At 45.3% G+C, this 65,479-nt stretch overlaps 1 protein-coding gene and 1 long non-coding RNA gene across 2 annotated transcripts; both read right to left on the minus strand.

Annotated features, from left to right (window-relative positions):
• Positions 1–6,741: 6,741 nt before the first annotated feature.
• On the minus strand, positions 6,742–11,940 carry LOC146202335 (uncharacterized). The gene is made up of 4 exons (XR_014702086.1): positions 11,808–11,940; positions 11,061–11,145; positions 9,837–9,945; positions 6,742–7,064 (listed from the first exon to the last, which is right to left on the minus strand). It is a non-coding gene; the product is annotated as an uncharacterized LOC146202335 (long non-coding RNA).
• Positions 11,941–34,615: 22,675 nt separating this feature from the next.
• On the minus strand, positions 34,616–60,699 carry PIG-U (phosphatidylinositol glycan anchor biosynthesis class U). The gene is made up of 12 exons (XM_084588107.1): positions 60,357–60,699; positions 59,816–59,880; positions 59,649–59,723; positions 59,190–59,252; positions 57,672–57,769; positions 57,466–57,566; positions 52,789–52,886; positions 51,373–51,521; positions 48,831–48,974; positions 45,977–46,101; positions 43,551–43,693; positions 34,616–39,426 (listed from the first exon to the last, which is right to left on the minus strand). Exons 1-12 carry the CDS (start codon positions 60,487–60,489, stop codon positions 39,316–39,318), a joined length of 1,305 nt encoding a protein of 434 aa, XP_084444233.1. The 5' UTR covers positions 60,490–60,699; the 3' UTR covers positions 34,616–39,315.
• Positions 60,700–65,479: the final 4,780 nt, after the last annotated feature.

Below are 65,479 nucleotides of genomic sequence, written 5' to 3' on the forward strand. Positions count from 1 at the left end.
CTTCAATCTGGCCGTCACTGCCGCGCGTGATCCAAAGTGTGAGGTCGTCAGCATAAATGCTGTGATGCAGGTGGGGGATCTCGGCCAGTAGCTTCGGCAGGCCTATCAGTGCGACGTTAAAAAGCATCGGCGAAAGTACGGCGCCTTGTGGCGTGCCACGGTTTCCCGGAGAGAGGATGGAAGGATCTCCAGTGCCGGCTTTAAGTTGCACTGTACGGTCGGTGAGAACGTTTCGGATGTACGTATACATGCGATGTCCAACACCGAGAGCTTGAAGTTGTTGAAGAATCGCTTCATGGAGGACGTTGTCGAATGCCTTGGCAACATCGAGGCCGACGATGACTTTCGTGTCTAGTGTACGTTTCATGACTACCTGATGATGGAGAAGAAGCATAATGTCCGGGGTCGCTAAATGAGGGCGGAAGCCGAACATTGTGTCTGGTAGAAGATGGTTGTCTTCAAGGTATCGTGAGAGTCTGGTCTGGATAACGTGTTCCATCAGCTTCCCAACGCAGGACGTGAGAGAGATGGGACGGAGGTTGGCCAAGGTTGGTGGTTTGCCCGGCTTGGGGATGAGGACTAGATTGGCGCATTTCCACTCTTGAGGGATGGTATACCGCTGGCCCAACATTCGTGAAAATAGTCTGTAAGAGCATGAATGGATGCGTCGTCTAGATTCCTAAATATTTTATTTGAAATGCTGTCAGGGCCGGCCGCCGAAGTCGTCTTGAGGCGATTGAGTTCTGCTCGGACCTCCGCAAAAGTGATTGCAGCGTCTAGACAGAGATTGTCCGTGCCCTGATAGAAGGGGAGGTTGGTTCCGCGTCCTGGGTTTGCCTTCGCTGTTCAACACTCGTGGGCTGCGCAGTTTCCACGAACGGCCCTTCGTTTTTCTGTGTGTCATGATCTATGGCGATGTTGACTTCGAAAATTGCTTTTTTGCCATCTTATAGCGTGAGTCTATGTCCGCCACGCTGTACAACTGCCTCGGAGTTGACAAGTGGTTCAGTTCGTGTCAGATGCCCACTCTCATTTGGTGGAATCGGATTGCTTACAGCTACGTGGGGCGGCGTGCAGGACGGTGTCTCTGCGGATTTCTCGCCGATGGAGTCGGCTCCAACCGTCCTGCCAATGGCTAGACCAAGGTAACCCAGACACTTCTGTTCGAGGCTCAATCGGCTCGTTGCTGCGGTTTCATTGCTCGGCCGCTTAACCAAGCTGTGTCTCATTCTCTGGTGCTAGTACAATTTGCTCCGAGACTTCCTGACTGTCTAGCCATTCGGTTATAGCGGCTTTCAATTGATACGCCAAATCCAAGAATGCTTTTTTTCACGCCGATACCTGTCCCTGAGCTCCATTGGTGACAGCCGATATCTTTTCAGTAAGGACTCTATCAGGTAATCGTAGTTTTTCAAGTCACCGTCTAACACGCGCTTGACTTTTTCCGACACCTCAGCGGAGAGAAGAACTACCAATTTTTGTGCCCAAGTATCTCGCTCGAAGCGCTTACTTTTGCAGACACGCTCGCAATCTGCCAAATACTCTGCCATATCCTCGGCGATGAGGAACGGTTGCAGACCCTCTCGCGGCTTCGAACTGTTGCCTTGAATGGCAATTAAAGCTTCATACCTTTCAACACTTATTTCATGTACCGAAAGCTCGAGCTGCATAAGCTTCATTAAGCTGGAAAACCACTTTTCGCGTTCTAACCTTTCATGCTCATAGCGCTCTTGGTGTTCAAGCCTTTCACGCTCATCGCGCTTTTGGAGTTCTAGCCTTTTGGCTTCCTCCTTCTCTTTTCTCTCTTGAATATCATCCCAGGTCTCTGCGGCTTCCTCAAACGTCACTTCCTCTGCCTGCATGATCTCATGAATTTCTTTTTTTTATTTTGTCGAGCCCAAATCGATGCCCAACTGATCACAAATTTGGAGAAGTTATCTGACCTTGTAACTCTCCATCATTTACACCGGCCTCTTGTTGTTTCCCTTTTTAGATTAGTGTACTAGACGTTCGCTATCTCGCTCCAAGCAAGAGACGCGCAAGCTTTTCTTACACTGATTGCCCTCTCAGCATCCCTTAGTTTTCAAAACACTTCCTGTCGGCTTGAAACACACAATACTACACTCAGCCTTTTTCTAGGCTACCCTCTGCGTCAGAGAAAGTCTGGCGTTTGAGGGAAACTTCAGGTACTCACCGCGCTGAGGTGCTTGACGCCGGTCAATCCCACCGCTGCCACCAATGTTGTGCCGGTGGGGTTATCACACAGTATCCCACCGTCAACAGGGTTGTGCCAAGGAGTTGGTTGCGTAGCGCTCGTCACCCGTTTCGTTAACGAGGGCTGTCAGCTCCCTGGGCGGTAGCGATGAATCCGAGTAGGCGCTGCTGAGATGAAAAGCTTTATACACTATTTACAGGCATTTATACAACGAGATCGGCTCTGGGGCCGAAAGCTAACATAGCCATATGCGACTGTTCTCGCGCAGCGACGGCCGGGGAGATTCCGCCGCGTCCGCTCTCTCAGGGGGTGAACTGCTCCCGATGGACGCTAGTGACGAACTCACACTCGGAGTCTCGAACGGAAGCACTTGAGTCTCCGTAAACCGAGAAACTGTTGACGCTCAAATGGTCCAATCCGACGGCAGCACTTTCGCAGGGCCAATGGGAGAGCTTGCTGCGCTCTTGCTTCAAATATGCCGCGGGGGCGAGAAGAGGTCTACAGCCAGAGCCACGGCGCCGAGCTGTCTGGATGCTCAGCTCATGTTTAAACATGTCGCTTCTCTCCCCTTGGCACGGCTCGCTACCAGTGCACAGGTGCTTTCCAGAGCAGTATCTGGATTTTATGAAGGAGGCGTTCGCCGGAGAAGTTTGGCGTCCGGCTGAATTTCTGGGCGGCGTTGGCCGGGCACAACAACGCAGGCCGCGTCCGTAGACCTCGTCCGCAAAATTGTGTCCGCAGCAGTTGTAATTGAGAAGTGATAGAGGTTAATGAGGGGTGTCAATCAATAGAGGGTGACGTATTGTTGTGTGTTATACATACTTCTGCCTACTTGTAGTATTTGTAGATTAAGAATGGAAGAGTGTGTTCCATTATCAAATGCTTTGGTGACGTCGACTCCGGCCCGTGTATCAAAAATTTTTGAATCAACGATGTGTTGTTTTAGCTGTAGGAATACATCTTCAGTGGCCAGACCCTGACGGAAATCAACCATCTAGTTGGACAGGAGCTCCCGTTCTTTTAGAAAGCTGTTTAGTCGTGTTTGAATCACATGCTCTATTAATTTTCCTACACAAGGAGTGAGGAACATAGGTCGGAGATTGGTGGGGTTTTGGGTTTTGGAATGAAGACTACTTTTCTTCCACTGGGTCGGCAAGGTGCCTTGTTGCCAGCATTCATTAAAATAGTCGGTTAAGGCGGTAATGAAGAGACCGTCTAAGTTGCGCAGAGCTTTATTGGTGATAGCATCTAATCCGGGAGCTGAGGAGCTATTTAGGTTCTGAAGTTCTGCCATTATTTCTGCTTCAGTGATAGGCTGACTTGGATGGTCATTAGGGAGTTCTTTGTAATGCGGGTGGTACGTTGGTTGCTAAGGTGAAAAGTATGTCTCCTTAAGGTCCTCAAGTAGCTCTGAGGGCGATGTGGGGAAGTGTGAATTAGTTTTGTCAGGTTATGTATTTGTAGTGTCATAGATTGAGATGGGTTTATGAGATATCAGAAGAGGTTCCATGTATGAGGCATGCTCATGTTACCATCAAGACGGTTGCATAGGGATTCCTAGATTTGCCTCGAAAGCGAGCTGCGTGTGTTTCTGTGTCTTTCTTTAGTCTGCCCAATCTGCGGCGGAGCGGTCTGTTCCACCTCTGGCATCGCCAGCGCCTTTCAAGACTGGCTTTAGCTTCCCAGAGATGTAGAAGGCGAGCATCAACACTGTCACTAGGGCAGTCAGTAGGAAGTTGTCGTGTGACTGCCTGGACATCCTTCTGTAATTATGTAGTCAAAGCAGTGATGTCGGTGATAAGAGCAGCTGCTCTGATAGATCGGCATTTCCGAAGGAAGTCCCACTTGGTGCGAGTGCAACCCCTGGGTGGACGATTTCAAGGATGTTAATTGTGATCACTACCTAAGTACTCCTTGGTGTTGCACTAAGTAGCTGCACGGAGCTGGTAAGTAAGGTAATGCCAGGTGTGGTACATACGTGTGGGGTAAGTGGGATCAATGATGAGAGAGAGCCCTGCCTGTTGCGCAGCGAGCCATACTCTACAGCCTTTTGGGGAATCATATGGATATCCCCATGCTGAATGCGGTGCGTTGAAATCACCCACAATCAGGAGAGGACACTTGTTGGCTGTTCTTTTGGCCAGTGTGAAGAGACGATCGAAGTCAGTATGTAGCTGTTTTGGGTGACTGTATACATTGAAAATGAAAAGGCTTTTGGCCCGTGTATGCTGAGGGACCAATTCCAGGAGGAGATGGTCGAGGTCTGGTATAGCTAATCTATGAGTGATGGTAGGGAGTGAGCCCTTAACTGGAAAGACAACTTTGGATAGTGTAGCCGATTGAGGAAGTAATGCGATATAACCTGGAAGTTATAGGACTGGTGGGTTTCTGCAGAGCCAGGACGTCAGGGCCGGTTGCTCAATAAAGTTGTTGAAGCACTTTATGCTTTTGGCCAAATCCCTGGCATTTCCACTGCCGTACAGTTATCATTGAACTAAGTTTCGCCATCATGCATTATAGACATAATGGAACCTGCAACAGGAGGAGTTGTCCTGTACAGCGGAAATATCATATTTGTGTCCTGAATGGGAATTGGGTGTTTTTGTAGCGCAGGAGTTGGAGGTGCGTCGTGATGCTCCGGAAGTTTTGTCTTTCGGCGTCTGTACGGGTCCCTCTCGAGGGTGGTGATACGCTCCTCTACAATTCTCGAAGCATCGCGTTGTCTGTTCTTCTGTGACATCGAAGCGCCTACAGAATTCATTGACTACTTGTGTTAGCATAGCCTCGATGCTTTGGAATAAAACAACTTCTAAGCTTTCTACAATCTTGGTCTTAAACTGTTCGATTCTTTTTCTTTATAGCCTCTCTGTTATGGTAGCTTCTAGTTTTTCAACAAATATTTTCACGTAAGCAGAAACAAGTGAGACAGATACTCCGCCTTTCCCTTCCTTTGAACCAATTATTAAGGTTTCTAGACTCATGGTGAAACTCTCGCGTCGGGGAGATGTGTAGCGACATTCCCCGAGTGACAGAGACTGCGTCTTTACGTTTCTATAAACATATTATAGGACGCCGGGGAACATTGATGTGTTCATCAGAATGCTGGTTGTGTTCGACAAGGGGCGCGCGATGTACCGTGTGCAGCACTAAAGCTCAGGCTTTAGCATTTGTCCACTGCAGCGCCAGTGACAGATACAGCGCATTTCCCTTCTTTTGAACCAATTATTAAAGACTCATGGTGAAAGTCTCGCGTTGGCGAGATGTTTCAACAACATTACAAGAGTGACAGATACTGCGCCTTTCCTTTTCTGTAAACATATAGAACGACGGGGAACTTTGATGTGTTCATCAGAATGCTGGTTGTGTTCGACAAGGGGCGCGCGATGTACCGTGTGCAGCACTAAAGCTCAGGCTTCAGCATCTGTCCACTGCGGCGCCAGTGACAGATACTGCGCCTTTCCCTTCCTTTTAACCGATTATTAAAGGTTCTAGACTCATGGTGAACGTCTCGAGTCGGCGAGATGTTTCAGCGACATTCCAAGAGTGGCAGGCACTGCGCCTTTCCTTTTCTGTAAACATATTAACTTTGATGTGTTCATCAGAATGTTGGTTTTGTTCGACAAGGGCGCGCCATGTACCGTGTGCAGCACTAAAGCTCAGGCTTAAGCATTTGTCCACTGCAGCGCCAGTGACAGATACTGCGCCTTTCCCTTCCTTTTAACCATTTATTAAGGTTTCTAGACTCATGGTGAAACTCTCGCGTCGGGGAGATGTGTAGCGACATTCCCCGAGTGACAGAGACTGCGTCTTTACGTTTCTATAAACATATTATAGGACGCCGGGGAACATTGATGTGTTCATCAGAATGTTGGTTTTGTTCGACAAGGGCGCGCCATGTACCGTGTGCAGCACTAAAGCTCAGGCTTAAGCATTTGTCCACTGCAGCGCCAGTGACAGATACTGCGCCTTTCCCTTCCTTTTAACCATTTATTAAGGTTTCTACACTCTAAAAAAAAAAGGTGTGATCTTAGTCTTTTTGGGGGGTAAACTGCTTGTCGCTGAGCTAACACCTTTTTGGGGTAAGGTTACGCTGTGTCTTGGAAGACTAAGTATTTATACCATTGCATGTAGTGTAACATTACGCTTCTGGTAGCATAAACTTGCACCTTCACAAGCAGTGTAACTGTATTCTACCTAGGCATAACGTTGCACCTTTCATAAAGGCCTATGTTTTAGTCTGTCGATGGCATAAGCATACCCTTGCATCAAAGGTGCAAGTTTGCACCTTGACAACGTAAGCTTATCCTGTATGTACAGGTGCAAAGTTACCATTTTAGAGTATAAATTTATATTACGGCAAAGAGCGCAAAGTTTTGCACCTTTATGGTGCAAGCTTATACCACCAGGAGAAGGATAACGTTGCCCTCCAAGCAGTTTAAAGTAATGCCATATTACATAGGGTATCTAAGCATCATCTTGTGGTATATATATGCTATCCACACAAGAGTACTATTACCAATCTGCATCGTAAACTTGGTCACTGGAAGCAGGAATAAAGCTAACCAATACATTTCAAGATTTTCTGGAAGGAAAGATTATGTTGAAACATTGCAATATCTTTGTGTCGTCTGGAGTGTGACAGTGAGCAATGTTTCAGGTGAGGTAGGCTGTGTCATGTTGTATTCAAGCCGTAAGTTATGTTGCAGAGTGAACAAAAAGAATTTACAGAACAATCGGTTAAGATAACATACCATGGTGTTTATTTTACCTCATTATACACCGAAGTTGCAGCAAGGGACTGGATAATCTTCTCCGCACAGTCAGGGCAGGGATGTACCACGTATTTGACCTGCATAGAAAAGAGAACTTGTAATCAGTTACTCACGAAGAAAGTCTCACAAAACATGCTTATGGAGTAATTAATTCACATATAAAAATAACAGTGCACAAAGGGCAAGTAAAAAGGAAGACAGATGGAAATAGCGCACCAGTACAGGCTTCCAAGTGTTTATATAATGAGAATTGTGAAATCACACAATATATAGATCAATGAAAATTCTCCAAATCTGAGCTTTACCTGTGCCACTAACACACACATAGACAACTAGCACATTGCAATCTCAGAAAAAACTGACAATATGCTCAATAAGACACAATATACAATGAGACATATTCTTGTTAGGAGCAGGGTCAAGCCATAGGCATCACTGATGTTGGACTACCCAGAAGGTTATTTAAAGAAATATGAATGAAAACATATTGATAAAATAGAAGCTAGCCTAATAAAGGCAAAAGATGTGATTTAAAATCCCCTCCCTCTACTCGTTCATATGTGCAGTTCTCCTTTTTTTTATCATTAGCTTTTTATGTTAAACTTTGTTTTATCACCTTCACTTTCACCTTTGTTGTTTGCTGGTTTCCACTCCAACACCCAAACATTATAGTTTGCTTTCACACCTGACCATACCAGTGGTCTTGTTTCTAGTCACTATGGTCTCACCCTCCTAGAAAACACTGTCTCTGGTCCTTCATGACATTATCTTATGTTGCCTATAGTGTTAATGTTTTCCTGAGACTACACTGTCTTTAGTCATCTGATCATCCATCACAAGTGACAACTGCAAATCTCTTCTTCTTCTTTTTTTTTTTGGGGGGGGGGGAGGAGGGATGGGGGGAGGTTCTTTTGTTCTTGCATTCGTTGTCATTTCTCACGAATATAACGAATGAAGCTTGTTCCTGCAGAGCTTGCTCCTGCAGGGGTATGTCTAAGGCCATTCTATTGTTTCTGCCTTTAGTGCAGTTTACATTCCTGGAAAAAGGCATGAATATACCACAGAGGCTATGCCTTATAAAATGCGGGATACCACTTCTGAAAGATGGAACATTTCATGCTAAAAGAGCAATGATAGCAAGGCACATCCAAAGCACCTTCTGCACATGTGCATTACTGCAGTGATGTCACAGATGCAGAATTATGTAAAGCATGACAATAAAATGCAACTTTTACATAAGTTCATTGCTAGTTTCACACCACACATCAGCTTATGCCGATGCCAAAAACTTCTCGAGACTGCCGTTTCACTTCAAAACTACATTATCTTGCTCAGGAGGCAAAAAACAATACACTTCAATACCCCTATAATTCCTTGAACAAACCACAAAGCTTGAGATTCTATGTATTGCTGTTTCATGTAATGCTCGCAGCACATGCAGCAGGAATAAAACTTCTCATAAACTGCAATTTGCCAGAACTGTCAACTGCTTATCTCTTTAATGCCTAACTAATGAAATTGTAAATGGTGACCAATATTATACAAGAATGATTATTAAAAAGTGTTTACAACAAATTTCTCGAAGATTATGTTCTTTACCTTTACAGATTGCAAATCATAAACTATGAAGAGACACCCGTGCAGTCTCTGCCGGTGGGTTGTGCAGCAATGTGGACTTTGGGTACCTGGTACAGCTTCAGGATTAGACTTAATTATCTATTCTTTTTGTTTATAAGAGGCAATATGAAAACTGCAAAATTGAAGGCTATTAATGAGTGAGCCTAGGCCTAAAACCCTCCTAATCATCTATGTGATCTAACATAATGAGCATCAAAAATATTCCTTTAAAAGCTTTGTAAGTTGGTTTTTCCACATTACATAACTAAAAAAGGGTGTTGCTGACATTTCTTATTCAGATAATATAGACATATTTTGTGTTTTTGATGATGCAGAAGAAGCTAACATGATTCTGGCAACAATACCAAGTGCAGCAACATTTTTTACATGCAATGTGGGAAAGCAAGACAATAGTTTTCAAATACGCCTTTCCTTGTTCAGTATTTTGAACTACATTGCTCTTTCAGAAAATTTAAGAACTGGGCTCACCTATAATATTGGGGACCCTCATTTCTGGTATATAATACTGTCCCCTAAAATTAAACTGCAAAAGTTAAGTCAATTTTGGTTGATTAGCCATTCAACCATTATCCTCTACCACAGACATGTCCACTGTGCTGCACAATCCAGTTCTAATTGTACTGCAAATTTCATTTCATTGATTCTCCCTTTATAGGCCCATAGACATGACATAAGGGGTGGGGGCATATATATATATATATTTGTTAAATGGTAGTGGTGGAACACAAAGAAAATACGCTGAGTACAAATGGCACAAAACAATATAAAGAACACAAAAGAAACAATAAAGCTGAAAGTGCTAAAATACCGTCCATTACATATCACCTGCAGTACTTCATTTTTAGTTTCATTCTATTGTGGACATACCTAGCAACATAAGAGCATGTGAGTTGTTGAAAATTACACCCATCAGAGAACATAACCTTACTGCTGAGAACCAAGTGCAAACAATTTAAATATTAGGTTTTGAAGAAAAAAAGAAAAGAGGCATACATTAACAGCTCACTCAATAAAAAGAAGTCAACATGTTCAGATCGATTACATACTGAAAAAATTCCTCCCTTGCTAACTTGCTCAATAGCACTGAATGGTTCCAAAATCAATGTAATGCCAGGGCTATTGCTCCTCAGCATCGAAAAATATGCTCTTTGATAGACATAAAGCAACAATGAACAGACCACAATGCCACAGCTATGTCGAAAAATACATACCACACAAATCTTGCCGTAAGTAGTCGTCCAGCGCTGAAGAAAGCAGGTTGATCTTTAGAAGCAGGAGTAACAGCACTTCTACACCGTATTCCTCCTACTGGCAGGTACGCTGCAGCAAAGGTATCATTCATAACATTAGCATGATACTTGTAACTAGTACATACATAACTATAGTACAAAAAATAATGGCACCACACATGCCACAACAATGACTCAAATATTTTGACAATGAGCTTAAAAGCTACAACTCCTGCTCCTAGATATATCTGTAACAATATCTGCCACCTCTTTACAGTCGAAATAACTGCTTAAATAAACTAGAATAGCAGATTTATGACAAACTGCTAGCACAATGACAATACACATTAACTTCAATGAGGGAATGTCTCAGTACCAGTGAATTGTAGTAATGAGTATAACACAATGTCTGACAACAGAAACTACAGAAGGAAAAGAATGTGTTGTTATTGGTCAGGCATAGCCTCCTTTCTATGGGTCAGGAGGCTGAAAAGTTCAGAATGGAAATAGCTGAGTAGAAACTATAGCAAATCCCCAAATGAAAAATATTAGTGATATAAAAATTTTCCTTAGCTCGCTAACGAAAATTAGCACATTTAATCAAAATAGCTGTTTGGGCCAGTTGGTTCATACTTACACCCTAAAAGACCAGCGAAAAAAAAGAAAACAGGTACAAAGGAACACAAAACGTATTTCAGTGCCCGTCCTGTCATTTTTTGTTCCTTTGTCCCCGTAAGTATTATTTTTTTTTGCGCTGGTCTTTTTATGTACCGATTACAAAAAGAAAGTCAGTCTTAAAGCAGAGAAGGGGTGACACATGGTTTGCTTCAATGCTGAAGACATCTGATCACCAGCTAACCCAGATTTTTCACCTGTTAAGTGATTTGATCGAGTCCAATATTTATTATCAGTTTTTAACATAAGTGATCAGCAAGTTAAATAACACCATTTACTCGCACACGCCCTCAAACACAATGAAACTCAATTGATAAGTCACTGTCTGGGCGTGCACCATATTGCACTGCATGAGCGAAAATGGCAACACGCAAGGAGACACACACATGGCACGCGACATAAATATTCTCCGACGAGAATCCCAAGCAGTATACATTGAGGCAGATGTCAGTGGTCAGCAATATGTGCCACAAAAGTGCGCGTGTCAATTTAAACGCCCCTTTCTGGACGGAAACAATGCTTTGGACTTACCAGCACGGATAGCAGAGACCAGTTTCAAATTCTTTGAAGAAACGACAGTCTACGTTCTTGCGCAGACGAGACGAAGGACTTGAGCCTGCAGCGAAAAAAAAAAAAAAGCGTGAGAAATGTCTTTCCTGCACATTGCGTCACTGCGACAGTATACATGTACACGAATCGGCTCGGTCCCACCTCTGGTCTCGACGCCATCAGCTCAAAACTGCGGGGTTAAATCGGCGTTCTGAAAGCGTGACTTTAGGATATCAAGCGCGCTGCCTTCGAACGTACAAGTTGCTGGCAAAAGAACCGTAAACTTAACCCATCACCCTGCATGCTCTCCCGCATTTATGGCAACGTTCCCGTAAAGCAGCAACAACAGACGATCAAAATCGATTGTAGGCAGCGAGCAAAAATAATGCGGCATGCAAACACGTCAATGCGTATCACCGGGACTGCATTAGCGCTCGTCGACGCATACTTTCGACCGCGGGATATGCTTGTGAGCGTCGTAGACGACTAAAAATGCACCATTAACATCCCGCAAAAAGGTCGTGACCATCTAAAAATTTTGGGATGCGCCGCTCCTCCAGTCTGAACTGAGGGAGTGGTATGCTCAGGTTGGGATCCAAGACGTCGTGCTCAGAGGCCGTTTCACAGACAAACAAGCAGCGTCGCGGACGTAAGCAATAACAAAACATGTTCAGGCCAAGTTAAATAGCAGAGAAAAACACGTAAAACGAAATGTAAAACGTCACTTACATGCGCGGCTGAAATTTGGCGCCAAGGATCCGTTGGAACGCCACCACCGCGACGACCAGCCATCCGCCGTTTCATTCCGAAGTTCACACTTTCACGAAGTCGTTTCATAGTGAGGCATCGATGAGCGCACTCGAAATAATCGCTGAGAGCAACCGAACTTTTCTAAAAACACAGATGAGTACCAACGACAAAGAGCACGAACGCTGACTCGTGCGGCAATCGCCGTCGTCGTCTTCTCGGACTAGCAGAGTCGCAGGGAACGCAGGCAGACTCAAGCAACTACGAACACGTGACGCTGCGTTGAGAATAAAAGCAACAAAACTAAAAAGCAACTGCTTCGCTTCTCGTCTCACCACCACTCCCCCCTCACCTCCCCTTTCTCCCTGTTTTGCAGCGTACACACTTGTCTGTCCGCCCTTGTTCTGAGTTCGGCCTTGCTCTCTCCACGGTCAAGCTCGCGTAGGAGTCAAAAGACGGGACGGGTGTCGGGGGGGGGGGGGGGGGGTGGGGGGGGGGGTGAAGGGGGGAGGCACCGCTTTTTGTAAGAAGATAAGATGCTCCCAACTTTCGACGATTCCCCACCTCCTCCGGGGAAAAACGAGGGGTCCTTTTGTGGTAGCTCTTGAAAGGACATCGGACGGGAAGTAGGAACACAGCCGCACCCAGCTTGAAACCGGTTACCATCATAAAAAAAAAAAGAAGAAACAAGCGGCAAACTTTTTTTTGCTTGAGCTGCAGGGACGAAATGGTGTAAAGTCATGCGAGAGAGACTAACGTCTTCCGTGCGGGTGATTGCGCAGGGTATATTTAAGCCATGCGGTTTCAGATAGCATAAATCCCGAAGTTACCCTCCTTTTACACTCTTTTTTTTTAGAGTGTAGACTCATGGTGAGCGTCTCGATGATGATTATGGTAAACTCTTTATTTACTCCCAAAGAAGGGGAACCAGCCGAAAGACTGGTAGCACTGCTTAGAGAAGGTCAGCAGGGCTCCCTTGGGACTCTGCGGCCTCCAATGCGCACAAAATGAGCTGGCGCTGTTGGGCGAGCTCGGTGGTACGCAGGAGGGACTCCCACGCATCCACTGTAGCTGTATTGTTTGCCTTGTGTGGTATACATGTCCACACCATTTGAATGAATGTGGCCGGTTGTGAGCAGTGTTTGCAGCTAGGTGCAATAAGATTAGGGAAAATTTTGCTATATAGCCATGGGTTGGGAAAGATTCCTGTTTGTATCTTGCGCCAATGGATGGCCTCGCGCCGGGATAGTTCCCGGTGTGCAGGGGGTATAGACACCGTTCGAGCCGATAATGCTGGAGGATGTCGGTGTATGTAACAAGGCGTGAATGAGTGCCTTGGGGAGTGTCAGAGGAAGCGGCAGGCTGAGGAGGGTGCTCCGCCCAGTAGCTGAGTTCTCGGGCTAGAGCATGCGCCTGTGCGTTCCCGCTGAGCGCCTCATGAGCTGGGGTCCATATGAGAAGACGAGGTGTAGACGGTAAGGGGAGAGATCGGAGGATAGTGTGTGCCTGTCGGGATATACGACCTGCATCGAAGTTACGAATTGCCTGTTGGGAATCGCTAACGACTACTTTGGTGGAGGGGTCGGTCATAGCTAACGCGATGGCAACCTCTTCCGCGGTGGTAACAGATGCGGCGTTGAGGACGCTGCAGGCGTTGTGCCAGTTTCGGTGCGGTGCCAATGCAACCGCAACCATAGCGGGGCGACGGGGGTGGTGAGAGGCATCTGTGTATGTAACGTCGGAGCGACCGGTAAAACGTTTGTGGAGTTGCCAGGCTCGCTCGGCTCTGCGCTCTGTATGATACTCTGGATGCATACGTTTGGGAAGCGGAGGTATACGAAGACTGAGTCTCTGCTCAGGCGTGAGGTCCATATACGTAGAAGTCGCCCTCAGAGGAGTGATTCCTACCTGGCTCAGTACTGCACGGCCCGCATGTGTCAGCGAGAGGCGCTCATATTGGGAAGTTAGAGTCGCTTCAATCAGCTCGTCGACTGTGTTGGAGATCCCGAGGGTCATCAGTTTGGTGGTAGAAGTGGACATGGGTAGACCCAATACTGTCTTGTATGCCTTGCGCAGTGATACATCCAGTCGCTCCCGATCTATTCGCGTGAGGCGAAGGTAAGGGGCAACGTAGGCAATGCGCGTGCAAACGAAGGCTTGTACGAGGCGCAAAAGGTTGTATACGCGCATGCCCTTATGCTTGTTGGCGACTCTCTTAAGCAGGCGGCTGATCTGGATTACAGATTGATCTATTCGCTGAAGAGTAGTAGCGCTTCCTCCATTATCTTGTAGATGAAGGCCCAGGATACGGATTCGGTCGGTACGGGGTATGGTGGTGCCCTCCCTGTACTTGCAGATTGAAGGATGCCGAAGACGATCTGGGGCGTCTTCCCTGGGTTGGGACAATGATGTATTCAGACTTGGTGGCCGAGCAGGATAGGCCGACTGTGGCCAGGTAGGTACCAACGCGATCGATGGCTGTCTGCAGAGTCTCCTCGATCTGGCCGTCACTGCCGTGTGTAATCCACAGAGTGAGAACGTGTCTAGTCGGCGAGATGTTTCAGCGACATTCCAAGAGTGGCAGGTACTGCGCCTTTCCTTTTCTGTAAACATATTAACTTTGATGTGTTCATCAGAATGTTGGTTTTGTTCGACAAGGGCGCGCCATGTACCGTGTGCAGCACTAAGCTCAGGCTTTAGCATTTGTCCACTGCAGCGCCAGTGACAGTTACTAGCACCTTTCCTTTCCTGAAAACAAAATATTGGACGCCGGCGAACTGTGATGCTTTCTTTTGAAGTGAAAGCTTCATTGACTGTGATGCAGCGATTTCGCTGAGGCACCAATTTCCACTGTGGTTGCGTCGCTATTTACACTTTCATTCACACCTTCCTCCCTTTCCTTACGGCGCGGTTCAGTTGTCCACAGGGCACATGTGACAGATACTACGCCTTTCCTTTCCTATGAACCAATTAAAAATTATGAATGTTTAAGGCTGGCTTGAACCTAGTGATAGAGCTAAAGCTGAGTGTTGCAGCGATAGCCTATTTAACACCCGCTTTTCTATCCGCGGTTTTATTGCGAGGGCGATACTACTCCAGATTTCGGCCCGGCGCGTAGTGCGTGGCCGTAGTCACGAATGACCTTGAACAGCAGCGAAGAGGAAGAAGAGGAAGGTGATGAATGCTCGGTCATCCGAAGTTAATACTTTCGCTCCACATTCGGTTCAGCAGCATGGAACCCTTTTCATTTTTATAATTTTTTGCAAATTGGTTCACATGAGAGGAAAGGCGCAGTATCTTCAGAGTTGCTCCGTGGACGCCTGCACCGCGCCGTAAAGGAAGGCAGGAAGGTGGGAGAGAAAGAGAGAAAGGGGAGCCGTAGTGGAGGGCTGCGGAGTAATTTCGATCACCTGGGGATTTTTAACATGCACGGACATCGCACAGCACACGGATGCCTCTCCGTTTCGCCTCCATGAAACGCTATTTAAATTAGGGTTTGGAGAAAGGAGGAAACCTTGTGCTTTTTAGTGGACTCCACGGAATTGTGGAAACCTGCACCTAACCTGGTCGATTCATATTTTTTCGTGTATATTGTACATTGGGTTATAAGAAAGAAAAGGCGCAGTATCTGTATTTGACCTTCAAGGTTGTTCAAGGTCAAAGCCTCCGTGACGCTGACATGTAACTACGGGAAGCTACTTCCGGTCCTCCTCGAGACAGGCAACAGTCAAAAACAGTTGTGTATATAGGATTCCGTTGACATGTGGAAGTACATACGTTGGTCAAACGGGACAGGACGCTGTTTTAATGATAATATCCGTGAGCACAAGAGTAATTTAGAGCGGAAAGGGGACGGGATTCTTGTTGGCCATTGCCAGAACTGCAAGTGTGAACCGTGCTTCCAAAAGACAGAAGTAACAGGCCGAAACCAAGACCAAACAGCAAGAGAAATTATTGAGGCAGTAAACATAGCAGATGGCAAAGAAACATGCGTAAGCAGCACTTCCCTAATACTTCATGCGAAAGAAAGGGCTTTTTTGGAAGGGAGAGGGTGGCATTTTATGCCACGCAACGAATGTTCCTTGTGTTTCGTGTTCTTTGTGTCTGTGTTTTTACCGCTACAAAATGATTCCAACAAGAAATTACCAACTAGCCCAACTTGAAGTCTTGACTAGTTGTCCACTTTCAATGTCTCAAAAGGCATGCTTCATGAATAAAACTTCTGTTGTCTGTTCAGCGCAATGTGTGTTTGTCTTTCTATCTGTTCGTGTTTCTAGCGCTGTTTTAACGTAACATAACAGCAACTTTCTACTTTACATCCATACCTAAAAATACAGGGTCTTGAATATTTGGGGGCTGGGATTTAAAAAATTCCTATGCAAAATCTACTACCCCATTCGAGCTGAAATAATGTTCCCAAAGTAGCAAAATATCGTCTACGTTATCTGATAAGTGATTCAACATCGGTACTTGCCTAGATTTTCCGAAATCGAGGAAAAACTGCTCTCGGCGGCGTGCACAATTTTCGCAGAAGAGAGTCGAAAAGCTATTTTGACATGATGCGGATTTTCAGAAAATAGCAAGAAGAGATAAGAATGCCTTCCTGAACATACAGTGCCAAGCAGTTGAGGACAACAGCCAATTAAGGAACACAACAGCTCTGTATAAGACAATCAAAGATATCAAAGGAAGCTTCTGTGCTAAGCTGGGCGTGATAAAGGACAAACGAGGCAAGTACCTCACTGAAGCCTCAGAGATAAAGAAGAGGTGGCAGGAATACACAGGAGAACTGTACAAGAAGGACCCGGATGTGCAAACCCAACATAAGACTGTTGTGATTACTGATCTCGAGCCGGGAATCCTGAAGAGTAAAGTTGAATGGGCCTTAGCCAGCCTTGCTAAGAACAAAGCTAGCGGAACTGATGGTATTCCAGCTGAGTTGCTTCAAAACCTCAACCACGACGCTGTTAACATTCTGCATACATTATGTCAGAAGATTTGGACAACCCTGCAGTGGCCACAGGATTGGAGGAGGTCGGTTTACATCCCCATTCCAAAGAAAGACAGTGCCAAAGATTGTTCCAACTACCGCACGATAGCGCTTATTTCGCATGCTAGCAAGGTGATGTTGAAAATCCTTTAAGGTAGGCTGCAGCAGTATGTGGATCGGGAGCTTCCAGACGTGCAAGCTGGGTTTCGCAAACGCAGGGGAACTAGAGACCAGATTGCTAACCTTCGCTGGATAATAGAAAAAGCAAGAGAGTTCCAGAAACCCATCTACTTCTGCTTTATTGATTATGCGAAAGCGTTTGACTGCGTAGATCACAGTAGATTGTGGCAAGCTCTCCAAGAGATGGGAGTTCCAATTCACCTCATCTGTCTCCTCAGGAACCTGTATGAAGGGCAAGAGGCCACAGTCAGAACTGGGCATGGTCTTACTGATTGGTTTCCGATTGAGAAAGGAGTGAGGCAAGGCTGCATACTGTCGCCCTGCCTATTTAACTTATATGCAGAGTGCATCATGAGAAAGGCCGGTCTGGACGAGTCTTCAGCTGGAGTGAAGATTGCTGGAAAACGTATCAACAACCTTAGGTATGCGGATGATACCACTTTAATGGCAGAAAGTGAAGTGGAACTCAAGACTTCTGATGCGCGTACAAGAAGAGAGTGAGAAGTTTGGGCTTAAACTGAACATTAAAAAGACAAAGATCATGGCGTCTTGCCCTATGAAGTCCTGGAGCATCAAGGGACAAGAAGTGGAAGCTGTGACAGATTTTCTCTTCTTGGGCTCCAAGATTTTCTCGGAAGGAGACTGCAGCCATGAAATTAGGAGACGCCTGCTTTTGGGGAAAGAGAGCCATGGTTAGCCTTGACCGCCTAGTAAAGAGCAGAGACATTAGTCTGTCAACCAAGATCCGTATAACTCGTGCTATGGTATTTCTAGTTGTGACGTATGGATGCGAGAGTTGGACTGTGAAGAAGGCTGACCGCCGAAGAATCGACGCGTTTGAATTGTGGTGCTGGCGGAGACTCTTGAGAGTTCCTTGGACTGCCAGAAGATGAAATCAGTCGATATTGTCGACGATAAACCCTGAATGCTCATTGGAGGGTCAAATTCTAAAGTTAAAGCTCAGATACTTTGGTCATCTGATGAGAAGAGAGGAGTCGCTGGAGAAAGATTTGATGTTGGGAAAGGTTGAGGGTCGCCGGAGAAGGGGTAGGCAGCGAACACGATGGTTAGATGGCATCCTCGAGGCGCTGCAGATGAAGTTATGTGATGTTAGGAAGATAGTGAGAGACCGGAAAGCGTGGCGTGCCATGGTCTATAGGGTCATGAAGAGTCGGACACGACTGAACTTGTCATCTGTCGGGCAGCGAGGCAAGCGCGCAAACGGCCGGGTTGGAGCTTGTCTCACTGATCGACAGATGACGTATCATGTCAAAATAGCTTTTCGGCTCTCTTCTGCGAAAAATGTGCACGCCGCCGAGAGCAGTTTTTTCTCGATTTCGGAAAATCTAGGCAAGTACCGATGTTGAATCACTTATCAGATAACGTAGACTATGTTTTGCTACTTTGTGAACGTTATTTCAGCTCGAATGGGGTAGTAGATTTTGCATAGGAATGTTTTAAATCCCAGCCCCCAAATATTCAAGACACTGTAATGGACAGGCGCATGTTCTCAACTAGAGGTTATTTAGGACTTTTTGTTTTTGCATCATATATGTGATTTTACACCATGTCAGTAAAAAAACTTAGTTTCTTGAAACGCTTCAGTTTTTAGAGCGCAGTTAGTCGCCCATTCCTGGCCTGAGCGGTGTCGCAGACGACGCACTGGCTTTACCGTCGTGCGCTACTCATCTATCGAATATCAAACACTTACGGGCGCATTCACCGATAAATAAGAACCGGCACTTGCATCAGCTGTTGCGCTTGTAGGTAAGATAAGAACAACATGGGAAGCAACGTATTTACACTGACATCGGATGGATAAAGCGGGAGCCCTATCCACAAGTCCGCTCGTACTTAGCAGTTCACGCACAAGAAAAGAACATCCTCTGATGGCAAATAACATCGCTGTATGGCGCACAACATTTTGATTCCCTGATGAACGACGCAGATATCACAGTAAAAAGCGGCGGTCTCCCGATGGCACGTCGAGTGGTAACTAAATGCTAGAGCGATCGCTGTCACCCTGCAAATAATTACCTCTACAGAACACACAAATAACGCTTTTCACCGAATTAAAATTTGGGATATCAGTACACAGCACTAACGTTGGACTACGTGCGCGTCTAGCTGGAAAAACCGGCGGACGGGCGCGACAACCGGAGGCGGGCATTTTGGTAAAAGTCGGCGAGACCGTGAGCGCGGAAGAACAAGTTTTTTTTTTTTTTTTGCTTTTTCTTTCCCATGAGTGCCGCGATATCACATTTCAGACCATTCAGCTATGCGGTTCGGCGGCCCTTTCTACGGCAGCTATTTATCTGTGTCGTGGTGCGAGAACAACTGCAGAACGTATAAGAAGCCAGGAATTAGTTTCTTCCGCATATCATGGGACAGCAGGACAGTGAGGACTATACAGTTCCTTTCTCTTCATGATATGTGAACTACTGACTATTATTGACTGGTTACACAATACTCAAAGTTGTGACAAAGTGGTGCATAAAAGAGGGAAACGGGCTGCCGACATTGGAGCAGCGTTTATTTTTCAATCTATGTACCCGCGCAGCTGCAAAGCATTACAAGCACTTTTCAGCATGTCCACCTTGTCTTAATTTTTTTTTTCTGTAAGCACTAGCGATGTGTTGACTCTTTTGTAATTGTGTGCTCTCTGTTATTAATCTATTCAGATTTGATTATGTTACGGAACACAGTTGCCTTTCTATTGAGCCTTTCTCCGCCATGCTGCTCTTGGTTTGCTCCCAGATTTTGTGTTTCACTGTTTTCACTGTTTTATGTGGCTTGTGTGGCTTGTGGCTTGTGTTATGTGGCTTGTGTGTTCCATTGTATTGTGTTTCATAATACAATGGAAAGCAGGCGCCTCTTTTGCCCTCCATTCCCAGATTTTGTGCAAATTTTTTACTTTGACCTGAAATGAAAAGGTTCCTCGGCACTCCGCTTCTTTATTAAATATCGCATGCTGAATGACTACATGCTCCAAACAGTTTCTGTACATCTTACATTCAAAATAATTTCAGGACGGCGGAATTCGTAGAAGGGATTAAATGAGACATTCTATCCACCTCTGGCCACAGACAAACGTAACGCGCAAGCATTTTGAAATTTGCGCCAGTGAAACCGGAACAGGAAGCATCCGAAAGTGTGGAGGCCAGTTGTTCTCACCCACCGCTAAGCTAAGCGCGCTAGAGTTGATTGGGCGGCTGGAGTCTATGGGAGTGTTCTCTCTTATTCTTTCTTTCTCTTTGATAGTATTTTCTGTGGATTGTGTTCCTAATACAATGAAAGGCAGGCGCCTCTTTTGCCGTTGTCAGATAGGAAGGGGACTTGGCACCCGAGGGTGCCGCGTCCCAGGATCGCACATAATCCATCAGCCCATCATCATTCATCCGACGCCCCCGGCAAGGCCCCCTCCCCCTCCAAGAATGGGGGGGAGAGTTTTTTGTTTTGGGGCGAAGGTCCTACCCGGACAAGGGCCGCAACGCGCCAGGAAGGCGGTTACGGTCACGGGGCATCTGCCCCCTCCTCTGACGAGGAGCTCAGTTCCACACAGTCGCATTGGCCTGGAAAGGCCCCACCACATAATACACATGGCGCAACAATCACGCCTTCGGTCGCGCACAGCGGCGATGGTGAGCGCTCATTGCGCCGCTTCGCCTGAGTGGCAGCTCCCGATGTAGCCGAGCTGCCTGCTGAAGGGGTTCGGTGTCGAATGCGCGGCAGCGGTCTGCCTCGTTTCCTCCGGGTGACGGGAGTAAACTCTTCGTCATCGGACTGGACGAGGCTGCCGCTTGTCTGGCTCTCCAGTTGGTCGGCTGCCTGCTGCGTAACGGCCACGTGCTCCAAACTCTCGGCCAATGGTGGCGCTTGCTGTTCGATGGGATCAGCAGGGCCGCTGTGAGCGCTGTCGCTCCGAGGAACGAGGCGGTTCTGCGCGGCCTGCGAGGACAGTTCGGACGCGGTAAGAGAAACGTCACTCACCGCGACTGGGGTGTCAGTTGTCTCCTCGTAGTCCTCGGTGCCTTCCGGCGGTTGTTCAGAGGACAACGCGTCGGTCGGCTCTCTGGCAGCAGGCTGGGTGGGTTGTGGCACTGCTGCGGCTGCAGCGGCCACTACCATGGCGTGTTTGGCCACGGACGCGAACGTCCTAGCACCACACTTGATCAGCGCGTGGTCCGCGCCGCACTGGGGGCAAGGGAGGGTGCACGAAGCGTGGCCGAAGGCCCCGCAGCGCGCGCACAAGGGGACATCGCACGCAGCGCGCACGTGGCCACTAGCGCCGCAGCGCCGGCAAACACGTGCGACCCCCTCGTACTCGCACTGCAGGGTGAATTCGGCCACCTGCAGGAAGTTCGGCAGCGGTCGTCGCAAGTCCATCCTCACGCGGCGGTTGCCGCTCGGTATTCCCTCGAACTCCGGCACGAACTCGGTGGTGATGGACTCCACCGGTCCGTACCGCTCCAAGGCCTCTCGCAGCTCTCTCACGTCGAGGTCGTTGGGAAAGCCAAACACGCGCACGGTTGTGCTCAGCTTACCGCGGTACGCGAAGCGTACGGCGGTTCCCTTCACAGTGATGACTGGGTCCGCAAGAAAGGCTTGGACCACCTTCTTGTTCTTGAGGCAAATCTCAAAACGTCCAGCTTGAAAGTCCTGCACACCTCCGATCTCACTTCTAGTAAATCGCTTTACCAACTCTTTGCAGATGTCGGTGCTGTTTACCCCCTTCGGCACGCGGCCGAAGAAGGTAAACGGACGCAACCTAGGCTGCGGCGGCGCCATCGCAAATTTGCCCACCATCGTATTATGAACACAATCCACAGCGGAGGAGTACAGGGCGCTCTCTGAATGCCACAGTAGAAAACGCGCTACAACTGCAGAGCAATTTTTCCATCATTATTCTGTGTACTTCAGGATACGTAACCGACTACACTACTGAAGATTTCACAGCGTTTCGGTGGTGTTGGTACATACGGCTGTTAGTCAGTCATCTCTGCATATTTTTTGCAAGTAATAAAAACATCACTTCTCAGCCTTCCAACATAGGCACATGAACGTAAATGAAAAGAGAAAAAAAGTGGAGGGGATGTGAACTCTCTTTGCAAGGGGGCCCGTCATCATAAACAACGATACTTGACACTGAACAATACTTAATATAACAAAGCCGAGATGACCAACCCATCCGGCTTCACAACAAAGGAATGTGATTTTGCACCACGTGAGTAAATAAATTTGTTGATTATATCTTCGAACGTCTCAGTTTTTTAGAGCGCAGTTCTTAGGCGAATATCCCTGACTTGAGCGGTGTCTTTGACGACGTAACCAACGGGCAACTAATAATATGGTGTAATAGTGTCAGATGGTGGCCCAGGGAGCCACCCTATTACAGCTCGCACTGGCCAACCTCAGGCGCAAGATTCTCCTCCGCTTTGCGCAACATGCCAAGGTGTGGGATTCGGGCGTTCCGCGGCTGCCCTTTGCGCAGCCGCCGCTCGTTCCCCTGTTGCTTTCCTCTTTCCCTTTGTCCCGCCTCAAGGGGTGGAGGGGTGTCCGGACGGTCTGTCTCTCGGCCACAGCTCCGCCTTTGCGTTCCAATGGCTTTTCTCATTGGCGCCTCCGAGACATCGCAAGGTGTGAACGCTGCGGTTCTTGTCCGCCGGCCTTTGTCCGCTGCAAACCAGTGCGTACTCCAGTTCGCCCGCTCCGGGTGGTACCTGAGAGCGCAGCTCGAGCCTGTCAATCGTGATCCAACGATCCGCGACAGGAGTACCTTGCGGTGGTTGCCCACTCTCAAAGAAACCCTTTGGTCACCGCGAGAGAGAGAGAGAGAGAGAGAGAGATAGAGAGAGAGAGAGAGATCACAGCATGCCCTTGCGTGCTTGCGGCGTAGATTCCTTGTCACTTCCTACGCTCAGCCGAGCCTTGCTTTTCGCGCGCTCCCGGGACGCGGTGAATGAGTGTTTGTATAGGGGGTATTCACGTGACGTCCCAGCTGACGTCAGTATGCAGCCGACGCCATCTTTGCGTCCTGTTCTGACTAGTCGGCGGCTTAGGTTAGCTGGTGTGCACCCGTTTGCTGTGCCGCTCTACATTATGCCAGCACCACTGTAATCAAAACTCACTCGGCATCATGAATGACAGTTGGAATTATCTGTAGTCTGCGCGATGCGGACAGAGACCTGCAAAAAATAAAAAAGAAAAAAAAAACTTACGCACCGACCCGTTTGCAGTCGATGTGCGCAACTGCACGGTAAGCGTCGAATGGCAGCCGCGCATAAATATGTGGACATCCATGAGTTCCTTGCGCTATACGGACGAGATTCGTCACAAGAAACCAACTGAAAGGCTCCACACTACTCGAAGAACACAACTACGTTACAAGCGGCTGGTTAAAGAGCCGCGGTTTAGGCGGACGAACTCGCGCTTTGTGCAATTGCATGCGTGCCGTACAATATGCTTATCCCAACTAAACCGCTGACTCCTTCTAGCTCAAATTTAGCACAGAAATAGCATTTTGTAGTCAGTGTTTTTGTACGGAACTTGTTTGGTGTACTTGCCTCATTCAGAAGTCGGATGTTTGCATCATCTGTGGCGGTAACGAAGCAAACGAAACCACTGCCAAACACAGTGGTGGCGCCACCTCGTTGCGTTGCAGACAAAATCATTTTTTTTTTTTGCAGCAAAACTTTTCAAATACCGTGTTATTTTTTGCCAAGCAAAGTTTTGCTTGTTATTATTCCTAAATAATTTTATAAAGCTCTTTGAACCTTCCGCAAAACACCTTCAGCGAATATTGCTTCGCAGACGACACAGACTACGCGACCGTCCGACTTCTGATCAAATTAGTCGGGTACGCCGAACACAGTTTGTCGAGCCCTCCCAAGGCTTGGATGTCGCAAAACACGACGATGAGGTGTTGGCGGTGCACTGCATGCGCCTGGCTGGACACGGTGATGTATGTTGTCATGTTGGTGTGCTGCTCTTTTACCTGTAATATGGCTTGCGAGTGCGGGAAGAGGAGCCATGCCCGGATCGTTGCAACAGCTCGCTGCCAGGGAACAGCCGATTTCGACATATATTTCGCATTTTTCGTGATACTACTTGCGCGGTTTAACCGTGCCAGCCATACGTCACGTCGTATCTCGGTGAGTTCTTCCGTTCAGGCGGAGTCGTTCATCTGTATTTTCGGAACCTTAAAATGCCGAGGTCGTTCGCGCAGCTCTTCAGCTTCCGTTGCTTGCCACTGTGCACGGCTACTACTGTTTACGATAGCTCAATAAACCACAGCTGCGGATGCCACCACTCGTGGAACCGCACGGCAGTACTTGATACGTACGTTCGCCCTGTTCGTTCGGTGGACACAAAAATGGCTGACTGCGCCTCAGTTACCCACAATGCACCGCGCACAGCGCGCCAGTGAATACCCCCTATACCGCTGGAGGGCGGCGTTGAATAAACGTCTCTTTTATGAACTAGGATGCCTATTCTGATTCCATGGCACGCGTTTGGGGTGCGGTCACTCCTCAGGTCGCAGAAAAACAAGGTAAATAATATTTATCCGTGCATTTTACGACTTGTAAAAAAAAACGGTGCTGCCAGTCGCGCAGTTTCTGGAGGGAGGTTAGAGACAGAGAGGGAAAGCGCATGGGCGAGAGAGAAGGCACGTGGGGAGAAGGAAGAGAAGGCGCGTGGAAAGGAGTGCAGTGTTTCCAGATGAAGGTTGTGCGCGGCGGGAAAATTGAACTCAACTCATGTAACAGCACAATGCCTGTGTCTTTACAGCGAATCGCTCTCCTCCCCGAGGAGGTTGAGTGCGGTGCGGTGTTTGAATGTATACGTGGTGAAAGCTGATCGGAGCCTCGGCTGCTGCGACGCCCTGTCCGTGACGTCGTGCCCCTCCTTTCCACATCCATCCTCGTTGGAATCCCCCGTGTGAATACCGCTGTAGTAGTCTAGCACCGTAACGACTGCACCACCCCGGCAGGGCTAGCAAAGTGCATTAATGGGAACGTAAATTGAAAAGGAAAGTCGCAGGCTGGAGCGATATAGTTCCCTTAACGGCGGGGCTTAAGGAATCCGCAACTTATTCTCGTTTGCTCAGAAGAGAAACACGTCGCTCACACGCGCCGCTCGATCGAGACGAGGTCTTCTGAACATGCCGCCGGCAGGTGTCATGAAAGCGCCTCTTTTATAACAATCAATAATTGGGAAAGAATTGAGTGCCAGTCGGTGGTGGTGAAAACTTTATTTATTGAAGGCCAAAAAAAATTATATTGCCGCTGTTCCGTGGGTGGCCTTCCGGCTGCTGGTCGTTGCCTTCAGGTCATACCTGACGGCGACTTCCGCTGCCCAGGACGTAATCCGCTGTTCAATATACGCGGCTCCGAGCTGGCCAAAGCAGCCTTCCACAGCTGCGGGCTGTTTAATTGCCAGGAGACGGGGGGCAAGAACGCCGGACATAGTACAGAATGTGACCATAATCTGCTCGGGGAGAGCTGCATAGCGGCATTTGGGCGAGAAGGCACCGGGGTGAATAAGGGCAAGGCGTGCAGGGGGGAGGAAAGTGTGGGCCTGTAAATGGCGCCACGTATTCTGTTATATTTTAGATAGGGACTTGGGAGGGGGAGGGAGGGATAAGCAGGAGTTGCGGTAGTGGAACGTAATGTCATGAAAGGTGAGGAGGGAGTAACGCGCGCGCGTGTCCATCCCGGAGTGGAGGGGGCCAGCTCCGTCACTCATCTCGCGAACAATGAAATTTGCCGTCTCATTTCCAGGGTGCCCTGCGTGAGCCGGAACCCAGAAGAGTTGGATAGGACGGGAAAGGGGGGAGGAGTGCTTAAGAATGTTGAGCGCTGAGGAAGAGATTCTAGTATCTTTGCAAAGTTGCGGACTGCAGTCTTAGAGTCGCTAAATATGAAAAGGGCCGGTATGTTGGCAATGGCGAGGGCGATGGCTGCTTCCTCTGCGGCAGCGGAAGTGAGATAAGGGATAGTGGCGACGGAGAGAAGGGTTCGTGTAGTGGCCAAGGCATAGGCGTGGTGTAAGATAATGCCGCATCAACATACACGGCGTCGGACCGTGTACTGTACTGGCACCAGAGGGTAGAGCGCGGGCAGATCGGCGAGCGGCATGATGCTCAGGATGCATGCATCTTGGGAAGGAGCTTGACAATGAGCATTAAGAAGATAGAGGAGGGTAAGTGATGGCTGGCACAGACAGGGGAGACAGGGATCAAGCGAAGAGAAGTAAGAAGGGCTCTGCAGGGGTGGTACGAGATAGGCGATCGAGTTGTGTCATGTGATGGGCCTCCACAAGTTCTGAAACAGTATTGTGGACGCCCATCGCCAGCAGACGAGAAGTGGAGGTGGAAGCAGTGGGAAGCCTGAGAGCTGACGTGTAGGTTCGGCGGATGAGACGGTTGACCTTGTCTTCCTAGGCACGAGATAGAAAGAGATAGGGGAGGGAGTAGTACAAGGCGCCTTAGCACAAAGGCCCGCACAAGATGACGGAGGTCGTGCTCGCGCATGCCGTGGTGTCAGCGACCCGCCGGATCAGCCGTGCCGTCTGATGGACGGTGGTGGTAAGGCGGGAAAGTACAGTAGTGTATTTGCCATTGCATTGGAGAAAGAGACCGAGAATACGGATGCAAGAGACAGAAAGGACAGGATGCGCGTCGATGGTGATGTTAAGGGTGGGAGATGAGGTCGGAGCTATGCCTCGAGTCAGGAGCAGCAGGAGCTCCGACTTGGACGGGGAACAAGCTACCCGACCGTGCGAGCATAATCGGCGACCGTGTCCGCCCCCGCCTGGAGAACGGCTTCCATCTCTCCAAGATTGCAGGTACTCAACCAGAGGGTGATCAGCGTAGAAAGCATGGGAAAGGTTAGGAATAGAAGCTAGAGGACGTGCCATAGGGAAAGGGGTGATGTTGAAGACTAGGGGAGAAAGAACAATCCCTGGGGGTTACCTCAATTTCCAAGAGGGAAAACGGGAGAGAAGAGGGGGCTGAATGAGATCTCAGTCATGCGACGGTCAAGAAAAGCCGTGATGAAACCATGGATCTGGGAACCCACGTTAAGAGTGGAAAGGGCGTCTAGGATGGTAAAATGGAGGACGTTGTCAAATGCTTTCGTCAAGTCCAGTGCCAGGATCACGTGAGTGCGCTTAGCGTGAAGAGGGTGAAGGACGTCTTCGAAGAGCTGGAGCATGACGTCCTGGGTAGAGAGGGATGGGTGAAAGCCGAACATTGAATCGGGGAAAAGATGGTTGTCCTGAAGAAAGCTCTGCAAGCTGTCTAGAACGACGTGCTCAAAGAGCTTACCGAGACAAGAGGAGATGGAAATAGGGCGTAGATTTTGAATGTCTATGGGTTTGCGGGGCTTGGGGATGAAGGTTAGCTTAGCGTAGGTCCATTCAAAAGGCAGAGTGCCTTCGTACCAATGTTTAGTATGCTTATGGGAGACAATTGTGGGCTGCAACTGCAATGCGCATATAAAAAACATGCCTCTCGAATTCTTTACCCGCAGCATATATTGCACAACTAAAATGTCTGGAGAGATGCGCTTGGATTTCGCTTAGTGAGCTTCGTAATCGTTGGTCATTTTTTATTATTTGTTATCAGAAACATTGCCCATTTAATCACTCGAAGAGAGCGCTGGACAAACCTTAAAACCATATTTTGCTATGCATTAGACCAAGACTAGAATATTAGAACATTCTTAACAATGTTTCCATAACAGTTTACGGTATTCCACTGCTGCCTCGCAATTCATGTGAAAAACGTATACCCTATCTTTTTTATAGCTGACTTTACTCAGTGAAACAAAGAACAAGCTTTAAAAGCAAGATTTTTTTGAGCATCAGGATGTGAAACTATTCCAATAAATGTATTCATAACAGCGCCTTGTTCCACTGTTGCCTGTCATTGAAAAACGATGTCCCAGAAAACTGGACGCGTCTATCACCGGTGACAAAACAGATGCGCCTACTGCGTAAAAAGCGGCATAGACTTTCATTGGTCGATATTTTCACTGACTGCAACAGGTGAAGGCAGAGTATAGGCGGGGAGCACACCTACACTTTTAGCTGGCTTTGGCCTTCCTGCAGATAGGATAAGGGGAAATAGCTTTTATGGCGGTATTCGCACTAAGTGCGCGGGAAATCTCTGAAAGGACACTGCTCCAAAAGTGACACAATTTACAATGGATTGTTCCATTTAATAAGCTCTCCGCTACAGCGTTCACTTCATTGTTCGCAGTGTTGCTTCCGCACGTAAAAAAATACTGCAACTACTCTTTCTCTTAAACAGCTCCGCCGGGGTGGTGCAGTGGTCACGGCGCTCGACTACTGTGCCCAAGGACGCGGGATCAAATCTCGGCCTCGGCGGCCGCTTTTCAATGGAGGCGAAAAGCAAAGCCGCCCGTGTGCTGTGCGATGTCAGTGCACGTTAAAGAACCCCAGGTGGTCGACATTTCCGGAATCCTCCACTACGGCATCCCTCATATATAGCCCGAGTCGCTTTGGGACGTTAAACCCCACAAACCAAACCAAATATTTCTCTTAAACAGCCCCGTCATCATCTCCGATACGTCATGATTCGACATCACTCGTCGATTTCAGTTTGTCTTTGCTCTTGTCGCACTAACGCCGCTGTGTGCCAAAGCTGTTCGCGACATCATTCTCTGTCCAAATGAGTGATTAGAATAAATGAGTAATGATAGAGTATCAAATCGTGCACTCTTTCGGATAAATGAGGCGAACGGTGGTGACAGAAGCGCGCGCTGCCCCGGCTGCGGAGCTGGTTACGAGGAACAACGGCGAAACGCAGGAACGGACGCCAAAGAGCTGCGCTTTAAAAACTACGTTTAAAATCCTTATATACAGCAGCAGCTGCGAGTCGCAATTCTTTAGTGCACTATACGCGTGGACAAAGTGCGCAGATAAGCGCTCCGGGCTGCGAGTAAAAAAAAAAAAAAAAAAAAAAATTTCGCCCGCATTAATTATGCGAACATGACTTGTGGTGCACATGACAAGAAGGAGGAGGCTTTCAAAGAGATAGATATACAATTGAATGACTCCAGCACGCTTCTCTTTTGTGAAAAAAGACTCGGTGCGAAGTCGTCGTTCCGGAATCAGGGGGCCATCGAAAGTGCTATGTAACAAATGCGGCACACACAGTGGAATTCAAACGAGGTGCAACTACCCCTTGTGAAAAAAAGAAAGCGGAAATGGCCCGAATGTGGAGTAAAGCTTTAACGACTCTTGCATGCCCCTTGCAATATACATGCAAGGAAGTTTCATGCTACGGCGATGACATGCATTTTAGGTTTCAGTACGGACTGCAACATATCTTCTCACTTGGCAATAAAGCATAAAGAAAGGCGGAAACCTATGCACGTCCAGAAACGGTATGCAGAAGCATGGCGCTGGTGTCCGAATTATACTGTGAACATTTTTTGAGGATGAATCGAGTGACACAGTCGCACGACGCTAATTTATTATTTTATTTATTTCAATATGCAATCAACAGTGGCTCATCACTGTGAATACAAAAACAATTGACACTTGGCTACAATTAATCCAGAGGCTTTGGTTCGGACACCCAAGAATAGAGATGCCAGCCGCACGAAACAAGTGAAAAGACGCCAACCCCAAGCTCAGCGGCCCCCAGTCACTCATTTATAACAGCCACCCAGTGGATTTCTTAATTTTGTTACGTCCATGCTCATCCTTTTTCTGACTGCGGTTTCCTTGACATTTACCCTGCCGCTTTGGTTGACCATCGCTCGGCTAACTGGAAGTGGGTGCCTCTTGCCAATACCAACTATTTCTTTATTTCAGTTGAAATGTCGGCTCTTTCTTTCCGTCGTTTATTAGTTTTACAATTATTGCATTCCTTATATGCTGCCTCCTGCTACTCTTCGCGCGCTTCTTTTTTCTGATTTATAGATTTTTTGTTAACCATCAGGCTCCGAGCGCTTAATTATAATTGCAAGACACAGTGTTATGTACGTTCCTTTTCAGATATAGTGGCCACGTCCATAACTTCAAAGCACCAGCCCAAATGCACTGTACGCCACTTTTTTTCGCCAGCCAATTTCTCTCTCGCGATCTGGATCTGCCTCGAGGACTTGGCGTAAATAGACGTAGTGTTCCACTGCTTGCATTTCAGTGCCAAATTTCCGCTTATTGCAAACAGTGCTTCTTAAAAAAAAAACTGAAAAACAAAAATCATTTTTGTTTTGTTGATATTTTTACGGCCTACTTTCCACTTTGTGTGCGTACATTTTCAATAACTCGGCGTAACTGAGGGACGGGTTGAAGAGCACGTCGCCTAATCTAAAAACAATTGTGACGTGACCGCTTGTCGTGAAACGCATTCGTTGCCTGCTTGTTTTCTTACAATAAGGAAAAGGGGTCTTTTTCATACTCGTGAGAACAGAAAGGTAAGCACAAGCGCTGACAACGTAACCCCGACAGTTCATACTGCGTACAAATGCATGAAATACTTCGCAGAAGCGTCAGCAACACGTACGTGCTGAAATCCCACCCTACGCGGGTATACACGTGCGTGAACATACTGAACACAATAACACAAGGCCCGAGAGGCGGAAGCGGAAATAACGCAGAATGAAATAGCGCCATTAGCAGTTGTCTGTGGAGCTCTGGATTAATTCTGGGGTTCTTTGTATACGAGCGCCCACACCGCGTAGCATACGGACGTTTCTGTACATCTCAGGGGTTTCTACAGCTCCAATAAAATGATCGAAACGATCGGTAAAGCATGTGCACGATGTAAACGGACACTTCGAAAATAAGCTCGATAAAAGACGATTAAATTAACTACCCGCCTGGGCGGTAGTTGAATCCCTGGTACCACGCCTTGTTGCACTACAACAGGTGTGCCGCGGCCAGGATTCGATCTCGCATGCTTGGCTACAGCAGTCGAGTGTCAACTACTGCGCCATCGCAGCGGCGCTGTTGTTGTTGTTGTTGTCCAAATAACTTATGGCACATACCCACAGAGGGGGATCGGCCAAGAATTGGGTAGCAAATATTTTTTTTTCTTTCTGTAGCTGATGTGGGAGCTTTCAAAGCAGTCTTCTGACTCTCTGCTACTGGGTTAAAAAAAAAAAAAAAAAAAAAAAAACTGGAGCCGAAGCAGCTAATTGGTGCGATGACACCATTTTTTTTTTTTTTCTGTGGGTCCCGACAAAAATTTCACGCCCTAAGCTCAACCGGCATCACATTCTGGTTTAAAATATCTGTCATTTGCCGCCGCCTGCCGAGAAAAAAAGCACAAACTAGGCCAGAACCGAAAGCTAAGGTATCAAACTATGGTCAAACTGCATCTTAGATCGCTATACGAGTTCCAGCGCGCAAGCGTTTCTTCAGCTTGGCAGCACGTGCAAAATTGTAATGCATTTTTGCACTATGTATTACGGGCAGCCCCAAAAGAGTTTGGCCATTTGAGGCATTAAAGAAAAAAAATTCAACCTCGTTAATTCGGAAATTCAAACTAGGAGCGTGGTTCCGGCTGACTATCATGTACATGCATTTTACGACCCTTTGAGAAACCGGTTTGACTGGGCTGTTGAGGGGGGAAGTCGTCAACACTTTCCTGTGCTACGAGAGCAGCGCAGCTCACCAATATGGCAGCAATATGGCAGCAGCCTTCAACCCTTTGTAAAACCATGTATACGTCCCTGGCGCCGGCCGCTCAGGGACGTATACGCGCCGGACAGGCGATCATGTGCAGCTAGCGATCATCGAAATAGGTATCCCCGAATCTTAATCGCATAAAACAGTGGTGCATGAGCACTTCTCTGGTGCTATGTGAGGAACGACGACGATCAGAAGTTTCTAATTCAATTTCAGAAATGTAGCTGAGTCGCATAGTTTCGGTTTCATAATTCCTTAACTCGCCCAGTCGCTGTTTCGGGCGCTGCTTGGCGTGTCACTTATTTTGTAATGGCATCACAATGTTATAGAGTCTACGCATCTCTCTCCCGCGCACCCACATAATACTTCCGGTACGGCGAAACTGCGCGCTGGGCAACGCAGTTTCACTGCACTGTGCTCTTCACCGCGTGGACTGTGTGGCATACCACCCTCAAAACGCGACGGGGCTGAGGCCCTACTGCTACTGCATTGCACCATAAAAATGGTGGCGGAGGCCATGATTTCGGAGCATTTTTTCTTCAACGTTCCCAACAGTGAGCACAACAAGCACTTGACTAAACAAGGAAAAACCGACGTTTTTACTTATGTTTTATCTCAAATGTAGACAACCATCATACAGGTAGGTGTTCATTAGATAAAATCGGAACTTTCGGTTAATTCGAACAATTCTTCTGGTACCTTGGAGGCCGAATTAACTAGAGTTTACTGTACAACTAATGACAAGGTAATTTGTTGTCATCCCAACTCTCAAGGAGGCTGGGTTAAGCGCTGTAATGAATAAGCTATGTATAACTGATCATAAAGTATGTATTTTTCATGCTTCCAATGACCAAAGTACACCTTACATGTCACAGCCACCATTTTGCTGCCTAATTCTGAACCAAAGCTATATCAAGAAAATTTCGTCATAAAGTATTTAGTGGTTGCACAGAAGTACCATGTAGTGATCTAAATCTGCTGTCTAACATATGACAGGTGAGAACATTCAAGCAAGAATTTGGTATATGTGCAGTCCAGCCCACTTTTAACGAACTTGATCGTCACGCGGCATTTGTTCGTTGTATCCAAAGTTCGTAGTAAGTGGACCGCCTATAATACGGGCAAAAAGAGCAAGCGAGACAAAAGTTAACTTTATTTTTGAAAAAAGTCCGTGATGCATGTTTGCTTCTTCAAAGCTGATCGCACCACTGCCGTTTCTAATTTTTTCCAGCGCGGTAATATGTTCATCGCCAAGCGAACCACTTCAGCAGTGCGTCCTCAACGTCCGCGTAGGTCGCCTTCCGAAGGCACTTTCTAGTCGTCGGGTCGGCATTCACGGTAGCACCAAGAATCTTTTCCTTGCCCTTAGCAATGGTTGAAATGGTCGATTTCGACAGCCCGTACTCCTTGACCAGTTCGCAGTTTTTTGCACTTTGAGGAAGTCCATTAACAATGGCCATCATCGTTGCGATGTCGACAGCTTTCCTTTTAGCACCTGAAGAGGTCGGCGTACAGTCCTCCATCGCACCAGGCGCAAGTCAAGCCCTTGGGCTCGCGCGTTGAGGCAGCCTTCAACTCCCCGATCTGGGAAAGGCACGGATGCGGCAACGATGTCAACGCAGTGCCATCGCACAGAAAGAATCGACGGCGCAATGCCCTCAGCGTGGGGTGGCAACGGAGCAACAAATGGAGAACCGGTTTGAGCTGGTAGAGCAGGCGCCTACTTTCCGGATTGGCCGACGCAGATCACGTGGATGCATCACAGCGACGCGGGCGGCGCCACTTTCTCTTTCGTCACCGCGCGCTTTTTCTTTTACTTTATTTTACCCGCAAAGGAACGCCGGGGGACGCTTTGTGCGCTCTGTGTTCGCGTCGTGTCAGGGGAACACAAAGTGCACGAAATTCGCCTGCCGCGGGTTCGCAGTCAAGCGAAACCTCGCCAAACACCGCCGGCTCGGTCAACTACGGGGGCGCGACAGCTTCGCGTTTGCTCTAACCGAGTGCTGAGACCGCAACAGTTCGTTCTATGTGAGACACTGTGCCATTGCCCCAATATATATTTTGACGGTAGCACCGCCCTCGTTCGTACTAAGCGAGCGTTCGTTATATCTGCGGCTGTTATAAGTGGGCTGGACTGTAGTCCTTTAAAAGCTAAAAGGCAAAAGGTTGCATCCAGTCATATAGCAGTGCTCGGATTTCACTTCCATCCAACACTACAGTTGTTCAAAACTGAAGCATGACAGTGCAAGTGAGCTTCCTGAAAAGCATCACACAAATAGAACATTTTAGTACTGTTACACAGCAAAAATAACTATAGCAGCTATGAGTGTGTGGCAAATTCAGCTAGGCAAGTATGGCAACGGTAGCAGTGGCAATGCATTACCACGCTGACCTACCCATACGACTGCGTTGAAACTGCAGGCACGGTGTAATGTAAACTTGTTTGCTTCGTAAGCTTTGGCAGTAAATGTCAGATAGTTTACAATGACATGGCAATCACTTATTCTTTCTGCACCCCAAAACAAGAGAAGGCCTTGCAAGCAATAATGAACAGTAAGTAAATAGGCAATGTAAACTTGTTTGCTTGGTAAGCTCTGGCAGTAAATGTCAGATGGTTTACAATGACATGGCAATCACTTATTCTTTCTGCACCCCAAAACAAGAGAAGGCCTTGCAAGCAATAATGAGCAGCAATAAATAGGCAATGTAAACTTGTTTGCTTGGTAAGCTCTGGCGGTAAATGTCAGATGGTTTACAATGGCATGGCAATCACTTATTCTTTCTGCACCCCAAAATAAGAGAAGGCCTTGCAAGCAATAATGAGCAGCAAGTAAATAGGCAGCTTTTGACAAGAAATTTTAAGTTAGTCGCAATACATGTTCAAAAGATGCACATTACTACAAGGACATGAAGTTGAATGTAATGATTGCAACAAAGACATAGAAACAGTGTGTGGCTGGCTACCTTCCAGAGTTTACTTGGCAAACATGGCAACAGAGGCGAGATCGTTGCTTTACAAGTGATGCAGGGCCTTTCTTTCTTGAGCAGGTTGTTCTGTCTGTGTTCAGTGTTTGTGAAAGAAAGGGAGTCACCAGGGCCAATGGGAAAGCATGAGAAGGAGAGTAATCTCTGCCTCTCACATTTAGAAGCAAGTCGAGAAGGTACTTTTACCTCACTCTGTGGTCAGCTTGCACCTGAATATGCCTTTTCATTCAGCATTCCACATATCACGGCCTTCTTTTTCACCATTACATGGGAACACTGACTCTCACAATTAGAGGAGAGTCGAGAAGGTACTTTTATCTCACTCTGTGGGAGCTTGCACCTGAATATACCTTCTCATTCATCATTTGCTAGCTAGTTGCTAGCTATGAAGTAACTGAAATCATATGCCTAGCACTAACATGGCCTCTGATAGCTGAAACAATGCATATTGGCATTACTACACTGACCTCCACTACCAAAAATATACATAATGCATTTCTTGTGCCTACAAAGACAAATTTAAAAGAAAACACAAATAAACTTCCACGGTGCAAATTCCATCAGCTAAGTGTAATAAACATGCAACAGCAATTAACATACAAAGTCAGAGTTCATGTAAATACACATGTATATATCATTGGAAATTTACTACACTTTTTAGACATCACAACACACATTCATAAGTTAGTAAAAAAACAAACAAAACAAGTACAGTACAAGCCATTATTGTTCAAGTTTCACCAGAAATGTAACATAATTCAGCCCATTAGCAGATAACATTGTTTGAAGGCTCTCTTCTTTCGGCCTTTTTTTTTCATGCATAGCTCACCACATACTACTGGTTCTCATAGATGCCCTGTTCTGAAGATGCCCCAAATTGGGGCCAACCAAACCACCTGTGGACCCCACGAACTTTGCCCATCATAACCTTGTCACCATAATGACCAGTTTAATTCAAATAAAACTGATGAGTTATTTTCAGCCCAACTTCCATCAATGCCTTTAGCAGCTCAATTTTTCCACTGATGAAAAACAGCCTGCAAAAATTTACAGACGGTGGCAGACAGCCTGAGCAACCATTACAATGCAAATATTAAACATATTGGTAGGTTAAAAGGTTAAATTTGCTCCCTGCATCCTATCCTGCTTAAACTAAAAGCTTTAAACCTTCTCCATAACATTATCTACAAAACGACATGATGCTGTCACTTGCACTTACTACTGTAACTATACGGTGCCATACTAGACAGCACAATCAGATTGCTTGCCTATTATCCTATAATGAACAACTCCTAACGATTAGGTGAAAGTGGAAAGCAGAGAAAACAAACAAGACGACCTGGTATTACAATCTTCAAGAGCATTAAGACGTTGCTGACACTGTTTATCCAAAACACTACTCTCCATAAAACCTTTACAGGGACAGATTGCGACAAGGCTAAAAAGCAATATATATCATGTTCAAAACCGTTTCATAAAAAAAATAAAAAATAAAATAGAGATTTTAAAGAAGGTTTTACAAAGATATATCACGGTCTAGTTATGATAGTCCAGGTTGCACATGTGAGCCTCAGCTGCTTAAGAGTGCCTGGTATAAGTAAAAGATTGTAACACAAAAGAACAGTGAAAATATGAAGCCTTCACAACATGCCAAGGTCCCATGGTAAACAGTTATTACAAAGTACCGTGGTCTGATAGCTGAGTAACTTAGTACTGAACTGAGCAATGATATGTTGGCAACTGCAATGACTGCTATGTCTACCAAGCTTATGGAGCACTGTAGAGCTTCGTCAAGATTTCCAAGGGCACTGAGCAGCAGCAGCAGCATCATGAAATCTCTAAAGCAGAGTACTCTTAGTTAAACAGGTTCAGTTTTATTGCGAAAGCAATACTACGCCAGGTCTAACCGCTCATCACTGTGTGCAGTGTCCGTGGCCGTGTATGTGTCCATGGTCCCCTGGAAGGAGCTGCCAACTTGGGTCTCTCGTTTCACATGGAACGGTTATGTCAGAATCAGCCTGCCAGGACCCTTGCATTCACATTATTTTTGATTGACCACCAACTGAATGTGCCTGCATCACATACAACTACAAGTGCACAGCACTTAAGTCGCTCATTTCCCAGCAAACTGAAGAGGGCAACTATGCTACTGTAACTTTTATTTTAATCCTAAAAAAGCACATGCAGCAGAAAAAAAAGAAACCCAACAAATGTAACTGGCAGCCACAATTCAGTTTCCTGCTTAATTTAAAAAGCCAATTATGTCATTGCATGAAATAAGCCCCAATGTTCCCAAGGACGTGGGATCAAATCCCGGCCTTGGCGGCCGCTTTTCGATGAGGCAAAAAGCAAGGTGCCCATGTGCTGTGCGATGTCAATTGCACATTAAAGAACCCCAGGTGGTCGAAATTTCTGGAGTCCTCCACTATGGCGTCTCTCATAGCCTGAGTCACTTTGGGACGTTAAACCCCACAAACCAATCAAACCAACCAAACTTTTTGCAAAAACAATGCTGAATTGGCTTTTTACACTCCATTCCCCAGACTTGCTCTCTACACTTTTCTCTGGACTGTAATCCTACAGCACACCTGTTACAAATATACGTTTTTAACAACACTATTTTAACAGTTGTTTAGACTGAGTGGCCATACCATGGCTAAAAGAAAAGAATGCTTAGTAGCCGTGCAGATGTGGCACCAATGTCACAAAATACAAGACGACTACGAATAAAGTGACATTTCTGCCTTTTCTTTTTACAAATAAGTTGCAATGCTGCAGAACTTCAGCACTTTTTATCATTTTTACAGATAACATATCCAAGGAACATGCAGATGCACAGCAAAACTTGCATACCACAAAATTATAGTCAATCTGTTACATCACATACACTGGGCTCCATCTCTCAATGCAAGAGAAGTTGCGCTGACCACAAGACACTGACTGCAAATGAACACTGCATTTCAAATTACACAGAACCTGTAATCTTGCAAATGCAATAAATCATTAACACACATAGTCACACTATCATTACAGCATTACTTCTTACTGTGTGTTGTAGTCTGCTGCTATTTGTTCGCTTTTGCACAGAACCATGATGAAATGACAAATATTTACAAAAAGTGTTAATTAAACTTCATTTGCTATTGCACAGGCTGTCTGCAGAAACACAGGAACGCTGTAGTAAAACCCATGCATGCCTGCCCCCCCCCCCCCCCCCCCAGCAGCAACAAACTCAAAACAAAAGCTTATCAAGCATTCTGATCAATCCCAAATGGTTGTCTTTATAAAACTGCCATGAAAATATAGAAGTCAAATAAAATATGAAGTGTGCAGTTTGCAATAATTTTTATGTACCATACTAGTCAAATGCCGCCAGACAGCTAAATGCTTTCATGTAGTATAGTTCTAATTGACAGAAGGATGGCTTAATGCGCAAAACCTACAGCTACTTTAATTAGCTCAGGCAAGGTATCAACTTGCAAAGTTTAAAGCATGCTTTAAAAAAAAAAATTAGCTAGGTTTGCCACATAGATTTTTCTGTATACTTTAGCCTTGAAATATATCATACCTTCTACCAGATGATCTCACACAATTAAACAATGTAATTACAACAGGCAATAACAAAACTTACAATATGTAATTACAAATAAGTGACAACACATGACTTGACACAATGTGCCCAATTAATATTTACTAGCCTTTTTATGACGCACCATCAAACTGAAATGAATAGGAGTTTGGGAGACTTGCCACACATAAAAAGTATGCCATACTTCTTTCTCACTTACAAGGCACCCTGCAAGCTGAGGTAAAGTAAATTTTGCTTTTCATGAGAAATTATTGAAACAGTATTTTTGCTTCAGCTTAGAAGCTCATGAGCAGCTTGCCAAGTATTTCAAGAAATCAAACAATTTGGAATCTAATGAAAGATTTTAAGCGAGTTTACAAACTTGGTTGCTTTAAATCTATGTTAGAAAACAATTATTCTTATATATGTGGAGCAGCCCCTCTACCTGAATAGTTTCCCTAAAGTTCAAAATATGCAGCTAATGGCTGTAGCACACCCATATGTTCAGTAGCTCTCCAAGGACAACTCATCAGAACTGCTCATATGAAACTGTCAGGTCCCCTCAATGTGTTTGTCTCAATAATACTTAGCAACTTATGGAGACAAATAATGCTTAATGAAATAGCACATCACTGAATGCAGTGTTCAATAACTGGAATGCCCACAAGATCTGGCAAAAAAATAAAGGAAGAAAGAAATGTAAGTCTGCACAAATATACACTAACACACACATCGCATAAGTAGTCAGCGGAAAATAATACCTTAATGTCAGCTTTCACATGAATGCGAGTTCTTGTATAGAGTTTTGTAATGTTAACTGTTGCTTATTGCCTGCCTAACATATATATATAAAAAAAAAACACAACCATGAAGCCCAGCCATAAGACTTACTGTACATGTATAAAACAACTTCTGAAGTAATTCTTTCATGAAATACCAAGATAAGGCTGTTCCTGAAGTACTTAATAACACGGCAGTTGCACATAATATGGCACTGATGTGACATTACACCGTACCACACAGTGTACAAGCACAAGCCACCAAGCACACACTTGTCCATCAGCATGTGAAATTAAAATGTGACCTAGAATCCTTCACTGCTAACGCAACTCTAGCTTCAGGTTCTTTTCTTGCAGCTCTTTGGGATCACCATTTTGAAGATAAAATTTCCTCTTCACATAAGCAAACAGTAAGTCTGTGACAAGAAAAATCTGAAAAGAAAAAAAGAGCACAATTACTACTAAGAAAAACAAGATTTAGCCTATCATCTATCGGGCTTCAAGCTTTAAAAAATTTCATGCTCAAGCAACACAGGCATTTCAAAAACCAAATTTCGAGAATATAAAAAGCATGTAATGGGATTCCTCTGTGTGTAAGGTCACACATGGCATGGCCAAGTACTGGAAACAAAAAACACCCAAAATATATTTCAGCTCTAAAGAGTTAAGTGCTTCTTCTCATGATTGAGACCCATCACTAACGTCATAGGTAACGACATACGAAGTTGGGAACAATATCAGTGAATACTAGTGACGTCATATAACAGTAGCATGATGCCCTATGAATGGTGCCACAACGTGTGACATCGGCCTGCTGTTGCACCTTCAGGCTGATGAGACTATGACCCGACTAACTTCTCTCTGTACTTTATTCAAATTACAAATAAACGAAATGAGATAACTTTGGTGCTGGCCCCTTTCCGTGAAGAGTAGGCCTAGCGAGACCACTGAGTTTATGTGTGCAAAAATGCAGATGGTTACTATTTATAGTTTTGATAGCAGCTATCTGAAACCAGCAATTCCTTACATCCTCAGATGCACACAGAATAGGCGGGAAGAAGATACAATGAGTGAGAAATGCCAGTTCTACAATCCGGTTGTGAAGCGTTCCCCAGGCTGGCGCTCGCATTTATCGGCACTTCTTGCAGAGTTACCACACTACATAAACAAGTAAACGTGCAATCAGAGCAAAATGACCCCACATAAAGTTGCTGCGTAAAAATGCAGCCATGCAAAAATAAGCAGCACAGTGGTGCAAGCTACAGGCACACTTTGCTTTGGCGTGGCAAATGTTGAATCCTATGGCGTTATCTTGAAGCATTCACTTAGAGAATGTGTGGGAGTATGATAAAATAGCACAAGAAAGAAGTGGACAGTAGATATTGAAATCAGCAGCCATAGCCACACCCAGAGCAGTTTCACAGTGTGGCTGAGGGCGGCGCCAAGTGGGGAGGGCCCCAGTGGGGGGGGGGCAGATCGCGGTGAGTGAGGCATTGTGCCAATAAAACGGGACAATGGGATCGGCTGAATGACAGGCTCTTGTGGCAACGGACTATCAACACAGACGTCGGCTAAGAATCAGTGTTGCATTGTGTGACAAAACTAAATCCAAGGGCTGAGTTTGGCTCAAGTGAGCCACTTGGTGTGAGAACACGGTACCGTCCTCGCATGCTTGGCATTTCTCAGCATATCATTAAACCTATGCACTTCGCCAGCTTTTGAAAAGCGGTGGCACACATTATGTGTACTTGAGCAGACAACACAACAGGTGATGCCTCATGACTTTTGGGAGACATATGACCAAGGTTGCTGCTCTTTCCTGGTTCTGACATCACAGCATCACCCTGTGCCGAGAAACCAAAACCAAAGTCGCTTAATGTGAATATTTAGCGCATACAGTCCAGCCCACTTATAACAAACTTGATCGTCATGCGGCATTTGTCCGTTGTATCCTAAGTTCGTAGTAAGTGGACAACCTATAATACAGGCAAAAAGAGCAAGCGAGACGAAAGTTAACTTTATTTTTGAAAAAAGTCCGTGATGCATGTCTGCTTCTTCAAAGCTGATCGCATCACTGCCATTTCTAATTTTTCCAGCGCGGTAATATGTTCATTGCCAAGGCCTCTGCTGCTCACGAGTTCCTTAAGCGACGCGATGTAACCGATCGCGGTTGAAGCGTTCACAGCAACCGGCGGTAGAGCAGCATCCTCGTCATCGTCCTCGTCGGTCTCTGGGCAGTCAGGAAGGGCTCGCACTTAACGCACAATAGCTTCGTCAGTGCATGGCTCCGCAATGTCGACCTCACCATCAGCAGAAACGAAATCGTCCCAGGCAACGTCAGGTCCGGCCAGCTGCGTGTCAACGACGCATTGCCATAAGTCCTCGTGCGACCGGTCTTCCGGTGGGTGATCTATGGTGTCCTCGGTGCCTGGGCCCATAAAACCCGCCTTGCAGAAGCAATTTGCTAAGCACTCCGCGGTGAGTTTTATCCATGCCATTTTCAATATCTCCACAGCGGCAAGCAAGCTGATGCGAACTGGCATGGCAGCATCAATCGCGATCAACAAGCGTTGGATGACGCGCCGCCGGTAGCACACCTTGAACGCATGAATGATGTCCATATCCAGCAGCTGAATTTTGCAGGTTGCATTGGGAAGCAAGAAGAGCACTGTCATCGCACTCAAGGAAGGCTGCACATGGTGCGCCGCACAGTTATCCAGCACGAGCAGGACCTTCCTGTTTTTTCGTGCCATGTCGCGGTCGAACTCGACAAGCCACTTGGCAAATAAGTCACGACTCATCCAGGCTTTTGTATTGTTCCTGTAGAGTACGGGCACATAGCTTCCAAAGCATCGCGCCTTACGTGACTTGCCAATGACAAAAGGCAGTCGCCGGTCACTGCCGTCCATATTGGCACACAGAAGAACGGTTATGCGCAACTTGCTGTTCTTCCCTCCTGCGCACTTGTCGCCTTTCAAGGCATGCGTTTTAGATGGCAACATCAGATAAAACAAAACGCAGTCACGTCAGCATTGTAAACGTCCCGTGAAGCATAGCTCGTGATTGTTGGGAGGTTGTCGGAAAGCTACGCATCGACGTCCTCGTTGTTCACAGACGCGTCCTCGCCGACGACCGCCTTGAAAACAATTCCGTGGCGAGCCTTAAGCCGGCAGAGCCATCCATTGCCTGGGCTGAAATCGGGAAAGTCCAAAAGGAAGGCGAAGTCTGGAGAGCATCAGCGGTCCACTGATCGGAACGCTGCGAGACCGGGCGTCAGCGAACCACTTCAGGAGTGCGTCCTCAACGTCCGCGTAGGTCGCCTTCCGAAAGCGCTTTCAAGTCGTTGGGTCGGTATTCACGTTAGCACCAAGAATCTTTTCTTTGCCCTTAGCAATGGTTGAAATGGTCGATTTTGACAGTCCGTACTCCTTGACCAGTTCGCAGTTTTTTGCACTTTGAGCAAGTTCATTAACAATGGCCATCTTCGTTGCGATGTCAACAGCTTTCCTTTTAGCACCTGAAGAGGTCGGCGTACAGTCCTCCATCACACCAGGCGCAAGTCAAGCCCTTGGGCTCACGCGTTGAGGCAGCCTTCAACTCCCCGATCTGGGAAAGGCACGGATGCGGCAACGATGTCAACGCAGTGCCATCGCACAGAAAGAATCGACGGCGCAATGCCCTCAGCGCGGGGTGGCAACGGAGCAACAAATGGATAACTGGCTTGAGCTGGTAGAGCAGGCGCCTACTTTCCGGATTGGCCGACGCAGCCAGATCACGTGGATGCATCACAGCGACGCGGGCGGCGCCACTTTCTCTTTCGTCACCGCGCGCGCACGCTTTTTCGTTTTCATTTTTCAACGTGCGCTTTTTCTTTTTTTACTTTATTTTACCCGTAAAGGAGCGCCGGGGGACACTTTGTGCGCTCTGTATTCGCGACGTGTCAGGGGAACACAAAGTGCACGAAATTCGCCTGCCGCGGGTTCGCTCGACTGTGAACCCGTGCCAAACACCGCCGGCTCGGTCAACTACGGGGGCCCGACAGCTTCGCGTTCACTCTAACCGAGTGTTGAGGCCACAACAGTTCGTTCTATGTGAGACACTGTGACATTGCCCCAATATATATTTTGACGGTAGCACCGCCCTCGTTCGTACTAAGCGAGCGTTCGTTATATCTGCGTCTGTTATAAGTGGGCTGGACTGTATACATGAAGCCTCCAGCATGTATCACACATCTTGTAGCAATGCGCAATGTTTGAAACAAAGAATGAGCCAGCCCAAAAATCAGTACTGCAACCCCTTTAAACTAAACAACATTCAGTTTAACCACTAGCCTTGTGCAACTACGTATTTTTCAACAGCAGCATGAAGTTAGCATGCATTTTGAGTTGACGGTGGACAGCAGAGACATTTGAGAACTTTAAAAGCCTTCAAAACAAACACACACAACTCTAAAGCAAAACAAAAAAAGCATGATTAATTTTTTTGTGGGGACTGGCAGCTAAGATGCGGACTAAAGAGGTGACCAAACTACAGTCTGCACAAAGCTGTCTGCTTACCTGGCCAGTGTTGAAAGCCAGAGTGATTCCAAAGTAAAAGTTTGCATTGGCGCTACTTGAAAAAATCCACAAGTGCCAGAGGAGAGGGGCCAGTGCCGAGCATGACACAAATATGCAGCCAACCAGAAAGTACTGTTTCATATCTGCAAAGAAGAAAGGTAAAACAATGTGCAATGCTGCATGCACTGGTGTCACTGAGTTTCAGTAAAGACAACAAGCGGACACAATGTGGCACAGGCTACTGTGGCAATGATGCAAGCTTGTGATCCTTGCAAGCTCTCAATGAGGATGCAAGCTTGGCCTCACCAAGGCCAGCATCAACAAATGCCCTAAATGCTCTCTCTCCTCTCGCGTTCTCTTTCACTTCGTGAAAAAGAGCTAACGAGCTGCGCTCCTGAGCTCAAGTTTTGCATTAGGAAATATCGTAACCGTCCGCGGAGTTTCTCACCTTCAAAGTCACTTATAATATAAGCTGTCTGCATAAGACGACCAAGAAGCAACTACAAATGAATAGCTATAATGAGCTTTTTTTTTTCTAGGCATTCACGATACGTTTACAACAAGGGAATTATCTTTTAAGGTTTTACGTGAACAAGAAACTACTGCTATGGCCTCGCAAAAGCAGAACTGTAGATAAAAAAAAAGCATTACTGAAATCTTTTTTGCATGTTATCAGGGTCATTGATTTCACAAACATTGCAGCAATAAAGCACTGAGGCAGGCACCATTGTGTAAGCTGTTGTATTCTATGCTGTGCTTTTTATGAAAAATGCATATTAAAATAGTCCCATAAAATTCAGAGAAAGCTCCCCCCTTGCACAAGTCGAAATTACTAGCAAAGTAGGAGGGTGAGAGGCTATCCGGAACGACACTGGATTCAAAATAACGACAACCAAATTTTTCAGCCAAGAAAAAAAAAAGTAGAGTGCAGCGCATATAGATTTACAGTTTTACTTATCTCTGGTCAGGCTGATCGACTTTGAGGTGCCACCACTGAGTGTTCTTTTTAGGCTGCCGCCACTAACGCACACTAATCGGTGTGCCAGCGCTGACGTTTTCTTTAGGAGCGCAATGAAAAATGTTAGTGATCTTCACATTTTATTTCAGCACTAGCTCCTGCTTAAACAGTGGCCATCTGCTCTTTGGCCTGCATGCATTGTAAGTGCCGCTCGCGGTGGTCATCAACACCCTCTGTCAGCCTTAAAGAAGTACAGACGCCGAACTTTGGTTGCATTTTTCTTCTTGTTAACGATGCGTAAGAAAGTCGTGTATATGGATCACCATGTGGTTTTTGCCTATAACCGCTAAGTAATATATAAAATAATTTTCTTTTCTCACATGTTTCGATTTCAGTTCCAGTAGCTGAACGATGGCCGCAATGTCGAAATAAAGTCAAGGTCACGCGAAGAATTAGAAAACAGCTATATAATTGCTGATTAATCACTTTTTGCGGTTCCTGTCTTTAAGGCAGGCTGGATTTAGAGTCGTGTTGAGCCAAAGCGACAGAGGAATGATTATATTGCTGTTTTTCTATCGCTCACGTAACTTGACTGAAATCACAGGCATCCCTCGGCTGCTGAAACCGAAATCAAAATAGGCGAAAATCGAAATCTGATTATAAATTACTTTGTAATCATATTCAGATGTCATGGTGATCCACATAGCGTAATGCCTTACACACTATTGCAAAGAATAAATCATGAAGCCAAAAATTAGGTGTCTATACTCCTTCAGGGTGTGCATGCATCCGGGCAAGTCAGTGCAGCCAGGGTGCCACTTTTGTTGGCAATATTTTTGTGAGCTGAGATTTGATTGGATTCATGTACTGGAGGGGCTACTCATACATATTGCTACGGGTCGACTCATTGATGAGACAGAAAAAGTGTGTGTGCGCTGGCGCGTGCTTGGGGCCCCGAGTCTCTAACAGCGGTTTGTGTTTAAACGTCCGATACGCCTTGTGCTTGTGTCCCGTTCCGTGTGAGTGTATCAGTGTTTACGTGGTGTGAGTGTCTCCTGCCACGTAACATCTTGGTGGAGGTGAGGACTTTCCCATCCTCTGCGTACCACTTTATTGCACCACGGAGCTTCACAGCGGACACTACATCGGCACTGCCACCATGACTCCACCCAGTGACTTGCGAAGCCCCACTGCCCCTACATTCATGGTCATGGCTCATCCCCGCAACAATATCCTTGCTCACTGTAGTATCAGGTGAAATAGTGAAACTCTATGAAGAATACCTAACTCAGGGTAGGCACATAAGACAGAACAAGGCAGTGAGCAGTGAGAGGAGCCCCTACTTTTAAAATAGTGCTAGGCAACATCTTTCTACATCTATACACAACCAAATTTTAGAAGGAAAATATATTTTCCTTTGTCTGTGATATTTTTTTGTTGTTGAAAAAGAGCACTACTTTGCACTCACATGGAAAGACATGTTTCCAGATGGGCAGTAGAGATGTGTACAGAGCTATGTCCCCAACACTAGGGTAGGACTTGAAGACTGCTGTCAATGCAAGCAACAGAAAAAACAGAAGCAGGGGTTCCTTCCTGCAAGATCCAACAGGAAATACAAACAGACTGACATTAGCAAGTGCGTCATTGCAAAACACAATGAATAGATATGCACACCCCATAAGATGCTGCAAATGCGCAGAAATCATGGTACTATCGTGAGCAACAGACTTCTGCCAGCGTATTCCAAACCATGCTGAATCTCATTCCGGCACCACCTGATGAAGCACTCCTGGTGCTGAGACCGGTGCCTTATGTCACAGTGCTTAATAAGATGGCAGAATGCGTCTCGACAACTAGAATGTTTCGTCAGGTGGCACCTGCATGCAATTCGGTATGGTTTGGCACGTGCTGGCTGGGGGTCTCTTCACTTTTTCTCACGAAAGCACATGTACACTTTCCCATTCTGCATTAGTGAACACCACAGATGGGTTTGAACCCACAACCTCATTCTCAGTAGCAAAATATCACAGGCACTGCAACACTGCAGTAGTCATTACAGCAAATTAGTATAACAGCCAACAAAAGTGCTGACAAGAATATTTCATTATTTTACAATTTTAGTGGGTACATCTGCAAAACTGTTAAAGAACAGAAGCAGTAGTGTTGACACTGGGTGTTTCAGCAAAGCCCACTGCTAAACTTTAATAATAGGATTTGTGAGGTACGAAGATGGCTTTTTCAAAAGCCATATTTTTCAAGAGTAATACTAGTGCTAGTGGATGTAAGAAAAGTTTGGTTTTATGGGGTGCAATGTCCCAAAGCACCTAAGGCTACGAAGGACTCCGTTTCCAACTGCCTAAAGTTCTTCAATGTGCACTGTTACTATCGCACTGTGCGTGGGCACTTTACGTTTCACCTCCACCAAAACACAGCCGTGCAACACAGCCAAAAAAGGTGAGTATTCTTGACATGGACACCACAAAGTATAGAAGCCAGGGGCATCACAAGACATTCGTACAGTTGGATAAAGGGACCACTACATTACACGCCTCTCTGACAGCCAGGCTCCACATCCTCGCTAGTCAAGTGCTGTTTTTCTGTTCTTGTCACCCTCTTTACTTGGTTAAGTAGGTTTCTTTACTGCACATAAGGACAGTGATATGAAACTATACTTAAGCACCACAATATGGGCTATTTTCCACCTATGGTGATCGTCCTGCAACAGTTCCATTGCTGCTACAAAACCCAGACCATGCGATGAGGCAGTCTCTGGCTCCACCCACACAATAACCATGTGTTTAGAAGAAAATATACCCTTGTGTCTTTGTTTCACGGTTTTTCACTTCCATGACTTTTATTTTTGTAATAGCACTTCCTTCTGACAAAAAGGAGCTTTAAGTCTCATCATCTGTTTGCTAATTGCTAAAAAATAGACTGCTGTGTTGACAAAAAGGCCTCTAAGTGACATAGCTGCTCAGGGATACCACAATTTATAAAATAAAAAATTGGAAATTATGTTTTGAAATAAACACCAGAAAAAGCGCCCCCCCCCTCCCCCTTCCCATATCGAATTCTCAAAAAAGAAAAACTGAAAACTCCAAAACATAATTATGGCACAACAAACTTGAGAGAGCACACCAGAGTCAAATTTCATGCAGAATATCAGCCATTCTCAATATTTTTATGTGCATAACAAACTAATGCATATAGTACATGGAACAGAAATGACCAATTCAGCAAAAGGTGGAATGAAAGGACCACATTAACTTTTCAGAAGCAGCCTATTAGAAAGTGCCAGTAACATAAAAAAAAAAAAGACATGTTTGTATATTCACTACCCAAAAGCCATAACAAACATACTAACCAGAAAGCTTTGCCATGCAATCCATAGCTGCTAAAATGACCTGCTCTGACAAGATGTCTCTTTTCACTATCACAATATCACCAGTAAATTAGTGCATCATATACATGTATGTGTAGTTGGGCAGACCAAACGCATGAGCTAAGGCTAAATTCTACCCGACTACCAAATATGTTAAATAATGTAATAAAATGTGCCAAGCTTGACTGCTGGGGTGCAACATAAAGCTTGAAATTTCCTTCCACAATTCCTTATGGTACTACTGGTCATGAATATTTATCAAGAAAAGAGGAATGATGAGTAATAACATTTATTGGTGCAAGGACATCCGAGACCAAAGGGTGCCAGAGACTGACATTGAATGATTACTAAGTGAAATGACGAAAGTCATAAAATACTGTGAATGGCTGGAATAAAATCGGAAATCTAAATATGATAGACCAAACAATGTAATGGCCCGGCAAAAAACAAATGAACAAACAAGTAACATGTTTAAATTGAAGGAAGTTGACGGGTTTGTCATGAGCAAGATGGTGGGGAATCCCCACCGTGCATGCGTATGGCACCCTCTGTTTAATGACTCCATTATGCATTTTAGCAGTGTGTTAAAAATTGCATTCATATTTCTCCGTGCACCCAAAAGTGCTGAGAAAACACTGAGTCACTGCATATGACAGATTTTGTCATTGTTTTTTAAAGTCTACAGCCACGAGGATCATAATCATTTCAGCTGTGAGGATAGCCACATCCTTGTTGACAGTTTTGGTTGCCAAGAACATCTGTCCAACAACAGCACAAGCAACAGAATCTGTGCTTTTCGATCCATCAGTGTAGAACTCTTCACAATTTTATTTTTCTTTAAGCAACAGAAAATGTTATCGAATAGCTTGTGAAGGGCTATTCCTTTTAGGATTGAACACTTAACAAGACCATAATACATATGCCTTCTACAAAGACTCACCTCAGACGGATGCCCAGGGGAACCATATAGACAAAAGCATTTAGTTGGAAGATCCAAAGAAAAAATACTCGAAAGTGCTCAAAAACTTCAGTAAAAAAGTACCAAAACACACCGATGTTAGGTCTCAGGTCTGGGACGGAACATCTGCAAGCATGAGCAAAACACCCGCAGCTGAATGTACATATGTACATGACATACTTGGCCAGCAAGGCAAAGTAGTTAACAACACTGACTTCAAAGTACTGAACCAACAGACACAAGCAGGAACCGAAACTAGTAGTCACATTGTATACACTAGCATGTGCTAGGCTTTGTTCAATTGAACGTCAGGTTTAGAAAACAAAAACTATAGGAAATTATAACAGGCAAAAAAAAACACTACAGTAATAACACTGAACAGAATGCAGTCGAACCCAGTTATAAGAGACACGGATGCAACAGACAATCAGGTATAAGAGAAACTGTTCACCTAAATGGTTGGCAGCCCTATTATTTCAATTATTTCGAAATTCGACCTCTTTTTTAACCAACATTGGATGTAGAAGACAATTGGCTGTAATGGACAGTTAACCTTGAATTTTGGTACTCAGTTTCGCTTGTAAGAGATGCAGCCCCATCCATCACCAGGTTCAGTTACAGCTACAATGAATTATATTTTCAGCAAACAAAGAGCAGGTCAGTTAGCTAGGAAATGACTCGAAGAAGCACTTGCAGAGGGAATGCAGCATAGAGAAGCTCTTGAGGCTTGCTGCAAAGAGCACAAGCGCGACTGCACATGTGAGCATCTGTGCGAGCCTATCGGGAGTGCACATTGGGTTCTCCAATTAGCGGAGCTTCCTATCAAAAAGCACCTAAGTGCTGTGTCTGCTAGTCTGAAGAATACAGCAGGAATTGTCTATTACACAGTATAAGCGAAAAATCTATCCGGTAAGTGCAAAGAAAGCGATCAACTGGTGCCGCTGACATAAACAAGCCATTGTGCCTAGAAAGCAAGACATATCCAAGACAAGGCCAAAACAAACTATATAAAAGCAGAAGTGGCTTTGCTCTGGCAAAGACAAATAAACTGCTCTGGTTGCTATTCAACCACTTTCAACTCCACTCAGAGGTGCCTTGTTTGCTTTTTATTTATTTTTTGTCTGAGTAGTCTCATTCACAGATTTTCTACTCACAGCTGCTGTTACCTTTTGTCAAACAAGCATACATTTTCGAGCAATATTTCTGCTGGTGATGTTTTATAGATTTGGCTGCTTCTAGCACCTTGGTTTTAAGCTGGCTACTTTTACGATTTTGTGGCGCTTTTTTTACTTGAGTTTTTGCAGTGTTACCAGACATGTAACTTTTTCCAGAGCTGTGAATGGCTATAGCTATAGTTGTGGTGCCATGTCACATCGCGATGGCACTCTGCAATCGCTGCAAACGCAGTTCGCCAAAATGTACAGCTTTGGCCCAGTGGCCATGAGGCCCTCGTCCTGATTTTCAAGCTGGAAAAAGCTGTGCTGAAGAACAGCATCAATGCAGCCATTAAGCAGACCGAGATTTACAACTATTTCAACAGCAAATAAACCTAAGAAAGTTGCAAGGTGTGCTCAGTGTGTGGTGGTCCGCCAAGCAAAGGCAACATGTAAATCAAAGCTATAACAACACTTTTGCTACAGGATGTGCCTTTCTTTCTTGCGTAATTTAGCCGTAGGATGCCTACGTCGAAATGAGGTCTGGTTAAAAAATGGGAATGTGGTACTTTGCTTATAAGGGGCCTCTCATACAAGAGATAAAAACTGCTCCCCAGAGCATATCCCTTACAAAGGGGTTCAACTGTATTATTTATGATATGCGAGAGAAAGAATCAATAACAGTCCTTGTTTCCAAGCCATGTTGTGGAGCTTTCTTAGAAGTCCTAAGCTTTGCAGGCATGAGGAAAAGGGTTCCTCTCACTGTCAGTAGATTTGGAAAGCCAATAATAAAAAATGAACTATAATGTATGGCATTGAGGCAAACCAGTAGTTGTATATCATTGATAAAGGCTGCATCCTACCTAAATGTTGCCCAAGCAAGTTGAAAAAACAGGCAGCTAATCAGAAGTCTTGAAAAATGAAAGAAAGATTTTGTCGGCGGACAAATCTTGAGAAGCTAAATATGCCTAGTGAACCATTTAGTTGTGCGTTTTGCAGTTTAACTGCCACTTATCTGGTTATTTCTAAAGGCAGTCAATTCTAAACTGCTCAGTCTGTTTTAATGCTGGCAAATGCTACAAATGAAACCACCAAGCAGAAAGCAGAAAAGTCAAAAGTACCTTAGTAAATTCACTTTGTTTATATAATGTGCTCTTTTATCCAAGAAGTAGCCCAGCTACAACATAACTGACAGTGATTACAGTATAGATTACATTAGTAGTGCTTCATCAAAAAGAACAGCTGGGACAGATGAAGCTCAAAGTACTTCAGACTGTGCAAACCAGTGAACATGGCATGCCAGCCAATTTCATATTTTGTGCCTCTGTCAGCTCTGGGCTAAGCAAATTAGTATCAGCAAATGGTCTCACATGCATCCATATGTTGACTCAAGAAACTGCCAGGAACCAGTGACAAGGTATGATCCATAGAGGAGGCCACTCAAGGTTACCAGAAAAGTAATCACAACAGCTGAGATCACAAATTTGGCCCACCGTTGACTAGAAGCCTTTTTCTTCCCCTAAAGTCATCAAATAAAAGAGACAATAATGATCTGTGTTAAAAAAATGCATGTGTTCATGAAAAAAATAAATAAGCCAAATCAGTCTTCTAGTGCATTCAAAAGTAAGTACATACACTATAAAATGAGTGATTACAGTTTTGGAAAAGATAATGCTCAATATATGATGCACATATGCACACACATACATGCACAAACACACGCACACATGCAAATAGCATTTCTTTCATGTACCTGAGCCAAGGTTAAAAAAAGTGATGCAGTGCAGCTTAGTAAAATCAAAAGCACATTGTTTGCTGTCATGCAGTGCTCCTAAGGGTATTTCTATATCCTACTTAATCAGTTAATTATATAGCTAAGATGAATTACACAAGATGTCCAATATTCAGTTTCGGGCCAAGTGCATTTCATCAAGTTGCAGAGGGGGCTCAGACACAGCCTATTCAGCTTTTCTTGCCAACAAATTTCTTATGTCTTTTTTCCCCCCGGCATTTAGAGAGAGCTTGCAAAATATAAAAAAAATGACATGTGACTGTGCTCATGTGCCACCATACTGCAGCGCTTCCAACCACATTTTGAATGAATGAAATGTGTGTACTAAAGTGAATGGCCACCATTCATTTCAACGGAGTGCCCAGTGATACTAAAAAATGGAACCTACTTTGTATTATGCAACTTCAGTACCTTCTCTGTTTCATCTGTGTGACAGCTTAATAAAAGCTCTGTTCAAGTTGGCTGCTAGTGGCCTACTCATCGTTATCACTGATCATGGCTCGTGCTTTCCATGTTCCGGGAAAATGCGCTGATGCACTTTCAAGACGAAGCCAAGAGTGTCACTGGCCGCTCATTTTGAGACAATACTGTAGAGCAAGGACGGAGTCAGTATTTTTTCATTTTTCGTGGGTTTTCTTTAAATGCTGGAGAAAAAAAAACAAAACGATCCCACAAAAGGTACAGTGGTAGAAAAAAAAATGGATTAGGTTAGTTGCTTCTGAACCCTCCCCTACAATTTATTGAAATGCACTTGGCCCTAAACTGAATATTTAAGATTTTGCATAACTGACCTTAGTTAATACAAGTTCAATATACAAAATATTTTTAGGAGCCTTACATGATGGCAAACAGTATGTTATTTGTTTTGACCCAGCTGCAGCGCACTGCTTTCTTCTAATCTTTGGCTCAAGTTAGGTGAAACATCCTGTATCCTGGGATAGTAGACCGTATATTATAATCCGCTTTCAGGTTAAAATTTCCCATGCTTACCAACCTCAAACAAGTAGAAGAGTGTAGGAAGCAGAAGCATAACTGGGTAAAAGGACTTGTATGTCTCAATAGCAAGTACAACTGATGCAATCAGCCACCAGCCTGAAACAAAATACAAATGAAATCATTTTGCGACTCCCTTCTAATACAATTCAACTTGTGCAATGTGGACTCAGAAAAATAGGCCGGCTTAAGGAGGCCTTGAAACACTTTTTATCAAAACTGCTATTTCTGTCTAATACAAAGGAGCACCGATTGAGGAATCGCCTTTAGCAAGAACTTTTCAAAGGTGATTTGTAGCAGCAAAAAGTTATAAACAATGAAAAATCATGCCCCTACACCCGCAAAGCTTTCTTACTTCTCGAACCATTCCCAATGCAGTCAAAGCAATGTCTCCACTAGCGCTGCAAGGCAGCCATGATTCTTTGTGCATGGTGGTATTTTCTGCTGACGAGGGTGAGTGACTTTGCATATATGCTTGGCTTGCTTTCTTGCCCCCCTTCCCCCTATTTCAATTGGTGTCGACATCTCTGGCAATCAACCACTCCATTTACTGTCCTGTCGCTGTGACGTGACGGCAATAAAAAAATGAGGCATATGTAGGAATTTCAAGTATGCACGGGAGATGGAAAGCAAACTTCAGAGTAAGGTTGCAGGTCTCCTGAGCTCAGAGAATTTATATATTAGTTCAGATGTTTCTTAGCATGTGATTAACTGAGCGAGACAGTTTTAAGACGTCTGTTTATTAAACACGAAGACTGTTTCTACCTTTTGGTTTGGTTTCGTTTATAAGGTTTAATGTCCCAAAGTAGCTCAGGCCATGAGAGACTTTGCAGTGGAGGCTAGTAACTTTGACCACCAGGGGTTCTTCAACTTACAGTGATATAGTACAGTACTATACGAGTGCCACTTATTTGGCCACCACAGCAGGGATTGAACCTGGGTCCCCTAGCTCAGTGTTTGAGTGCTCTAACAAGTGAGCCATTGCAGTGGAGCACTTTTACCTTACAAAGCCGGCAGAATCGGTTCTCGATACTTGGTTGGCGAAACAAGATGCATCTGAACTCGCATGACATATGTCAATGTTTTAGCAGTTCAGCTCACTGTTAGTCATTATTTGAAACCGCTGCTTTGTTGTATGCACGACAGACAATGTTTAAGCCTGTCACACGTTTCGAGCCATTCTGCACAAAAAAGCTTTCTTCAGCCCCCCAAAAAAGCCAATTGTTCATATTGAAAACCAAACTTCCACCATTCATTTTTTACAGGGATGCACACAATTGTGTAAAAAGCACCACAATGGTTGCAAAATAGTGGATATTGAGGGACATCAAGACTAAAATGCAGTAATAAAATTAGTCAATAAGACTATATCGAAGTACACAGGGCCAACTGAATGTCTTGTATGACTATCTGAGGGGCATAGGGTTCAAAGAGGGATGCAAGATTGTGAACTACAAATACCACAGGCAACCTTCCCCTTCAAAAACTGAAGCAAATGTGGAGGGAAAAAACAAACAGTAGCAATGGTTCCAACAAATGCCAACTCAGTGAATAAAAGCCGAAACATTGAACCACAGAAAGTATTGTGCGTGGATCTCAAAATAAAAAGGATCTATGCTTTTTTTTTTTCTTCTTTTACTTCTGTTCATTGCATAGCTTTCACAATTGTGTTGTTTGCTCCTGCTGCCAGTTGTTTTGCTTCTGCTGCTGCCGGCAAAATGTAACCGGGAGCGTGGTCCTTGTCAAGCCAACAACTTTGTCAGCTTTTTGTTCGCACTCCCAGCATCACCTTCTTTGATGCAAATAAAATGATTGATTGATTAATAATAATGCCTAGTGCCTTTATATGCCTTTATATTACCACATATATATAATGCCTTTATATTACCACATTCGAGTCAAGAGTGCTGCAAGACAATTTGTGCCGATATTCTGCAGCAACATCAGATGGACCAAAACCTGGTTGGTTTGTAGGGTTTAATGTCCCAAAGCAACTGAGGCTATGAGAAAAGCTATAGTGAAGGATCCCAAAAATCGCGATCAGCAGGTATTCTTTAACATGCACTAACATCGCACAGCACACGGCTGCCACTCCGCTGTCTCCATTAAAACGCAGCCTGCGGTCGGATTCCAGCCCGGATACTCCGGTACAGTAGCCTGGCATCGTAACCGCTGTGCCACCACGGCGTGAGAGGACCAAAAACTACTCAGAAAGTTTTCACTTTAGAAGACACCTGCGCCTTCCAAATCACAACATCGCCCACAACCAGGTTTGTGCAAGCTTGACTGTGGGCTATGCCTTTTCTCTGCAAGGCCGGCTTTGCTGTTTCACATTCTCCAAAAGTAATAATTGAAAAAAAAAAAATTCTAGGAGCAGGGACCAAGCTTTTTACTGGACCATTTAAAGCTTTCAATTGTGTTTTTCTTTAATTACCTTGGGCCAAACTTGGAATTTGTGCACCTTTCACACACTTAAAAAACCATTTTGCACTGCTCTGTCATGTTTACTGCCATGTCCAGCAGCTGTACAAGCACGCAGTTTTTCCCTTCTGCAAATCTTTTAAACAAGAAAGCAGAGAAAACAAAAACAAATTTGGAAAGAAGAAACCAAGCTCTATAAGTGGTATGATTTTAATTCGCCTAATGCTGATATTATGTATGAAAAGAAACTTTTCGATGATCATGTCCCTTTAAGTGCTAACCGCAAGTGGCAATAAATTGTGGTGATAATTTACGGTGACATGCCGTGTGGTGAGCTAAACACCACCATAGCAATGCCGCTCATCGTGTCATTCAGGTTTTGTGTCTGTAGAAAATTTCACTCATCAGCAGGAAGCAGTTTTTAAAACTAACCAATTGCAGAAGGCTTTGCAGACACGTAACTTAAGTTCTGGACTTTCTACGAGTGAAGTTTGTTTTGCTAGTGCGTTTTCAGCAAAGAGCTTGCAGGCACTTGCTTTGTCTCGAGACGTGCACATGAGAACACCAGCATAGTTCAGTGAAAGCTTGGTAGGACAATAAAGGCTGTTGTGGCTAGGCAGTGCAATTACTATTGAAGGGAGTGAGAGAAGCCACGTCTTGCAAGTCTCTGCCCAGCAGAGTGTAGTTTGGCACCGCTGCACTGTTAGAAATACGATCATTTCAGGACAAATTTTTGTCAGTGTGTTTACTGTACTTCGTGTTTAGACACGGGAAACTGGCATAACTGTACTTCCCTTGTTGCCAAAGACCGAACAACACGGCTTAACAATAGAGCAACATGAAAAATGCGCCGCTCTGCCGCCAAGCCTTGTTGCCTTTCGTGGATGCACCACTGACAACGATAAGTGATGGCATCGTCATCGAGCGACACATTGCCAAAGTACACCACCTCATGCAATTACAGCCTTAAGCAGCCCTTTTTAAACTACAGCCAAGCAGCAACGTAAATTTATTTGCTCTTGACAAACTGTGAAACCCTACAAGCCCAATCAAAAGCAGTGAGTGCAGTGAGCGGGATCAGAGGCACCACTAGACAAATGACTGCCCAAGAATCAGCAACAGCAAAACAGTGATTGCTGCTAATTACTTTTGAATCTCATTAAAAGCACAACTCAAACAACAAATAAAGGACATGAAATAATAGCACAAAAACAGCAGGCAACCAGTCATCAAATGTACTAGCACGATGAAAACACTCAGGTTGCAAATGATAGGACCAGTTAGCACTTTTTTTTTCGTTTGCCTTTTAACTAGTATGTGCATTATACACCGCCTTAACACACAAACTAAGCTAGCCACAATTTATCCCAACTTTAAGTACTTCAAATTATACTGTCTGCAGCAATGCATAACCACATACACTCTTTGATAAAATATATATACTAGACCATCAGGTAAGCTGAGTCCTTCACTGTGGACAAGTTTGCACTGCTAGTATTCCAAATCTTGGATGATAAAGCAGCTACTATCATCTCTAAACCTCCAGTGCTTAGAACGTCTCCTTATGGTACAACAGATCCCTTACATGGCCCATGAGCAAGCCTTACTGCCTGTACATTTTTGATAGGGGGTCTATGTTCTACATGGCCACTGTATGAGGCAACTCAAGAATGCAATAGTGAATTTCCCTCAAAGGAGACCTCTAGCCAAAGACGCTGACCTGTTCTCATTACATGGCATTTAATCCATTTCACAGACGCACCTGGCCATCACCTGAAATTTCCCTCTAGGGGATTAGCAATAACGTCATGGGAACAGGGTCCGTATTTCGAGTTCGCGTCACCGGATGTCACTACCACGTCCGATTCCGGCATTTCCACCAATCGAGTGAACTGAGGTCAGAGAGATTACGGCACTTCTGAAAATGACACACACTCAGAATATGGACCCTGGTCAATGTAATTTGCTAAGGGCACCCTTTGAGTGGCATTCGATGCTGCATTCTTGAGCTGTATAAAACTATGCAAACATAGTTTGTACAGACTTGTTGTAGTGTTAAATGTGATAAGTTAAACTGCCAATAATTAAGTGACCATTCTGCTCTGTGACACAAATTTGAAGCGGGAACAGCTCACAAGAAATAAAAGTGTGGCTGCATTCAGAAAGATGTGAAGTGAGTCATTTCATAGCTGAGTCATCAAAATCACTCGGCTCATTTAAAAGTGTAACCTATGTTAATGTCCAACAAAGCACTCACCATGAACAAAGCTAGCAAAAAACAGTGCCATCAAGAGGTTGGAAAACAGTGTAGTTGCCATACCAATGCAGTTCAGTAAGCTGTACGGAGACAGCATGTATCTGAAAGCCAAACATTAGTTAAATCAGCTTTATACAAAAGCCAAAGCAAATGACAAGAATTTGCGAGCCAAAAGGAGTAGCTTCATAGTGCCGCTGTGCACTTACACTGTCAATACAAGTTTTGGTACTGCATTCACTGCGTCCAAAGTCAGCCCGATATGCTCAGAACTTTTAGCCTTCTTGACACTGGACTCCTGTTCAGTCTTTAACCACAGTGATGGTCAGAATAAAGAGAAAAAGAAGAGGAGGGAGGGTAGAGGGTAAGGAACATATACAGGAACCTAGTCTTGAGCCTACACCAAAAACAGAACAAAACCTAACAGCACAAGTGAATCAGAGCCACATATGTCGCACACCATACAGGTCATATTCGCAAGTGCCTCGTGCACTGTAAGCCACATCACCTTGCAGTCCCTGCTAGAGGACTGAAGAGGCAACAGCCAAAGTGCACTGCATGGTTACAGCACACAACAGAGCTGCGCCCAGTACAAAGCTGAAATTAAATCAAGAGTCTGACTGGTCTCAGTTTTCAAAAAACTAAGTTTGCTTCGATGGGCATGACAGAATGAATCGGCATGATGCACCAGTAGGCAGCTACGGGTTCAGATTCACAGTTACGTGAACAAGTATAGTACAGAATGTGCCATTTTTTGTGCACCCTTGTAGTGTTAATGTGTTTTAGCAAAAGTAGCAAGAGCCAACACTCAGGAACCTGCATTAACAGCTTTAATTTCTACCGTTTCTGACCTGTTTATGTAGTCAATGCCATTTCTTTCCTTTTGATCACTCCCCTCTCTAAAGCTGCTTGGTCTTAAGGGTACAAGAACTGAAACAAACCCTAGTGCATAAGACAATTTTTCAGCTGTAATATTACTTCATGTGCTAACTTTTGGCTGACTACTTGAATGTGCACACATTACCCTGCTTGAAAGGATGCAAATATGGTGTATAACCCTTAGTGCACAGAGCTACGAGCACTTGCAAATACCACCATCAAGCCACTACCTTTGCTGATATAAGCAGTCACTGCTGTGATTTGTTAACATAATAAAATGTAATCCCCAAGGACAAACAGAAGTCAGGTAAAGTTTCTGTATTGCACTAAAAAAAATAGTGTCATACTTATAGAATCTAAGTCGACATCTTTTTAAGAACACGGGATGCTAAAATGTTAGGTTGCCTTAGACTGGAGGATTTAATAAGCATTAACAACCTAGTGAAACTAGAAATATGGCACGCTGATGTTACCATTACACAAGTCCATCAGAAGACAAACACTGGCACCACTACTAATCCTAGCGGTAGCCAATGGAAGTACTTGAGAGGATGGCTGTGACTACACGAAGCAAGAATTTCACTGGTCTTGGAGCTTCATCCTGCAATGTGACCTGGCAGCCTGCACATTGTACATGAACGGTGTTTGGAAGTGCGTGAGGAGTGGGCAGAAGGCCTTTGGGAAATGTCATTTACATTCTGCAGCTGCTTTCATTCTCAATTTTCTAATTTTTTACTCTGCTTACATTTGACATTTTTTTTTTTCCCCTGGGTATCAACTTGAAATCAAGGTCAGTCTCTAGATTTGAGAAAATACAGTAGCACCCTTCACATGGGCAAAATGCTTACCATATAGTTTCCACATTTCTTGGCACCAAGTGCCAGAAGTACGGCTGTCAGCAAGTCACACACCTAGAAGATGTGATAGTATTTGCAGTTCACAATCAAATGTCTCAGAAAACATCAAAAGGCCATAGTTCTTACTCTTGGTACAACTCATAGTACACATGTTTAGCAAGCACCAAACTAGTTTTGCAACGCCACTCCACTAATTCACTGGTGGAGAACACACAGAACGTAAAACAAGTCGTAGAATTCTCAAATATTACATGAGACTGGTGACATTCACTAAAGATGGTCTTCATAAAAAGAAAAATGGTTCAGCCTTATACCAGTAAAAAAAAAAAAAAATTACATTTAGCAAAAAATGCACGCGAAATTACTCCACTAACTTAAGGACGGAACGTTATTATGCCGCATAAATTAATACATTACATGAAAAACGGTAAGAAAGTATGCACCACTTACAATGAAGAAAAGCGGTAGACACTGCTTGTCAATGGCTTTTGTGAGGTAATCGTACACCATGAGGTGCAAAGGTGGCTGCAATAAATAATAGTCAATTCATTAATTCACTGGTTTCGTCGTCAAGATGGTAGAAAGCTCCCTTTAATGCGCACAGAGAAACTGATTACCTCGTGAAAGATATCTCCATCGTACGGCGACAGCTGCATACGGTGAAGGTACAGCCCTTCCGTGACTGTACAGCAATGGGAAAATAAAAACCCACATCAAATGCCTTCCTGCACATACACCTCTCCCCGAAACTACTTCGCACTCCTCGACCTATTTATGTAGTGCGCCAATTCTGAAGTTTTCGTAAGAGCTAACGTACTCGGCTTAACCTTTGCTGAGCCTGAACTATAAATTTTGAGAAATATAATCCGTCTTCATGCGTTCTAAAGCATCGTGCGCGCTTTTTCACCCATACATCAGCCAGGTAGCTAGACAATGCATCTTGCCAATCCCTGTTTCAACAGAACCTGGGTCCCAGCTTCAGATGATTAACACAACCTAAGTTGAATTTAGGGCTGATGCATCCGTGCTGTATAATTAAACGTGAACTGAGTGGCATATTTGACAGCAAGGGAGTTTAGTCCCCGTTATTCACACGACCTAGGAATGTCAGAGCCGGTAGCGCGAGAAAATATCAGATCAGGCCGAAAAAGCAATTACCCCGTCTCCATGCGTTGATGGGCGTTGACACTTCAACCCTGTCAGACACTCGCTGTGCCAGAGGTGTGTAGATAAGCCCTAAACGCAAAATAAATCCCAGAACAAGGATCAGCCCACTTGAAATCAACGCCATGTTTGTTTATACCATAGTTTTCAGGTTGCCAGAGCACCATCCCTTACTACCTCTGCGCTTAGCGATAAATTCGTCTGCTGAGCTGAGCACAAGGACAAGGGTGCGATGACACGGAATTAAATCGTGGCGGTGGCCAGCAACGGCCGTGTTTCGATAGATGGCAAAATTAAGGTGGCCCCAAGGTGGCCCTTTCTCGCTACCCCAGTAAAACGCAAAAGACGTCTGTGCCTCCGCCCTTGCCTTCGCGCCAAGGTCTGCCGTCCACATAGAGGGAAAAAATAAAAATAAATAACGAATCGTAGCAACTGTCGTATGTGCAGCGGGTGGCGTCATACTGGTCGTCACACCACTTCGCGACTTCGCTTCCCATTAAACGTTCGAACCAACGACATATGCACTTTTAAAAGCGAGTGGCCCTGCTGCTTGAAACACTTAAGAAAAAAAAAAAAGAAAGAAAAAAAAAAAGGCACCCCACACCAATCTTCATTCTGAATAATAATAACTTGCTTGGCTTTCGCCAACAAAAGATGCATTGCAGAAAAAACTTGTTAAAACCGAATATCCCTTTCCTCGCATCGCTCAATATTTGTTGTGCTCGTTTCGTGACCTGTGCTACACGAATGTTGAACGTAAGTGGGTGCCCTGGGCTAATGAGCATGTAGGCCGTGGTAAACTGGTAAACTCTAGTCTCTTAATGCTAAACCACCAAGCAAAACCACATGTCATACCATGCAGAACATTGCTTTCAATTAAACCTCAGCCAACTTCAATTTCCCACTTCAAAAGCAGGAAAAAATGAGCAGTGGAACTATTTGAGAGGTAGCGCGCATGGATGGTATAGTGGCAGGGAAGAAAGGAAGATCTTTCTCCATATTTTATACATTGTTCCCTTCACAATTCTACGCGATACCATTAAAGGCCTTGTTCTGCACAAAAGCCAGTGCTGTCAGCTTTGCAGGTAAAACATCACTGGCTTGGCTCTGGCAGGTTCTACTTGGCATATGTGACATGGCTGGGTAGTGGGTACCGATTTGTCGGCTGTTTGTAAGACATCACAGGGCCATGTGGCATGGAAGACATGCCACCCTGGCCTTATTTTTTCAGCTGGGTAGGTAAAACGTTAATCGAACCTTCCAGAATTCTTGGGCGATGGGTAAAACATGCAACTCTTAAGCTGCACAGAAACGTTCATGCAGCGTGGTTAAAGCGGGTCTTTAGATATGTATGTAGAGTTGTCTAGCTTTTACATAACTGGGTAGCTTACGACTGCATGCTAATGAATATGTGCGAGATAACAGAGGCACAAATTAAAGTGACTAGCAAAGAAGATATACGCAAGCAAGAATATGCGAGAGAAGCCGCAGATGGGACTCATTAACGTAATCTAAAGCAAACAAAACGCTGGGTTACCTTAAAAAAATTTCTTTCGTGAACTACTACACAATATGTATTTTCATCAATTCTCTTTTTGTGGTAAGCAAATGGTTCAATTTTTACCTCTGTTGCATTGCATTCCTGTATGAAATGTGGTTTGTGCTCTTTATTGTTGTGAATTGCCCTTCTCCTGTTACTTACTCTGCACCTTGAGGGTAAAATAAAAAAACATACCCTAAAGGCAGAGCTTAAGTGTCCCCCCCACCCTCACTTTCCATTTTTTTTTTTTAAATGTTACCTTGCCCCCGTCTTTTTTTTTTCTGATGCCACTGAACAGAACGATTAATGGCAAACTACAAAAAGCGCTTCCCCAATTCGTAAGTAAATGGGAATCCCCTCATAAAAAGGGGACCAAATATGTGGCGTGGAATTCATTTTTGCAGGGCAAGGCCTCCCCAAATGATCACCAGGCTAAACACATTTACATTAGGCATGGCCCTATCTACCCGTTCCTATTTTCTCATTTCTCACATCATCACATCACACAGCAACATCCCCAATTCTCGATGATGAGGCTCTTGGCTGCAGTGTCCTTATACACCCCTTAATCTAGCGCTGTAAATTCCATACAGGTGTTTCTCCCTCTAAGGTTTGATGCTTGCTTCATTTCTAAAACAAGGATGACAGAGAAAATAAGTTCTATTTTACTCAAAGTAACTAGCATGGTTCAGAGAACTCGCTTGCACTCTCTGGTGGCATCACCTGTAGCACACGTGGCCAACCTTACGACTGTCCAGGTTCTTTTGTCTTTCTGTAGACGGCAAGAAGTTTGGCCAAGTTGGCAGTGTTTGTGTGCACCAAAACACGCACAGCTTAACACATTTGTGACATTCCAGTGAGGAGACTTGCCCACTGTCTATGCAGTTCCTCTCTGGATTCTGCAGTACCAGTTGTTTCCAATTGTCTAAGTGGCTCCTTCGCTTTTTACCAACACTAGCTGCTACATGGAAGTAATCCTTCCGGGATGGTCATGTCTGCATTCTTGCGAATAAAAACTGAGTACCACATTGGTGTGCATTTACACGTTTCAGAAGATGCTTGTTTTCATTCAAACTCATATCAAGACTGAAAGGGGCTCCGCGATAAAATGTTTGACCTAAAATGGTACTAATAACCATGGTTCACATATGCATTCAAAACTGTCTTCACATCACATCACTGCAGTTTGATCATGAGAACGGCTGATAGTGGCAATACCTGTATATTTTTTTTTTGCCTTTTTTAAATGTCACATTTCAAGTTAAATAAGTAATCCCTCGTTATAACAAAATCGCTTTATTCGAAATATCTTCCGGTCCCGACCCAAGTGCATGCATTTTAAGCCGCATTACTCGAAGTGCACGAAGAGCTTGACCCGCTTACAGCGAAGTGGCGAGCGGAGGCGTCGCCGAGCGGCAGCGTCGCTTTTGCGCATACAGCGGTAACAGCCACTGGCGATGTGCCATGCGACGCCAACGCCTGTCGTTGCCGCTAGCGCATACCGCTCAGCACGGAGCGGGTATCTAAAAAAAAAAAAAAAAAACGGAGCGACAGCAACCAGCAGCAATGCTTTGGCAGTCCTCAGCCGTCGCGCGGCCTGTCAACTCCGGTCGGAATCGTATCGTTGGTATCCCCCGTGATAGAATCTGCACAAAATTGATTTTTTTTCTCATGATTTGCGATGCCAGAAAAGCGCGGTCTCTTGGATGCTGAAGTGGCCAAAAGACCGCGTTGGCATGGGGTGCGTTCGGTGAGCAAATTTTTACCGCTGGAAAGAGCTCTTCTGGCGCTAGCACAAAAGAAAAAAAAAAGTCCGTCGTTAGCTTTGTTGCTCTTTTGACGGTGGAAACCGACGGATAGCTTTGCGAAAACACACGAATTCGAGCGTCGCAGGCCGCGAGGCCAGCGAGGCAGCGGCATTTGCGGCGCTACCGCGCTACCCAGCGTCATGCGCACCTCCCCCCAGCTCCCGAAGTGGACTCGCCTAAATTGACGGACAGCTTTCCGAAAACATCGGCGGCGAGGCAGCGTCAGCGGAATAAGCGGCGCTACCGCGCTACCCATGCGCTACCCAGCGTCCCGCGCTAGGGTGCCTCGATGCGCGCCAAGCGCGCGCGCATGGGGAGGCGGGAGACCGCGCGCATCAAGGCACCCTCTCCCGCGCACCTCCGCCCCACCTCCCGAAGTGGCTTCGCCTTCCCTCACCGAGATAGGTATCTGCGAAGTGCGCATGCACGTCCACTGTGCGATCCGTTTGAACTGCCTGTTGCCAGTTTTGAGTGCTGTCGCTGTTCCTGCCTCCTCCTCACCTCGCGAGGCCTTCCGTGCTTCATACTTCTCGGAACTCCGGTCGCCTTTCTTCCGTCTGCACACGCGAAGCCCGCCATTGCAACCGTCATCCCCAGCGTGCTCCGACGAGGACAGCGAGATGACCTGAAGGCATGACCACATTTTGAAGCTTCTGCCGTCTTCTTCGCCCGCCGCTTTCGCGCCGACGGCGCATGCATTTGGATCCGTGCTGCAGGCCACGTGGTTGCGTGTTATTCGGAATGCTACGTTAGTCTTGCCTCGCGTGTGTTCTTGTGGTCTACAGTGACAAATGGCTCCGTCAGTCTCCAGGCGAAAATGTCTGACTTTGGAGCACAAAGTTCTGCTGATAAAAGAAGTGGAAAAAGGCCGCCGGCAGAAAACTGACATCGCGAAGGAATTTGGCATACCGCCGTCAACTTTATCAACTGTGTTGAAAAATAAGGACGCTGTGCTGGATGGCTTTGAAAAGAGCTTCTCGTCAAAGAGAAAGAGGAATCGTGATTCAAAATATCCGGAAGTGGAGGGTGCACTTCTACAGGGTTTTGAATATTTGGGGGCTGGGATTTAAAACATTTCTATGCAAAATCTACTACACCATTCGAGCTGAAGTAACGTTCACAAAGTAGCAAAATATCGTCTACGTTATCTGATAAGTGATTCAACATCGGTACTTGCCTAGGTTTCTCGAAATAGAGAAAAAACTGCTCTCGGCGGCGTGCACAATTTTCGCAGAAGAGAGTCGAAAAGCTATTTTAACATGGTGCGTCATCTGTCGGGCAGCGAGGCAAGCGCGCCAACGGCCGGGATGGAGCTTGTCTCACTGCTCGACAGATGGCGCATCATGTTAAAATAGCTTTTCGATTGTCTTCTGCGAAAATTGTGCACGCCACCGAGAGCAGTTTTTTCTCTATTTCGAGAAACCTAGGCAAGTACCGATGTTGAATCACTTATCAGATAACGTAGACGATATTTTGCTACTTTGTGAACGTTACTTCAGCTCGAATGGGGTAGTAGATTTTGCATAGGAATTTTTTAAATCCCAGCCCCCAAATATTCAAGACCCGATACAGTGGCTGAAGAACGCCAGGAGCGCAAATCTCCCTGTAAATGGACCTGCACTTACTGCAAAAGCCGAAGCTCTCGCCCTCCAAATGGGGCATAAGGATTTCAAATGCAGCAATGGCTGGCTTGAGCGCTTCAAAAAACGACACGGCGTGACCTCGAAGACGATCGTTGGCGAAAGCGCAGCCGTGAACCGTGACACTAT

Source organism: Amblyomma maculatum, chromosome 1, assembly GCF_055883805.1.
Source record: "Amblyomma maculatum isolate TAMU_Amacu chromosome 1, ASM5588380v1, whole genome shotgun sequence".
Lineage (NCBI taxonomy): Eukaryota > Metazoa > Arthropoda > Arachnida > Ixodida > Ixodidae > Amblyomma > Amblyomma maculatum.

Excerpts from the sequence above, each read along its gene's own strand:
- PIG-U (XM_084588107.1), bottom strand. The coding sequence starts at position 60,489 with ATGGCGTTGATTTCAAGTGGGCTGATCCTTGTTCTGGGATTTATTTTG. Across the intron at positions 59,724-59,815 it reads ATGGAGATATCTTTCACGAG|CCACCTTTGCACCTCATGGT; the intron begins GTAATCAGTTTC and ends TATTTATTGCAG. Across the intron at positions 48,975-51,372 it reads GAGTCAACATATGGATGCAT|ATGTTCCGTCCCAGACCTGA; the intron begins GTGAGACCATTT and ends TCATGCTTGCAG.